Genomic DNA, 72,089 nt, shown 5'->3' on the forward strand with positions numbered 1-72,089 from the left:
AATAGTAAGGAAGGAAGAGTTTAAGAGAAAATGAAATAGAATGAAGAAAAGAGAAGAAGGAAATCAATCATATCTTACACATTAAACTTTTTAAAAATTAGAATATCAAATTGATTTTTTTAAAAAAAGTTGGAATAAATTGATTATTAAAAAATAGAGAGACTAAATTAAATAATAATTTATTTAATTTTTTTTTGTTCAGATTAATTTATTTTTTATTTTACCTATTTATATTTTTTTTTCATCTATTTTATTAATTATTATTCAATTTGACCATTCTATTTTTAAAATATTTATTTTAGTTTCTAATTTTTAAAAAAATGCTAAATATATTATCCTTTTGTCAGATTTGATTAACATTATTAGTGATGATTTATACGAAAAAGTAACATTAAACATTTTTATAAATTAGAAGATCAACATGAACAATGACGAAATTAAATTCTAAAAATAAATAAAGGTAAAAAAAAATTTAGCTGGGATATCAATAATTCATACCGATTTTTTCGTGGAAGGAATATTTTCTAAGAGAAGCTTATGACTTCATCGGTCTTAATAACGAACCATTGAATTCGTTGGCCATGGTTAAACTTAACAAAAACAAAACCCTACGTACCCACATGAGTATTATAAAACATTTTAATCTTAACCTTTTTAACTCGTAAACATGAAACTATATATATTCTCTAAATTTGCTAAATGGGAGAATGCATCATGCCACATTTTTTTTTCTTCTATGATACAAATAATAATATTAACGAAACATAACTTTAAGTGATCGAACATTATTTTAATATTAACGAAAAACGCATTAAACTTTAATACCAACACTAAATATATTCAACTTAATTTATATACAATTCTGAATCATAATTACAAATGATCTATATACAACTACGACATATTGGGCAGGTTAATTTCTTTTGCAGCCAGTGGTCTATGCAATCTGAATGAAAAATGTGCTTGCAAAGAGGAAAAACTTGACAGAATTGACCAACTTGGAATTCTTCCAAGCAAATGGCACATTCTCCACAACTTCTTGTCACACCATGCATTCCATAATTCACCAATGGAGGCAACTTCTTGCATGCTCTAAGCCTTTGTCCTCTTTTCTCGTTAAAAATTGCATGAAAGATGGTAACCTCATCACGAGTAACACCCTCTTCAAGATCATGTTCAATTGGCCTCATTTCTATCAACCAGAAGAACAAGCCATTGAGAATTTGATACAAGATGAAGAATAACAACGTGAGTATGGTGAAAACGATGAGTAGAGTTGGAAGATCGAAAGTGATGACATACACATACATGTGCATCAAACCATCGAGATTTTGGTCCACGGGGAACAATTCTGTGAACTCGGCCATGGTTTTGTGTATGTTTTGGTGAATATGTGATTGATGAACCTCGAGTGTGACAATGAGAATGATTTGCACAAGGTTTTATATGTGTGCGAATGAACTGTTACGTATCTAGAATGCATGGGTTATGCGTTCTAATTATGCAGTTTTGTGCTTTATCTTTAACAAAATTTGTATAACAGAATATTAGTTAGTGAAGGGAAAAAAGTTGGCAGACTTAGTAAGATACGTGTGGTAATCCTAATCATCAAAACCTTAATTAAGTTGCTAAATGTTGTTAGTTGCATTACATGCATGCAGCTGGTAGCTAGAGAAACGACACATTGACACACTATGTCGCATGGATACCGATATTAGTTACAAATACGGGTACATTGATACCAGATATTTTAAAAATCTAAAATGCTGGTATATTAATGTAAAACCTATATATTAAACATCAACGACTATTTCATGTGAGAATATTTTTATAACTTTATTTTCGATGAGAAGGTTTGTAGATATATATTTTTAATTCCTTATCTAATTATATTATTTATTATAAATATAAAATATAATTTACATATTTAAAAATATTTATTTGTATAAATTTAAATATAATTTATATATTTAAATATAATATTTATCTATATAATTTATTATAAATTTTAATTATATAATAAACATATATATATGGATTACACAAGTTAAAATATTAATATGGCTAAATTGTACATAAATAATAAAGAAATGTAAATAAACATAATTTACAATATAAGAGTTAAATTTTTCGAAATGACAAAAAAATAATAATAGAAAACTATATTATATAAATGTTTATTTATCAATATTATAACATTTAAGTCAACTCAACTCACTAAAATTAGGTTAAATTAAAAATTATAATTAACACCATAATAAAACGAATTTAATTCAATTCAATCTATTTTTTTCTTATATATTGAGAGGAAACTAAGTTAAGTTTGCCATGTCAACATGTTTTTACACCCCTACCAAGTAGGAGAAATTAAGAAAAATAAATAAAAGAGGTTACACTTGAGAACAAGTAACATCCATCTCTTTACCTTATTTTTAAGAAATAAAGATTTTTTAATTAAAATTTTAAAATAAAAATTACTTTTTAAATTGTTTTTCAAACGTGTACAATCAAGTAAATAGTAATAGTACTATTTGACAATACTTAAAAATACAAACAAGTCTAACAAAAAATATTGTAAACGCTTATATTAAATTCGATGCCCATATATATATATATATAAAAGAAAAATATCGATAGTAAAATTAACTATTATACGGATAAATATCATTTAAATTGAAAATGTGCTTTCTTAAAACCATATCATTTTAATTTCAATTTTCATTTAATTTTTATTTTTTAGGAAAATAATATAATTTTAGTCAAGTGGTAAGAATAAAAAACACATAATATATAATTTATAACATATTCTATAACAATATATAAATAGATATAAAATTTTGATTTTCACTTTTTAATTAATTTTATTCCTTAATATCCTAATTATCTCATCTAATTACTTTTGTTTTATTTAAATTTAAAGCGACCTTAATTAACTTAAATTTAAGTTTTTATTCACCAGTATGTTTCATCGTAAACCAAACAAGATTTTTTCTCCCTATAATGACAAGTGATCATTTTTTTATTTTAATATTTTATTTTTATACCTTTAATTGTTTATCATTTATCTTCTATTTTGACTATTTTATACTTTATCTTTTATTTAAGTAAAATAGATATATAGAAACAAGATCTCAACATCATTGTCATATATAATAAGGATATCTTTGGTCTATTTTTTTAACATTTATATCCCTTTATTGTATTTTAGTCTCTTAAAGATAAAATAAAAAATTAATTATCTACTCTATTAATAATAATTATTTATTTATTTAATTTTTTAACAAAGACACAAAATGACTTTATACTACTAGTTTTTATAAATAAAATATCAATAAATATTTCTTATTAAAAAAAAAAAACTAATCTATCTTTTAAATATTTACTCTATATTTGGTAAGAGGAAAGTAAGAGGGAAGGAAAAGAAGTGTGTAATAATAAAAGATGATAAAATATTTAACAAAAAAATTGAGAAAAAATAGTAATAACTAAAGTGGAATCCACTGAAATAACTCTTGACTGAGGTGAAATGCATATAAATTGTAAAACAAAAATGTTAGGATCAGAAGGTGAGAACTGTGAAGTTTTGAAAAGTAAGTTTAACTATGCAGCAATGACTGTGAATGTGGTTTGTGCCATTTTTGTTTTAGTTTCCACTTTCTTTTAATTTTCAATTTTTTTCCTTCCATATAGTTTTAAATTTATACTTTTTTTTATTTATCAATTTTTCAGATTTATTTTTTATTTTATGTTTGAAAATTTTGATTTATTATTTTAGTTGTATTTGAAACTGTTTTATTATTTTTTCATGCAGACTTAATTTATATAAAAAAAATGTGAAACAAAATAATAAAAATAAGGAATGTAATTTAATTTATAATATCATAATGATTTTTTATTTAATCTAATAAATTAATTAAAAAATTTATCCAAACAATTTCAATTTCCATTTTATTTTTTACTTAATTATCTTCACTTTCTCTTTCTTTTTCTCTCCTCTTCTCTTTCCTTTTTTTTTTTCCTGTATGTCTTTCCACTTTAGTATCTGCTCAATCACTAATTTTCTTGAATAAAAATATTTTTAAAGATCATTTTTTAATAAAGATATTTTTAAAGTTATTTTTTATCTCTTATCTCTTTTAATATATTATTTATGTCTTTCTAAATTAAATTTTAATATTTTAAAAATTATCAATAAATACAGTAATCTTATATTATAATACAAAATTTTTATCATAAATTTAAAATATATTCAGTCATAAAAATTTTAATTAAACTATAACTATATATAATTTTTATATTAAAAAATATTTATTTAGTATAATTTTTAGTTATCTTATACATTATACATCTATACGACCTAAACTAAAATACTAATTTTTCTATAATAATCGAATATCTAAACAAAATCTAATTTTAAAAATTTACGTCTATCAATGAATAAGTTAATTACCGCCTATGATATTCCTAACTGCGCAAAATAATTTCGTATATATTATATATATAAAAAGGATTTTCAGAGTTTCAGTTAATTGAAAAATTTCTTTTTTTTTTTTTATTATTCTGAAACCCTAAAAACTGCTGCGCCTAGAGTTACCAGGATCCTTTGGCGTCACCCATAAACCCTACATAGAACCCTAATTTCAATCCCAATCTCATAATATTTTTCATTCTCCACCGTTTTCAATGGAGGAAGAGCAAGACCACAAGTTTCCCGAAACCTTCGTCTATGAAACTCTCAGTCCCCTCGCTCTCTCCGCCGCCGATTCCCCCGTCTCCGACCACCACGAGCCGTATTCCGTTTTTCGCAACGAGATTTCCCTCGACACGCCCCAATGCGCCTCGGCCAACTCCACCGCCGTCGATTTCTTCTCCCTCGACGTCGCCGCCGAGGCCTCCGGCCGCGACTCCCTCCCCGAGCCGCCGCTCGCCACCCCCGAGCCGAAGATGCCGGCTCTCGCGCTCGAGCCGAAGCTGGAGAGCATCTGGTTCCGCGGGAATTGCAAATTCAGGAGCCCCATGCTTCAGCTGCATAAAGGTACACTACTGTTTATTGCGTTTTGGTGCACTTGTGTGTTGTTTTCCGATCAAAATTTGAGTTTTAAGTCGATGATATGTGCATCCCTTTAATTCATACTTTTATTATGCGAATTACTGAAGTGAATTTCAATTAGAGAACAGTAAATTGAGTAGTGTGTTAAGTTAATCCACTAGGGTGAGACTATTGGCGAGGCCACAAGGTCTTAGGTTTGAACTTTGCAGCTGTCTTGTTATCTTTTCTACTGATAAAATAAGCACTGTATTAAGTTAAACCACTAGGGTGGTACTAGTTGGAATAATCCTACTGATAAAACAAGCACAGTATTAAGTTAAACCACTAGGGTCGTACTAGTTGGAATAATATGCATAAGGTCTTAGTTTGAATTTTTTTTGTCGTCATTGTTATATAAAATTGAGTTTTCTTGGTATACAGTATATCTTTATTACATGGATCACTGAAGTAAATTTCAATTTTAATTGGAGAACATGACAAACAGTACATAAGGAACTGTATCTAAGTTTTTCCTGTTAGGGCAAAATAGAGTGGAGTTTTATTGCAATATAGGTGGTTTTGTAATTTGATTGGTGATGGTTACTCTGCAGAGATAGTGGATTTTTGTGATTTTTTGTCACCAACTGCTGAAGAGAAAGCTTCACGGGACTTGGCGGTAGAGTCTGTGTTTGGAGTTATAAAACATATATGGCCTCACTGCCAGGTATAAATTTTGTTTAGTTATTGTGTTGCACTCCTTTATTGTAGAGAGTTATGTTTCAATAATGTTTTTTTATGTTGCTCACAGGTGGAAGTGTTTGGGTCATTCAGGACAGGGCTGTATCTCCCAACAAGTGATATTGATGTAAGTGTAGTTGATGTGCTAATTGTTTATTTTCCTCATGGGCTAGTGCATCTGGGTGCTTGATGCATTATGGCCAAAACCATTGAATGCAGGTTGTGATTTTGAAAGCAGGCTTGCCAAATCCACAGATGGGCTTGAATGCAATTTCCAAGGCCTTATCACAAAGGGGCATGGCTAAAAAGATTCAGGTCTGCCTTGTACTTAAACTTATGTATTTTCATTGCCAGGAAAAAATAATCGCTGTTGTCAAATTATTGAGTGTGGTGTTTTGCTTGTGAGTCTTCTGTAGGTCATTGGAAAGGCTCGTGTGCCGATTATTAAATTTGTTGAAAAGAGGAGTGGTGTTGCATTTGATATAAGGTTCTACTTTCTCCCTGTGAATTTTGGATCTTAATTTTTTTTTGAACTTCTAGATTTTGCCCCTTTTTTCTTCTTGATTTTATATGCTTATATGATTTAATTATATTCAAAGTCATGCAAGTGTGTTTTAGTTTATTAAACCGACTTTATATTGTATTGATGTTGAATGAGTTGTTTTAGTTGAATGTCTATGCATTTTTTTAAAATTTTAATATGATTTTCCATATTTGAATCAAGTAACTACTAATTAAAACTACCAGAGAAGATATGATGCATTTCGTTGTCTGGGTATTGTGGAATGGGAGTATTGTGTAGTCTATCATTATGTAATATCTGCCTGCCATACGAATTTGATTCTTGCCTCTTGTAGATTAATCTATCACTGTCTCATGTATCAAGATTCGGCTTAATATGAAGACCCTTTTAGGTTTTTCTTCATGCATCCATTTTTCTTAAAAAGAAGTAGCTAAATTCATATAGGACTAGGTATAGCACACCAACAAATTATTACCACTTGCTACTAATTGTAACAAGTCATAGCCATATTATTCTGAGTATAGTTGCTTTGTTTTTTTACTATAGATTGAAGCATGGCTATCACATAGTTATATTGGATTGTTGTATTAAATATTGTATGCAGGAGAACTAAAACCTATTTCAGTATTAAATTTTTGTGAATATCATTGATCCACTGGGGAATTGTGCTTTGTTTCAGTTTTGACATAGACAATGGACCCAAAGCAGCTGAGTATATCCAGGTTTGTTTTATTTTTCCACTCCACTTGGTTTCATGATATTTTGTAATTTTGATTTGAGACTTTGTGTTGTGTGTAAATTTAATTGATGTAAAGTGCACAATATATTATTTGACCAATACATAATTGGAATCATTACCAAATGAGTGGAAATTTGAACATAAGTGTATATAATATGGCTTTTGTGAAATTCTACCATCAATAAGATATGGAAGGAAATGATTTTATGAAATTCTTATATGGATATGTGGTTTAAGCTATATTATGAACCTTATTATATTAACCAAACTGATAATGGGGCAGTCTATGATAAATAAACAAATACTCGCTCCAGTCTTTTTTATATGGCTCAAATCAAAAGTTACTTGGTCCTTTTTTATAAGAACCAATCTAAAATGTCTCTTCCATTAATTATTTTTTGACAAGAAATGGTGAAATACCATTTATTAGAGTTCCATTAATGTTAGGGGTAATTTTGGAAGAAAATATAAATTTAGGATAAGTTTAATGTTGTTATCTATTAAATTAACCAACTTCCTTAGTCTTAGGTTATTGGGTCTTATAAAAAAGACTGGAGGGAGTAATATTAGATCATCCTCCTGTTTGTGGAGGATTTCATGGAAATTGTCAAATGCTATTCGTAAGTGTCCTGTGTCGGATTGAACATTATTGTGTATTCTTGTTCATGGTTGTACTGTTGAATTTGTAGGAGGCAGTGGTCAAGTGGCCACCACTGAGGCCCTTGTGTTTGATTTTGAAAGTATTTTTGCAGCAAAGAGAACTAAATGAGGTATGCCTTTTCTTAAGTAAGTATCTTTCTTGTAATGTTCTGATTTCAGTCTGCCTAATTCAGATTCTTGTAAAGTATGCAGGTATATTCTGGTGGGATTGGTTCTTATGCTCTCCTTGCCATGCTGATGGCAATGTTGCGGGTTAGTGTTTCTTGAATATGCTTTCTAAGTTTAGTGTTGTTCACTGGTCTTCATCAGAAGGCAACTATTCTGCATATGGTCCCTTGCATGAAGTGAAATAAATCAATAAATTCACCTTTTTCTAATGCATTTTAATTTTTGGCACTGCTTAAAATTCAAAGCACTTCTTTTTGTCAATATCATTGTCTAAGTTTGTGAATCATTATATGCTTCAGAATCTTCGCCTGAGCCAAGTTTCTGCAGAGCACAACCTGGGATTCCTTTTGGTGCGTATCTTCTGAATTTGAACTAGTCTTGTGTCTGTTTCCATTGGTTCCGGGCAGTTATATGAGCTCTCTTCCATGATTGGCGAGTTATTTATGCAATACCTAATAATTTTAAAAAAGAGAAACATGTGGAATAATTCTATGATGCAAACCTTTGTTTGGATAAATGATTCCTTTCTGGGGTTTAAACTGCAAAGTAAGAAATATATCAATTTACCATTCTGATAGTGTTATTTTTCATCTCCTTTTTGGAAACTAGGTGCAATTTTTTGATTTCTATGGACGGAAATTAAACACCTCAGATGTTGGTGTGTCTTGTAATGGGGCAGGCGCCTTTTTTGTGAAGAGTAGCAAAGGGTAATAAAGGAATAGGATATATTTGTAAAGTGATGTTATTTTTACTTAAGCTGTATAATTGATCTTGTAGGTTATTAAATTTTTTCCATTGTCATCTCAGGTTTTTAAACAAAGGACGACCATGTCTTATTTCCATCGAGGATCCACAGGTTTTATTTGAAGAACCACCTTTACCTTTGTAAAATGAATATTTTCTTTTTGGTCAATTAAATAAAGCAAGAAAGTGGACTGTGTATTATGGATTTTTTATGATTTTTCTCGTGCTTATGTTTTGCATTTATCAGTTGAGATTATTTGATTTTCTGGATGTCATAGTTTTTTTAATGGGTGGGGATAAAATGGGTTTGATTGTTGCATTCTTTAGATATATAGGTAACTTTTCGTTGTCTTTATGCTGGAGGATATTTGATAATCCTCCTTTAGTCATACTCTCTCAGTTGCATTATTTTACAGTCTGTTTCTCTTTACGTGGTCTTTCTAATTTTTCAAAACAATGAATAGTTTGAGTGACTATTTCCATTGTTAATCCTTGCTTTTTTGGAGCAATTGCTGAACATTTGTGAGTGGAATATATTAAAAGTGGAAAGTAGGAGATACTTACCATCCAAAATGCTAAGAAAAAACTATTTATAATTGGGTAGTAGACTACGGATTATCTAAGCAGGAGTTAAATATTGTCTTAGAAATCTCTGTCTTCTCTGTTCTCTGTAGTAAATGCTTTGCAATTTATTTTTCTGATATACAAATTTATACAATATCAAGTTGATTGGCTGTTTGACGCTATGTTGTGCACATTGGACAAATAATTTTTTTAGGTATAGTTGATTGACTAAAGTTTTTTTTCCCTGGCTGAATCAGGCACCAGAGAATGACATTGGGAAGAACTCTTATAATTATTTCCAGGTTTGTTTATTCTTTCTTAGTAAATGATATTTATAATAGTTTTAGAAAAATGTTCTCTCAAGTCTTGAGTGTTGAGGAACCAATGCAAGAATCTTTTTATTGTAACCCTATGCATCGAGCTTCCTGTTTTTCTATTTGACTTTCAATATGTTTTCTGGTTTCATACATGTTTGTCCTTTGTGGAATCTGAAACACCTTCATACAATGGTCAATTTGTCATCTGTTGGAAATTATGCTCAAGCATGTCATATTATGAAAGCTGCAATTTTGTGGAAGGCATAATTATAATCCTTATGTAGGGCCCACTATTTGTTAATACTTATCATATATTCTAGCTTCCATCTAAGTAAGCATATTTGCCTTTGCCAGAAAACTAGTTTGATTATTTGTTGCACAATTATTTAGAAATCTTAAATGACTGCATAAGAATTTCTTGACTGGTTTGTTTCTAATTTTTGTTAATCCAGCTTAGTTGCTTACCCCGTTTGTTAGAAGAGGGGCAGATTATTATTATTCAGCCCCCTTCCTACTTTCAGCCTTTTTCTTTTTAATGACGGGGCTTAATTTTTGTTTTTTTTGAACCCTCTACTATGGTCTTTGTTAATTTTGATCCCCTAATAAGTTTTTTACTCCAATTTTGCTAAAATTTCTAATTAAGCAAAAATAATATCCCTGTTAGAATATCATCTAATTACAAATGGAAATCGCTGACGTGTTGCACGATTTTCAGGTGTGGCATCTAGTTGGTAATCTAAACAGTCCCATTGTGACAGCATTAAAATGAATCAAAATATATGATCCTTTGAATTCTGTTTGTTTATTTCTTTTTAGGTTAAAACCCTATTTTGGTCCCTTATAATCTTTTTTTGTTTCAATTTAGTTCTTCAAGAATTTTTGGTCTCAATTTGGTCCCAAATTAATTAATTGGTTTCAATTTAGTCCTAAATTAATTAATTGGTTTCAATATGGGACTTTCTGAAATCGGAACGGGCCGTTCTGGGTGCACTTTTGGTGTGTTAATTTTGCATCCGGAACGGGCTCGTTCCAAGTGCAAAATTAACACACCCAAAATGCACCAGAACGGCCCGTTCCAGTTTCAGAACGGGCCGTTCCGGTTTTATTTTATTTTTTTATATATAAAATATAAAAATTTTATAAAATATATATTATTAATTATATTTTAATTATGTTATTATATCCAATAAAATAAATATATTAATATTTTTTTATATTTTATTTTATTATATTTATCTTATTAATTTTTATCATTTTATTCCTTTAATCTTAAATAAGTTGCAAAAAATTATAAAGTGATATTCCTTTTATCTTATTAATTATTATATTTTTTAATAAAATTAATTAAGAATATTGGTTTAATTGCATTTTTTATCCCTCAAGTATTACAATTGTGCAGTTTTGTGATCTCTAAGATTTTAATTGCATAATTTTAGTCCTTAAAGAATTGCAATTGCGCGATTTTGGTCCTTCAATTTTTAATTGAACAATTTTAGTCCTTCAAATATCATAATAGTATGATTTTTGTTTCTCCCATTAAAAATTAATAATTTTAATATATATATATATAATGTTTTAAAATTAAATAATTATTTATCTATTCAAATTAACGTATATTATAATTTTCGATATTATATCAATAATATTATTAATATATTTATAGATAAACTAATAATTTGATAAATATAACTTGTTATATATTAATATACTTTTACAAAAATATAAGTATATTAATTAGAAATATATATCTGATCTTATATATTTATATTTTTGTAAAAGTATATTAATATATATTAAGTTATATTTATCAAATTATTAGTTTATTTATAAAAAGGGTAAAAATATTATTGATATTAATTTATCAGTAATATTAAAATACTAATAATATATAAATTTTATTTATTTAGTAATAGTAAATATATATCATTTGATACATTAAAAAAAAATAATATACGTTAATTTAAATAAACAAACAATTATATAGTTTTAAAACATTATATATATATATTAAAATTTTAAAATTATTAAATTTTTAATGAGAAAGACTAAAATTTCACAATTATGATATTTGAGAGATTAAAATTGTTCAATTAAAAATTGAGAGTAAAATTACACAATTATAATCTTTTAAGGACTGAAATTACTCAATTAAAATCTTAAAGATCAAAATTGCATAATTATAATATCAAAAACACAATTAAGTAAAGAATATTTTATTCACAGTTCTGGAACGGGCCGTTCTGAAACTAGAACGGCCCGTTCTGATTTCAGAACGGCCCGTTCTGCTTCACTGGTGGTGTTTTAATTTTTCAACCAGAACGGCCCGTTCCGGTTTCAGAACGGGCCGTTCTGGGTCCAGGTGTTTTCAAAAAAATTCTCATCCACGTGGATGCCACGTATGCATCTACGTGGCGTCCACGTGGCCAAAAGTTAACACCGTTAAAGCAATTTGGACGGAAAGTCCCACATTGAAACCAATTAATTAATGTAGGACTAAATTGAAACCAATTAATTAATTTGGGACCAAATTGAGACCAAAAATTCATGAGGGACTAAATTGAAACAAAAAAAGATTATAAGGGACCAAAATAGGGTTTTAACCTTCTTTTTACTAGATTTTTTATTCTGTGACTGTGTTAATCTTTCATGTCACAGTAACAAGTGTTTTTACATGACTAACTTAGCAACATGTGATATCACGTGTGAAAATTGTGTGCTGCATTAGTTATTTTTTCTGTTAACATTGGATGGTAGTAACTAAGTCTCGTATTTGGTTCAACCTATATATAATAGACTTTTTTTTTTTTGCTTTGTCCATGGAGAACTTCTGAAATCAAGCAATTATTTTGTCAAAAAGCTAGACAAACACTTACAAATGTTTAAATAATTGGGGGATAATTTAAGCAAAAGATTATGGGAGACCAAACTTACAAATAGGCTATAATTAAAGAATCAAAAGTGAAATTAAGTCTAATGATAATATTTTCACGTGTAGTTACTTTTGGTGTTCATCTCTGTAACTCACTAAAAAAAAATTTATTGTTTATCCCAGATTAGGTCAGCTTTTTCAATGGCTTTCAAAAATTTGACAGATCCCAAGACCATCATGAACTTGGGACCGAACAGGAGCATCCTGGGCACTATTATTAGACCAGATCCTGTCTTGCTGGAGCGTAAAGGGGGATTAAACGGGGATGTGAGTTTTGATAGCTTGCTTCCTGGTGCTGGTGAGGCATTAGAACAACAGTATGGGGAGCAGGATATGTTATGTAATTGGCAGTTAGATTATGAAGAAGAGCCACTACCACGGGGGGAATTCACTAGTGCAGAGCCAAGCACACGTTCTTCAACAAAGAAGAGAAAATCTTCAAAGAAATCTAGTAAGAAGCTAAAGGAAAATGGGGATCTTGGAATGGCGGGGAATGAGGAGAATGATAATAGAAAAGAAAACAGTATAAAAAAGAAGAAAAAGAGAAAAACACACCTATTTGACAGCGGTAATTAGGACAGAGGCCAGATACTAGGAGGTTTCTCACAAAATGCTTGGTGATTGTTATTTGATCAGTGATTTGAAAGTGAAGGAACGAGGCAGTATAAGCGTAAAAGCAAATTTGAGTCCAATGTCACACCACCCAAGGTGCCAACTTTATGCTTGCCCATTGGGGCGTGCCTTTAATGTATTGGAGATCCGGAATCACATGCAACATTTGTTAAATTTATTTGTAATCTGTCCAATTTTGTTAGAGAAGTGAAGCTACCAACTCTAGAGACCGGGCACCATTGTAAAAAGAGAAATAGATGAGATTATGAAAGGAAAATGACTAAACAATGGTAAGCTATATTGTTTTGTACCAATATCAATGCAATAACTTGGTAAATTTGTTAGTTTCCTGTTTTCCCTATTCTACTAATGGTGTATTTAAAAAATGTTTGGTTGGACGTAATTCACATTTTGATCTTTTGAATGCATCTGATTTGAACTTTGAAATGTGTGAATGGGCGTTTGGTGTCTTGTAAACAGCAGTTCAAACAGATACTTAATGGTAGAACATTCATAAGCAGTACCTCTTTTGTTCATACTACATGCTTTTTATAGTTTAAAATTAATTTTGCATGATTTTAAAAAATTAGGCCTTTGTCGGATACGTATGCGTCATTTTCTTTTAGATTGAAGGAGAATTACAATTCTATATGTAATTCGCTATCTGGGCATAATCAATGCAAGTTTCTTGGGGAAAAAGTGTTTATATTGTTTTGTCATAATGTGAAAGTGAAATGTGAACGCATACTGCGAACTATAAGTCGAATTAAAAAAAGTTGGGAATCATTCAATTGCCGATGAACAATCTTGACTTAATATTAAATGAATATGTAACATCTGGTTCGTAATTTTGAAGTTATTTTAAAATTAATTGTGAACCATGTGTATTATCTTCTAGAGAAGTGCTAATAAATAACACATACTCTTGTTATTTTTCTCATTATCAAAGGCGCGATTATATAGTTTTAAAATTTTAAAAGATATGAGAAATGAAATTCAACTACTTTCTCTAACATGCGTAGTGTAATACAAGAGTTCCTTTATCGGGAAACAAGCAGAATAAAAGGCAAACAAAAAGTCAGAAATACTGGACCCCAGAACCAAACAGAGTCTTCTGAATTCATAACAAGGGGTGAATAAAGGAAAAGTAGAGGCGGTAAAAGTGAAATGAATGAAATCAAATATGGCTGAAGTTGAACAAGATTTCAGTTAACCAAGGTAAATTGCAAATTCAACAAGTGAACCTAAATTTTTCCGACAACCAAAAGGTTTTTTCTCGGAGTTGGTGTTTTTTTACTACTGTCAATAGACAGCATCACAAAAACACTGTTCATTCGCATGATTCAATTTTCATGAAACCAAGACTAGTATAACCAATCTTTATAATCACAACCTTCATCACCCATCAACTAAATTTTCGCTTTGCTCGCAATTACACAATCCAACTTGAACACAAGTTCTTTACATGCACATGCAGGTGAAGGTTTCACTGTGTCTGATGTTTCACAATATGACATGTTATTTTTTGGTTTCTCACCGCCAATTTAAAACCTTGTTATTTGTGAATGCAACACTTTACAAAGAAACTTAGTAACCTTGTCAAAGAATTAACAATTGAGTTCACACATGAAAAAATAACCAAGGCCACAACCTTAATTGTCATTAGAATTAAGAGTACTACATTAAATATGTGTAACGAACATGAATTAAATTAAACAACCAAAAGTAAAATTAAAAAGGTGGTTGCTCGACTAAGTGAACCTCAGTTTTGAAGAGAAGAACTGAAAGTGAGTCAATTGAGAAGTAGATGAACCCACCACTAGTATGACTCACAAACGATCCGAAACTCTTCCCTATCACACAGTGCCAAGCCAATCCATATTTCGTATCAAATTCCTGAAAATTGATCCATAATAAGAACTTGAGAGTGATTAAAACCAAAAACAAAACAATAAGTTCAGCATTTTTTTTATAATTATATTATTGATATTAAATATTTATAGGTTTCACACAACTAGAATCTAATTCTGATTTGTCACCTTTAGATTGATTTTTTTTTTTCAACTACCTTTAGACTGGTCTTTTATGAATGTTATGTTATTGGGTGTAGAAAGTTACCATTAAGAAGGTTGAAAATGTAACATAAGCTTTTTTCAAACTTTCACTATACCTTCTTGAGAGCTCTAGCTATGTGAGTGTTTGTTGGCTTTGGAGAAGGAGGGTGAAGGGGGAAGAGCAATCTTGTGTGGTGCAAAGCATGTTCTTGCATGTGGACAGGCATGTCGGATGATTTCAACCGCACGTTGAAGCTGATGGCAAGTGAGGCCAATCTCATGATTGTTTGAGATGATGGATTTGGATTTGGTGTGTGCATGTGCATGGTCTTGTTGTGGTTCTCTTTGGAGCCATGCTTGATCAGGTTTGGTTCTTGTTCTTCTTCCATGGTGATGGAAAGCATTAGAGAAGAAGGGTGTTTTTGCATTTGGAGTGGGTGAGTGGGTAGGGCAAGTCAAAGACAAGGTAGAGAACAAGTGGGTTGTGTTTGATTTATTTATGTTACTAAGGAATTTTGTTTGTTTGAACTTTCAACTTTGACTAGCTGACTGTGTAGGACAAACATGACAATGAGAATTTCATGCATTTTTTAGTACCACAAGAAAATGAAAAACACATTAATTTCAAGACATTCAAATTCACCCGTGTCTCCTGCATCTTATTTTGAATAATATTTTTCTTATATGAATTATTAATTGGAAAAATATATTTTAAACACTTAATAGGCTACTAGAAACTTAGTAAGAGAATGAGAAAAGAGAATAAGTATTACGTGTAATATAATGCAATAAGAAAAATTAGATAAAGATAAATGAGAGATGGTGTTTAATAAATTAATTTTTGTTATAAAAATATTTTTTTTTTAATAATTGACAATATATAAGATTTTTATATAGTTAACAAATCATAAATGGTATATATATATATATATATATATATATATATTTTGATCATCATTTATTTGTTGTAGATCCCTAACTCATGTATTCTCAAATTTTCACGTCTAATTGATGTAAAAATTAATACAATTTACATTGGTTCCATCCCTCACTATCCTTTCTGATGTGTAACTAAATAAACCAGTTGTCTTAAAAAATTATACTAAATATAATTTTTTTTATCTATCAAAATTATAATAATAATACTAAAATTTAAATATAATTTTGTAAATATTACTCAAACTTTATTATTTTTATTGATTAGTTGGGTAAAAAATTTTACACTAAAAAAAATACATAAAAAAATAAGCTTATTTAAAACTGAATAAGAAGAGAAGAAAAAAAATGACATTATGGGATAGAAAATAAAGAGATTTTGACTGTGAGAATTTTGGAGTTTAGGTTTGAAATACTGACAGAGGACAGGAGGAAAGAAGGGTTAGGTGAGTGACCATACAATTCGACTGAGTTGCCTTGCTTTGTCTGCAACTTTTTTTTCTTTCCTTCGATACGTCTCCCTGCTCCAATCGCAGAGTGAATTCTTTTTCTCAAAATCTCTAATGTTATTGGTTTATTCAAATACAAGAAATTTCCTTGGAACTACATTAGATCGTTCATCTATTACTACTCTTTAATTTAACTAATTATACTTTTTTTTTTTTAGTTTTAGTTATCTTATTTTAAAATAGAAAAATTTCTTTACTTATTTTTAAAAATATAAAATTTTGATTCTATTATTAATTTGATACTCGATAATAGTTAAATTTTAATAGTAAACATAACGTGTCATCACTTAAATGATAATATTTAATGATATGACTTATAAAAAAAAATAACATACAAAAAATATTTATTTATATTTATTTTAATGAGTAGTTAATTTTTTATTTTATTAATAAATCTTATTTTTTCAAAAAGTTTTTTAATCTTCAAATGTCATATTACTAAATATTATATTACTTAAGTGTGAATAAATGTAAACATATTAATGTGTGTTAATTTGACGAGGGAGTCAAAATTTTGTGTTTTTAAAATTAGGGAACTAAATGTTTCCATTTTAAAATAGGAGACCAACTACACTTTAGCTCTTATATTTATAACATTAGAGAGTTACACAAAGTTATAAAGATTATAAAGATATCATTCATATTTTCCATTGATACCTCCAAAGGCTAAAGAGATACATTTTTATAACTTAGTAGCTAGTAAAGATGACCCTACAAGTGTCATCATTCTATTTTAGAAAAATAAAATAACATTAAAATTAAATACAATAATATTCTAATATCCTAAACTCATCCAATATAATCTTTTAACCATTTAAATTTTTTTCTTATTGGACCTAGAGGAATCCATGTTAATGAAAGGAAGAAAATATCTACTTTATCACTACTAAATTTTTAACACTAGAGGGCTACAAGAAATTATATATAAAAAAAAAAGAAGATAAAGATAAAGATATATAACATTCACATTTTTCATTAATACTTCCAAAGGTTAAAGAGATATATATTTTTAATTTAATAGACATTAAGGATGCTATCATACTATTTTTTTTAAAAATAACAAGGCTAAAAACCTATTTTCGTCCCTTATAATAATTGTTTGTTTTAATTTAGTCCCACTTTTATTTTTGGTCTCAATTTGGTCCCTAATAAATTAATTGGTTTCAATTTGGGACTTTCGTCCAAATTATTTAAACGGAGTTAACTGTGTGGCCACGTAGATGCATAGGTGGATACCACGTGGATGCCAATTTTTTTGAAAGTACCTGGAACCAGAACGGTCCATTCTGGTTGCACTTTTAGTGTGTAAATTTTGCATCCGGAACGGCCCGTTCCAGGTGCAAAATTTACATACTAAAAGTGCAACCAGAACGGGCCGTTCTGGTTCCAGACTGCTAAGCATAAACGATCAATGATTATAGTTCACGGTTGTGAATCATGGAAGGAAAAAGATCCAAGGTACAAAGCATTTCAAACACTGAATTTGGTGATATTGTCGATGGAAATTGATAACTTCAATTGCTAAACAGTTAGGCTATACAGTGTATTATTAAGGACAATGTAATGTATCACTAAAGACAATGGTAGCAGATTTTATTTCATTTCAAACTGGAGTGAACCACTTATTACCAAATTGACACTATACAGTAAAGGATGAAATGACATAGTATTTTTCCTTGAAGTCATTAACGATGTACCCCAACAACAACAACCTGTTCTTGAAGAGGTAGAACCTGAAGTAAAGAAAGAGGATACACAGGACTAACATTTCACCACAACCATATGCAGGGACAGATCTAAGTTAATCATAATGGGGGCACTTGCCCCCACTAAAATTTTTTTCATTCTTTTTTTATATATAAAATATTAATAATTTTATAAAATATATATTATTAATTATATTTTAATTATGTTGTTATATCTAATATAATAAATATTTTTGTTTTAAATGAATGTAAAAATTTAGAAGACACTAAAAGAAAATAAATTAATAATTTTATTATGTTTATCCTATTAACTTTTATCATTTTATTCCTCTAATTTTAAATAAGTTGCAAAAAATTATAAAGTGACACCTAAATATTTCTTCAGACAGAAAGAGAAAAAGAAAAAGTTATTATTCTATTTATAAGATAATTGTGTTTTATAAAAATAAATAATTTTAAAATTTTTACCATAAAAAAATATTTTTCAAAATTATTATATTTTTTAATAAAATTAATAAAGAATATTCTATTCTCAGTCTTGGAACGGACCGTTCTGAATGATGTACTAGTGCTGTGTTAATTTTGCACCTAGAACGACCCGTTTCAGATGCAAAATTAACACACCTAGAGTGCATCCAGAACGGCCAGTTCTGGTTCCAGGTATTTTCACAGAATTTGGCGTCCACGTGGCATCCACGTATGCATCTACGTGGCATCCACGTGGCCAATAGTTAACTCTGTTTAAATAATTTGGACGGAAGTACCAAATTGAAACCAATTAACTTATGAGGGACCAAATTGAGACAAAAAATAAAAGTGGGACTAAATTGAAACAAAAAATTATTATAAGGGACCAAAATAGGATTTTAGCCAAATAACAATAAAATTAAATATAATAATATTACAATATTTTAAGAACATTTAGTATATTTTTTAATTATATAATTTTCTTTTTTTAGAGCTTGAAGAATGAATATAAATATCATTGTGTCTATTATTTTTCTAAAAGACATAGAAAAGCATCCAATATTAGTCCATTCCCGTATGATCACACATGTTGCACATCTCACTTTATTAGGAGGCCTAAGACACATCTCCTAGTATGCAAGACACATGGATCCTTTCTACATCATTCACATCTCTCATATGATTCATTGCAAGCCCAATTAATTACCTTCATAACCATCTTGTTACGAATAACATTTGATAGCACCAAATCTTACAACTTTTACATGCATGAATTGTAGTGATTTTAACTCAAATGACTACTTTACTATGGTCGTCAAAAGAAACACTTATGACACTTGTGTAGTGGATTATACAGCTCAAAGTGGGTCTATCCAATATAAATATTTACCTTCAATATCTATACTGGTATTCCTAACTTGATATTAGATTTATGACTTACAAGATGTGGTTATCAATCAATTCATACAATAATCTTAATGTATTATTATCATCCTAATTAACAATAATACTTGACTTCAAATACTTTAAGAATAACTTTTTTTGTTCAAAGAATCTCACAATCAATTACACCTAATACATTTTTGAACGAACCAATAATTCTAAAGCCATGATACAAATAAATGATTGTCCAATAAAGCTAACTCCAACAAGATGATGTGCTTTGATGATTTGATCAAAGAATCCACTTATGTAGTTACTTTTCGGGTCATTCCACTTTATAGTATCAGAGTTGGTTGAGTCTTTAAGGCACTACTTGTTTTAGGCTGTTTACATTGTGTTTTTGTGGTAAGTTATTAAGGTGTATATCTTGTGCATGTTATGAATGTTACCTTATGAGTGTTATTTATCTTAGTATATGATGATGGGTAGACCTCCTAAATATCATCCTCTATCATAGACTAATTAGGGGCTATTGAGATGATGATGTTTATTTCAAATTAGCATAATGTTGTAATGGCTTAGCAACAATCATCCAATATCCAACAATAAGCCATAATGACTAATAGCAACAGGCTGTCTTGAATCAAATGGAAGCTAGCAAGGTGACGTTTAAAGTAGCCAAATCAATTGTTCATCCATAGCACCTAGTGTTGATTGATTTCAATAAGGGTTACCTTCCCTAGTTCAAAGGTAATGGTGATTCAAAGGCACTTGACCAATGGATCCTAAGATGAAGAATATACTTAAGGCTATGTCTTGCCTTGAAAACAAGAAAGTGACTTATGTTGTTTATATGTTGATCGTTGAGGTTGGGTATTGGTGTGGGGTTCTTAGCAGATGATGGTGGCTAAGGTGAGGCATTGAGTTATGAAAGCTTCAAAAGGCTTTTCCTTGAGAAATACTTTCCTAAAAATGCTAGTTAAGCTAAGGATGCTAAAGTCTTGAGATTACGTAAAGAGAACATGATGGTTCAAGAGTATGCTATGAAGTTTGAACACTTGGTTTTTTATTACTCCCAAGTTACTTCTTAGGCTTGGAGGTGCAAAAAATTTAGTAAAGGGTTGAGATGTGTTAAGATGATGATGGTCCATGTGACCATTAATGAGTTTCTTGCATTGGTGAGGAAGGTGAAGATAATTGAGAGACTTGAAGGTGGCATCAAAGTGGTGAAGGCATAGGAGAAACCATCTAGGCCTAAAATTGGTGGCAATTAAATGAAACCTTATGAAAGACATCAATAGTTCCATGTGGGCTCAATTGCTAGGAGACCTTAGTGGCACCCAAAGGTGGGGCACCAAGTGTGAAGTGCTACAAATGTGATATAGCTCACTTTATCAAAGATTGTACAACTAATGAGTTCAATTGTTATCACTACAATAAGTATGAACACATGGCTAAAGATTGTCTAGCCAAAGGTGCACCAAGAGTTGAGTAGCTTATAATGTTGGGTTATGTGTTTACTATGACGACAGCAAAAGCTTCCAAGTATGACAATTTGTTGAAAAGGAAGTGCAATGTTGATGGTAATTGCTAATATGTACTCTTTGACTTAGGTGTCACGCATTTTATATCTATTGATTGTGTAAAAAAGTTGAAATTGCCCGTGAGTTCCTTGCTTTTGTAAAAAAAAGTTGGTGTCTACTCATACCTTTGCTCTTGTGGGACTTCTTCAATATGTTTGGGTTGTCTTATGATTGTGTATATGTGCAACTACAAGGTTAACCTGATATGTCTGTCATTGTCTGGGTTGGATGTGATCTTAGAGATGTATCGGTTGTTTGTCAATCATATCTTGATAGATTTTGCTAAGAAGGAGTTGGTGTTTCTAAATGAGAATGATATAATTATCTTAGTTAAGCAGGTGAATGATCTTTTGAAGGAGAAAGCTTGATGCTTTATTGTTTTCTCTTCTCTAGAAGTTAAAAGTAATTTATAATTAATTGAGGTGGCCACATGCTTCCTTGATATGTTTCCAAATGAAGTTTTAGGTTACCTCCTAGGAAAGATGTTGAGTTCTTTATTAACTTGGTTCTAGGTGCAAGACCAATGTTAATAACTTTTTATAAGATGACTCCAATTGAGTTGACAAAACTAAATAAGTAACTTAACGATCTAATGGAGAAACAAATGATTAAACATAATGTATCCTTGTGAATAACATTGATATCGTTGGTAAAGAAGTAAGATGGTTCAAAGTTACGTGTTATTACTAAGTGAATAAGTTAACTATCAAAAACAAATATTCACAACTTCAAATAAATAGCTTTATAGATCAACTTAGAAGAGTGTCAATATATTCTAAAATTGATTTAATGTCTAGTTATCTAAAGATGAAAGATGAGAACATTCTGAAGATGACTTTCAAAACTTAATATGATTTTGAGTGCAAGGTGATTTTTATAAGCATATAATCATAATATAAGTAGAATAATAATTAAAAATTGACTTTTTTTTTTAAGAATAAAAGTGATCAACTTTAAGAAAAATTACTTAATTAATTTTAAAATTATTATAATTATTAAATAGTTTTTTTAGAAAACTAAATAGTCTCTTATATATTAAAAAATATGTTTAAATTAGTCTCTGAATTTATTTCAAAATATAACAATTTAGAAAATTAAATAGTCTCTTAAATTAACAAATATTTTAAATTAGTCTTTAAATTTTTTTGAAATATTCTAAAGTAAAAGAATGTTAAATACTTTTTTTTTTACAAAAGAATGTTAAATACTTAAAAAAAATTACTGAAATGATTTTTTTATTTTTGATATAATTGAGAGAAAAAAAAATAGTTAGTTTATTGGAATAAAACTAGCTGCAACCAAATGGCAGTGTTTAGTGTCTAGTGTAGGATCACCTCATCCACACATTCTCCATAGTCCACACAATAATAACACAAATATCTTTCCAAAATAAAACAACAAAATATCAAAAAAAAAAATTAAAAAGAATATTCCCCAATTCTTAATTCAACGCAACACTCTCACTTTCCCCATTCTCCTTCCACTGGAGCTGCGATCCTCTGCATCAATGGCCACCGTGCAACTCCAATCCCTAACCCTCATTCGCTCCTCCGCACTCCCTTCCGCCACCTTCTCTCCTCCCATCGCCGTCACCGGCCGCCGTAACTCATCCGCGTTGCCGCGCTTCTCCGGCCTCAGGCTTCGACCCTCCGCCGAGACCGGTTTTCCGACACGCCCCGGCTCGAGAACCGCTCCTCGCGGTGGACGCATCGCGTGCGAGGCACGAGACACCGCCGTTGAAGGTTAGGTTTCTATTTCTTTGCGAATAGTCGTTGGACTTTGTTGCTTTTAGGGTTAGTTTGTTGTGGAGGTTCGAAGTGAGTTTTGTGATGTTTTTATTGTGGTTTTGTTAATGTTCTGTGGACGTAGAGATGTTAGAATGATTGCATTATTATCATGATGCCAATTGTTTGAGCCTTTGAGCACTTTGATCAGTGAAGCTAAGAAAACAGTTTTATAAAAATTGTGTTATTTGGTGTCTTTTTTGAATTCTTACTTTTATTTGACACATGCAATGCAAGAAAAGAAAATAAGAACCAAAATGAAATAAGTTTCTCCAAAGCTAATTTTAGCTTATACATAAGTCGAGAATCAGCTTTCGGAGAGACAAAGATGAGAAAGCTTCTTCAAATTAGCTTATGGATGAGCTAATTTTAGTTTTTGGATAAACTTTTCAAACCCTTCTTAATGTGTTATAGATCTAGACTTCTAGTGCTTGGGTTGTTTCTTGCAACTGTGCATGACTTGGGACATTTGTCCTATAGTTATCTGTTTTGTGGAGAAAAGAATGGGATAGCTGAAATTGTTTGAAGAATATCTCGTGTATGTGTCTATATATATATATGTGTGTGTGTGTTTTATAACCTAATTATACCTCTATTTGCAACAGGACTAATTTTAAAGTGTTAGTGATCATGTTTGTAGTCGTAATTTTACCAAACAATCATCATTTAAAGTCACCCTGGTAGTCTGTTTCATTTTCTTCTCGCATCGATACATAACCTCTAAAGTGGAAGCAAAGTACAAGGTTAAATATCTGTATGAATTGGAAATATGCTTACAACCCATCTCTCTACTAATCTAGTCTGTATAGCTGAATTTACTACCTTTAGGGTATGTTTGGTTAAAGTTAGATTCATTTATGCTTATTGATAGTAGTGGTCAAGACCTAGTCCAAAGCTAATCAGTCTAGGTTTTGGGTCTTGAAAATTAGATCATGTGTTTTTGGGTTGGGTTTGGGACATATTTCAAGTTGGTCCTGCTTGGTTCAATGTCATATATAATTTTAGACCTCTTTGTTTTGGGGTAAAATTAATGAATACATTAGTGTTAAATTATAAGATTTCTTGACTTAAATTAATACCTGTACACCGTATGTAATATTTTTGTCCTTTAAATTGTGTGTATATATATATATATATATATATATATATATATATATATTATAAGGGATTGTTAACATATTCTCACCTTAATTTTAGTGGAGTATATTAGCAACATACACCAAAACTTTTGGACCAAAAAACCCATCAACCCTTTTATTTTAATAAACTTAACTGAGGGATACTATAGTAATTTATTAATTATTTCTTTTAAAAAAAATATTCATTTCTGTCTCCTACACACTCATTCTCTCTCCTCTCCATCACTGACCCATTTCTCTCTCCTACCAACTTATTCTCTCTCCTCTCCATCACTCACACTAAAGCACCATGTGGTTCATCTCATCCAAATTTCTAGATTTTCTTTCCTTAGGCAATAAACATCCGTTTTTCTTATTTTTCAAACACTCAGCGTGTTTCTAATATGTGATTTTAAGAGTGACTAAACACTACATCACCATCTAAAAGAAACAATTTTCATGGAAAAAAAATGAAAGAAACTAACATACACCATTCAAGTCAACACAAGTTTCATGTTGATGATCGACGAGCAATACAAAATGAAGTTTCCTTATTCGTTAAACCATTCTCTCATACTCCTATCTTCTTATTTTTAGTGATTATGATGGTAATGATTGTAATTATTGTTGGATTATTGTTCAGAATTTGGATTACCCCAAAATTTTCTATCAAATTTAGTTTAAAGAGAGGAATGGTGACGTGAGCGCAATGATTGCAGAAGAAGTGGTTCTGGTTGAGAAAATTTACAAATTTGAGATTTTCATGGTGGGTGGAGGTGGACGATGGTGGTAGATTAATTGTCCAATGGAAGAAGAATAGTCACTCTGGAAAATGAGAGAAGAGAGAGAAATGAATGGAGGAAGGGAGAAAATGAGTGGGCTAGTTGAGATAAATGAGCTTTTTTTATTTAAGAATAAATAATTAATAGATTACTATAATATCCTTCAAATAAGTTTATTAAAGAAAAAAGGTTGATTGGTTTTTTGGTCCAAAAGTTTTGGTGTAGGTTCCAAAATACATATTGTAAAACATCATTTAGTTTTATTTCCCTACTTCTAAAATCTTATGAGTTAACTTTTCATAATATCTGTCATGGGGATAGTCTTTCTGGGTGCAAACTCCAGATCAATCCCAGCTTTCTATTTCTTGTGTCGTTTTGGTTTTCTTTCCTCTGCACCCTGTTAATGTATCTTGAGCAAAAGGGAGATGATTAGTATTTCTACCCTGCAAGCTCTGTATGGTTACTTTTTTCGCATTATTGAAATATATGATAAAGTCATTTTAATTAGTTTTTATAGTAAATTGGTTTATGAAGGGAGACAGAGGAATTGAGAAGAAGTTTATGTAGACTGCACTGCAGCTGCATGGATGTATCAAATTTGTGCCACAATTGTCAAATTGATGAAATGGAACTTCTTTATAATAATTTATAAGGGTGACCCTGACCTTATTGGAAGTGAGAAACAAAGCTGTTTTAGAATATTAGAGAGAGTTCTTAAAAATAGAGGAAAAACTGAATATCAGAAGTATGGTCTAATTCCAATCTCCAGTGGATTTTTTTTTTATCCTCTTGTTTTATCAGAGAGGAGATTTTTGCTATTAGGTTCCTTTCTGACTTTGATCTTCTACTTGTTATAGATGATTATGGTGTTAGGTTTCACTGTCATCGAGACAATATTAAGGGAAAAAAATTTAGTCAGCAAAGTGATTTAGCCTTCTCCAGACAAAAGATATGTGGATGATTCCTATTAGGTATGGGATTTAAGCTCTCTACTGTGATAGTTGTGACGAATTATGATAGCTTGAAGCTTGTATTAATCTAAATTAATCTAATAATTTTTAAAGCATTCAGGGTTGATGGACTGATAGAACACCAACACTCTTACCCTGGTTCTTTTTGTTGGGATGATACAATTGCAGTGACATTTAACAGACCTTTGACTGCTACCTTTTTGTGTTTTTGCTTTGCTTTGTTTCAATAAACTTACTTAGAAGATTTAGTTTTTGGCGAAGTGTTAAAATCTGACGCCCATCAGAAGAAAAAAGAAGATATTACACTTTTTTTTTTTTTTCTTTTCCTCGTTATACAACCTGAACTTATGTTTTTTAATTTTTAGTAGTATTTTTCATTCTGCTTGTCTGTGCTTCATTTGTCTGGTATGTGCATGTGTTAACAGTTTGGCATCACTAAACATTGTACTCTAAGTTAAGCATGTGGATCCTAATTATCTGTCGGTTCAGTTTCCAGAGAATTGTTGCATGTGTGAGAGAAATACTTACTGAAGTGAAACATTTTTGTATTATCGGATATTGCAGTGGCTCCTATTACTGATGCAAATTGGCAACCACTCGTGCTTGAATCTGAGTCTCCTGTATTGGTTGAATTCTGGGCTCCATGGTGTGGTCCCTGCCGTATGATCCACCCAATAATCGACGAGCTGGCAAAGGAATATGCTGGTAAGCTGAAGTGTTACAAACTCAATACTGATGAGAGCCCTTCAACTGCTACTCGATATGGCATTCGAAGTATCCCAACTGTGATTTTTTTCAAGAATGGTGAGAAGAAAGATACAGTTATTGGTGCTGTGCCGAAGACTACATTGACCTCAAGCATAGAAAAATTATTGTGAGATTGTAAGCAAAGGCTTCAGCTGGAAGTAAAGCTATTTTTCTCGTTAGCTTCCTCTCACCTAAGCCAAATATATCAAAAAGTTTGGATGATTTGTTTATCTAATAACCATTTATGGTCCTGTATGGTTATGGATGCAACCATACTTTGGACCAATATGTGAAGTAAATTTACCATCATTATTATAGTTATCAATATGTGAAGTAAATTTACCAACTATTATTGCCCGATTTAAATATTTTACATCTTTGCCTACTGTTTATTCACCTTTCACTGAACTACTGTGCTGGCATACGGGACTATAAAACAAACTGGATTAGATTACTATACTTTTTTTTTTGTCTTACGGATGTAAAAAATATTTTGTTGGATTTTGTAACATGATTCCGAATATTGTCAATTTGGGGTTAACATTCTGTCTCCCATCATATACATATAGTCCCGTATTGTGTGCTCTCAATTCAAGTTAGGGATCGGAGAGAAATTAGTTGGGTGTTAAATAGAAATCCGTAAGGCTAAAAGCTATAGGGCCATGTGGGCTAGGGTCGATCAATGGACCTTAAACTTTAATTTGACCCACTTGTTTAATATTTTGAGTATGATTGAGTTGAAGATCCTTTAATTGACATCGAGTTAAAAAAAATTAGATGATGCCGCAGACAAGAATACCTTTTTTTGAAGTTGATTGGAAGATACTTTAGCTAATATTGAGATGACCATACTCTAGATGAGGTTGAGTCGAACATATTTTTGGCCAAAACTTAGTTGATAAAATTTTGGTCAAGATCGAGTTGAAGATGATTTAGCATAAATCTAGTTGAAGGTGCTATGGTTGAGATTGAGTTAATACTTTGGTCAAAATTCAATTGAAAATACTCTAATCAAAACCTAGTTAAAGATACTTTTGTTGAGGTCAAGTTAAAGAGTCTTTACTTAAGGACAGATTGAAGACATTTTGATTGAAGTCTAGTTGAAATTACTTTGATTGAAATCAAAAAGAAAATATTCTAGTTGAAACCAAGTTAAAGATAATCTGGTCAAGGTTAAGATTAAGTTAAAGATACTCTTGCTAAGACTGGGTTGAAAATACTTTCATGAAATCGAGTTGAAAAATACTTTAGTTGAAATCAAGTTGAAATTATTTTAGTTAAGAATAAGTTAAAAATATTTTGATCAACACCAAGATGAAGATATTATGTTCAAAGACAAGCCAAATTTGTCTTGGTCAAAGCCAAGTCAAAAATGTCTTGGTCATGTTTGAGTTGAAGATGTTGTGATCGTGGCTGAGTTGCAAGTGTGTTGGCCTAGGTTGGGCCAAAGATGCATTAACTGAGACCGAGTAAAATATGCTTTAACTCAAATTTTGTTTGAGATATTATGGTTGATGTTGAGTTGAAATTAATCTAGTCAAGGTTGTGATAAAGATATGAATGAGATCGTACTATTATACTATAGATGAGATCAAAGCGAAAATGTTCTAGCGTAGGTTGATTTGAAGATACTCTAGCTTATGCCAAGTTAAAAATATTTTTTGGATAATTAAGAAAATATTTTTAAAATAATCATAACGTGTGGACTATCCCTATATAGCATTTACTTAACCCTCTTAATAAGTGGATTGTGCAAGTTGAGGATTTTGAGTTCCCTTATTAGGTAGGTTAAAAAGCCTTAGGGTCATTATAGTGGCCTAAGTGGGTTGGCCCTTAGGGTATAAAGTCAAAATGACACCTTTAGACTTGATTAAGACTAGACAAGATATAGTCTTAGATTATGTCAATTTGACTTATTGACAAAAATATATTAATCTTAGTATTATATATATATATATATATATATATATATATATATATATATATATATATATATATATATATATATAGATAGATAGATAAATAGATAGATAGATAGATAAAGAGAGAGAGGAGAAACTCACTTACTTCAAGAATAAGTTTAGTTAGACTTACTCTACTCAATAATTTATGATCTACTTCAATTTGAATCCATGAAATAGAGTATTAAATAGTTTTCAAATTTTTTAAAAATTTGCATAATTGATCTATATATTAAGAACTTTTAATTCAACGGTTGGATCATTAAAATTTAATGTATAATATATTATTGAGTGAAATAAATCTAAATAGACACATTCTTAGACTAAGTGGATCCACACACACACTCTGGTAGGTAGATACATCAAGTGCGTCTCTGTAGCCTCATCCATATTGAGAGCTATAAATCTATTAAGAGTTCATGGCTCAACCTCACATCAAACACTACCATAGGATGAAAAATGTGGTTCATAAGAGTATTTATATGACTTTCTTTGACCATTAATTGGTTCCACCATACTTTTCCTCTTCTCTCCTCCTTCATTTTCTCTTTCCACTGTTGTTGGTTCGCATGTGCAGGTGCTTCTTTCTCTACCATTCTTTCTTTGTTATCATGATTTTCCCTAATGTCACCTACTTTATCATTTGATCTCCTTGTACAAATAATGACATACAAGTGTTAATTATTTCATTATTATCATTGACACATTAATTATTTTGTTACCATTGACATATTAATTACTATTTTATCATTCGCATTAAAAGCATTTTTTAAATATTTTCCAACAGATTGATTTAATGTACACTATATAATGAGTGGCAGAGCGAGTCTCAGAGTAGTGTGAGTTACACATCTTTATTTTATATTTTGTGTTCTTTTGTGCATTGTTTGTGTTTTGATCTCGAGTGCCCGGGTTTAGATATGATGTTGTATAAACCTTAAGGAACGAATCAAATTTTAAGTTGAATTAGAGGCCCACCGAAATTTGCTTTTGAGGCAGTTGCTAGTGCGACGACAAATTACTCTCTTTCATTCTTTTTCTTGTAATATTTTATAACAATTTGAAAGTAAATTATTTATCTTTTTTGATTGCATTGTTCTAATGAATTTTTTGTTTATGAAATTGATTTAGTTAATATGTATCGAAACTCAACTCCTTGAGGAAACTAACAACAAGGGACAACTACAAAAATTGTTAATTTCGAGCAACTCCAGACTTTTACAATATTTTGAAGATGAATTAATAATTACTTTTAAAAAATTGGGATAGTTGAAATTTTGATCAAAGTAATAAAAAACTACTAAAAATGCAACAAACACATGTATTATCATCTATTTAATTATATGTCAAATTTGTTATTTGATCTTTGTGTCAAACAATATAAAAGTGAAAAATAATGTGATTAAAAAATTATCCAATATGCAACAATATGACTATTCAGAAAATTTTGATTTATTATTTTGGGATAAAGTGATGTTTTAATTAGTTGTATATGTTAACCATCTTGTTTTAATGTTAAAATTGCTTCTTATATGATCGCAATGCTTGATATTTTTCATCTGAACAAATTTTGTGTTTGATCCAACAAAAAAAATTATTATTTCTCCTTTTTATTTAATTTGATGAAAAAAAATTGTGTATATAATTATAAAAAATTATTGAAAATTATTAAACAAATTTGTATAGTCTCAATGTTGTATGTAATAGAGCTTCATATGATTTTAGCATTCATTATAAAAAAAAAATATAAGGGAATGTCGTTGAAAATGAAACTAGTTTTTCTTAATCTGAATATGCAAAAAATAATTGGTAGTGTCATGTATCTCATAAATTATACTATTATTGACATTGCATATGTTATAAGTAGATTGATTATATACACTTATAATTCAAATGATGATTATTGAAAAGTATTTTTACTCATTTTAAAAGTATATAGATATACTATGAATTGAAGTTTATGATTTATTAACTTTTCAATTGTCTCAAAAGGATTTTATGATGGAAATTGGAGTTCAGATAATGAAGTAAGTGAGTTTATATTTATTTTAAGAAGTGGTATTATTTCTTAGAAATCAACAAAATAAAACATGTATAACATGATTTACAATAGAATTGGAATTCCTAATACTTGAAGTTGTAGGTGAATAAGCATAATAATTAAGAGGCTTAATGACTAATATACTTTTGTAAGGGCTATATCTCTAATATCTATTCATTGTGATTAATAAGTTGTAATTAGTGTGACTAATAGTACTTATAATGATAAGAAAAATCTTGGAGATCCTTTCACAAAAGAATTACTCAAAAAAATCATCCCAAATATGTTAAGGGAATGTGCTTTTACACTAGATGTGATGGCACCTGAAGTAGAATACACACTTATATGTCGATTGTTTTAAAACATTTAATGTTAAAAACGTAAAAATGTGAATTTTATGTCGAGTGTTATAGAACTAACATAGAAAATTTTGCCATAATTGTAGAGAGACTACCACATCTATTTCTGCGTTGGTTCTTAAATAAATAATGCAGAAGCTCGACATCAAACCTTAATTTTGTACTAATAGTTGTGGACATTTCATCAAAAATGAATACGAGCTAAATGTTGCCGTGACCCAATGAAGTAGACAAGTTACACTGAGTTGCGATAAGAAAGAACATAGGCGTGAAATATCAATACATGTTATTATAACATTTTACATCAATTATTCACCTAATCAATGTAAAATGTACTTTTTTACATCGATTAAGTTAAGTGAACACTAATGCAAAAATGTCTTTCTACATTGGTTATATAACAACTAATGTAAAATATAATACTCATACATTTTGTAACTTGCAACTTTTTTACATGAGTTTAAAGTTAAATAATTTATGTATAATTTTTCTACACCCATTCAAATTTGAATCATGTAGTATATGTTTCAATTTTTTTTTGTTATTAAACTCACATATGCACGCTTCATTCGCAAGTTTCACTTCTGTCATCGTCTCAGGCACAGAGCTTGAGCAACTTCCCAAATCTCAACCCTTAACTCACCCATTTTTGCAGGGTAGTGCATAATGCAACATAAACGTTCAAGTTATTGTTCAAAGTACAAAAATTGCACAAATATTGTCAATGTAAAAGGTATTTTTTACATTGGTTGAGTGACAACCCATGTGGCAAAGTTCACAAAATTTTTAAAATTATTGTTGATTCCTTTATGTGAGAACATTATTTGTAAAGGTTTTTCTATGAAAAGGGATTCTTTTAAACTTCAAATATGATTTATTTATTTATTTATTAGAATTATATATTAATCAATTTTAATATTTATAAATGAATTATTAATAAATAAAAATAATCTCGTGTTATAATATAAATTATTTATTATAAAGTATAATTTATATATTTAAAAATATTTATTTATTTAAATTTTAAATATAATTTATATATTCAAACATAATATTAATTTATATGTATAAATCTATTTCAAATTTTATTTATATATAATAAACATTTAACATATACTTTGTACATATTAAAATACTAGTGTATATATATATATAAAGAAAATTTACTTACTCAAAAAATAAGTCTTAATATACTTATTTTTTTTAATAATTCATATTCTATATTAAATTTCAATAAATCATTGAGTTAAACGGTCATAATTCATAAATCAAATATGTAAATCTAAAAAAAAATAAAAATTATTTAATATTTCACTTCACTAATTTAAATCAACGTATAATTTTTTTATGATTATTCATTAATTTGAATTAATAAAATAAATTATTCAATAATTTTATTTTTTAAAAAATTTATAAATTTAATTTATATATATTAAGAATTTTTAATTCATTAAAGATATATAAAATGAGTTATTATATATATATATATATATATATATATATATATATAATTTAAATAGATTTAAGATCGGACCGAAAAGTATCCTAAGTCAGCTTTCAATACAAACTGACTTAGATCAACTTATACATCTAAAACTATTTTATGAAAATCGACTTAAATCAACACATATATCTAAGTCAGTTTTTACATGTAAATATGTTCATTTATCTATGTCGCCCTTATCTAAGTCAGTTTTAGAACCGACTTAAAATACATTTTTGTAATAATGAATGTTTTAATCGACAACTCTTTAATCTGTATCTCAAATTAATGAGTCATATATGACATGCTCAATTTCAGTAAAATTAATTTGAAGAAGCGAACTTTCAAATGAAAAAATTAACCCACCCCGAGTAGTAAGTATACATCATTCTTCAGTTTCTATGATACATAAAGAAGAAGAAAAAAATATCCTTTTTTTTTTGTTGGTATAATTAAACTTGGAAATGGAACATTGAAAGACAAACGTAGGGTTGTGATTGTTTCAGTATTCTAGGAAATTATTTATCATGGTATAATGGTACACACTTGACTTTTCTTCAAGAAAATACATATTGAGAATTATTGGAAATTAATTTGGCTCCTGAGTACGAGATTCAGAGGGTAAATTTATCATTACATTTTCAAGAGCTCTAGTTCAGTGCTCGATTATTCAAATCTGAATTATGGCCATCTTTCAAGGGCTACGTATTATTCATGATCAATGTCTAGGCTGGCAAGTCTTAATTGAAACAGATTCCATGGAGATTGAAGAAAGATGTGTTAGAAGCTGTACCTGTCTGAGGGTACACTCGTAATCTTCAGGGGAATATGAGGACCGAACGAGAGCTTTAGGTGGATTCTTCGGAGGGGGAGGTACCTGCAAAAGATACTCCGATGCTTAAGTCAGTGTGGGCACGATTTTCTAGGGTAATGAATGAACAGTGACATACCTTGTTACGTGTGACCTATTTATAGCATCTGACATGGGCCTGAGCGTGATGGGCCCTCTCAGATATTTACCAAATTAGGTAATACGGTACTAATTGGTCGTTTAGGCTTTAATCATGTACTTACCTTTCTTGATTGTGATTACTTGTTATGACTTGCTTAACCCTTCGGTAAGAGGCCGAGCCGGCTAATCAATACTAGTCGGAACGGCAAATGACTGAACCGTCTAGTCCGTATACGGCAGCCTGTATACTTCCGGTATGTTCTATGTCGGCACGGTACCTGACCGAGCCGACTCGATGAATGGTGATGGTCCATTTGCATTAACCAGACTGATGTCGGTTCTCGGCCTCATGCCGAGCCGACGTTGACAGTGATGCTTGTTCGTGGCTATGCATGGGTGTCTGACGAAATGGCACGTGTTGGCCCACGTGACCGATACGGTCTCTCCGGTACACAAGCCCCCCAGCCTTTGAGGAACGAAGTGACGCGAAAGGTTAATGAAATAAAAAGAGAATTTTTCAGTCGGTGTCGTGAAGAAGAAGCTAAGGGTTACAACTGATGGTGGGATATGAAGAGTTGTAACCGTTGGGTATTTGATGGCGTACGCGGGAAGTTATGGTGGGATATGAAGAGTTGTAACCGTTGGGTATTTGATGGCGTACGCGGGAAGTTATGGTGGGATATGAAGAGTTGCGCGCCCTAGACCGTTGGATCTAAATGATCCAACGGTAGGCACGAGGGGGTGTCTCTTCAGTTGCCTATTAAGAACGCCTATAAATAGGTGTGTAGGAGGAAGGATTGCCACACGCAAACTTACTAGCTGCTCCGAGCCGAAGATATCTGAGAGCGTTTTGAGTACTCAACAGCAATTGGTCAAGTTCAATCATCAGGTACGTAATGTCTAACCCGGACATTGTTCATGTTGACTCCTCTGGGGACGAAGAGGTATCTAGGTTAAGGACGACGCCGCACCAGGAGGTAGCGTCGGCTTCAGCTTCAAATAGGGACGATTCCACAGAGTCGGCTTCGGGGTCCGGTCGGTCGCAAAGCGGGAATGAGTCGGCATCGGCTGTAGATTCCGATGAGCAACCTAGTCGGGGTGGAGAATCATCAAGAGTGTTCCCTCCAATATCAACTCCCGGATATTCGTGGGTGCACGGTGAGGTTGGTAGTGTATACTCTCGGTATACAAGTAAAAAATCTCTGGTGGATTTTGTATCGGCCGTGAAGTTTTTGGACTTTCCTGAAGATGAGGAGCCTTCGGCCATCTTCTTTCAACCATGCCGAGGCGACGGGGTGTCCAATCCTGATTTTGTTTATTTGAGTCAGGGGACTTCTAAATACCCCTTTTTCTATGTGTATGATTATATGTTCCGGGATTTGAAGATATCTCTCCCATTTGACGATTACTTTATGGGTATACTTCGGCTTTTGAATGTGGCGCCGAGTCAACTTCACCCGAACACCTGGGCCGCTATGCAAGGGTTCAGGCATTTGTGTCTGGGTCTCGGTCTTTCTCCTACTCCACATCTATTTCTGCACTTCTATACTTCTCGGCCGACGAGGAAGGCCAAGTGGCTGTCTTTGATTCGCCACAGTGATTGTCTACTACAACCTTTCACCACCTCCTACAAAAAATTTAAAGTGGGATTTATGAAGGTGATGATTCGGCCGGAACCAGGGAATAAGTATTTCTTTGACGCTGAGGGAAATCCACTATTTCCCTTCTACTGGACCCGGAAGCCGCGCAAGTATGACACGGTTTCCAAGTCACGCATGTCCCCAGAGGAGAGAGGAAGTCTTGATTTGTTAAACAAGTTGCCTCGGCCCTTACCATGCCGTCCTCTTGTCCGATTGTTTGATTCGGCCGATGTGGTCGAAGAATTGATCGGTATAGTACTTTTCCTACTTGTTTGAATTCAAGTGTTATCATTGATTTTGACTAATGATGTGCAGGTATAATGGCGGGTCATGACGATTTGGATATCCGCAACTTGCTTCGGAACCAACTTGCGTCGAACACCGCGAATAGGCCTGCGCCGGCCGCGCGCGTGAATCAACCAGCTGGTCAAGGTAGTGGGGTCGGACCCACGTCTCGGCCGAAGAAGACCACCCGGCCCCAACCTGAAAAAAGAAGGCCTGACTCTAGGGCCGAGGAGGAGAGTCGCCGGGCAAAACAGCGCCGAGTGGTTAGCCCCCCTGTTCCCGAAAGCTTGTCGGCACCAAGTTTCTTGGCTGGCAATGTTAACGCTCAGGATTTCCTGAGTCAAGACCTGACCTCCGAGGTAGGGCAGGGGCTGCTGAGCCGAATGAGTTCGGCGCAGAAATGGAGCTTCTTTTGTGAGTTCCAAGTGCGCGCTGTGGCCATGGCACAGAGTATTGTCATGCAGCCGAACGGTGAGGCGGATGAGTTGCGCAAACAGCTAGCTGAGCAGGAGAAGTCTCTTCAAGAGACACTGGCTGCTTTGACCGACGCCCAGACGGCTAGTAGCAAGTATCAGTCCGAGATGGATCGCCGAGGAAGAACCGCTGATGACTTGGCCTTAAGGGTACAGCGTCTCGAACTTGCTCTGAAGGGCGAGACTGATAAGGTGACAGCTCTGAGCAAGGAGCTGGATGCTGAAAAGGCTGCCTTTGGTGCTTATCAGGAGAAGGCGCGCGCCAAGGTTCTCAGTCAGCATCAGGCCGGTTTTGCTCAAGCTGCTCGGCAGGCTTGCTACTTCGGTGACTTTCCCCCTGACTTCCACCTGGACATGACAAAAGATTTTTTCCAAGGGAAGTTAGTGGATATGACCTCCATTCCACCTGATCAGGAAGCCGACGAGGAGGCTCCGGTTCGGCCAGTTGGGCCAAACGAAGAGGAGACTCTGAACGAGGAGGCTGCACCTGAGGATGGTCCAGTTCAGGGGGAGGCAGAAGTAGCGTCTTAAATGTTTCTTTTGTATTATGGGGCCGATAGCGCCTATTGATAATGTACCTTTCTTTTTTTTAATGAAATTTCTCCGTCCTTTATGTTATAACTGGCGTGAACTCTTGTGGTGATTAACAACTTAATTTGCATGAGCCGTCTCCTTGGTCGAGAGATATCTCGGGAAGGAAGACTTGAATAATTTAATTAAAGCCACATCCTTGGCCGAGAGACATCTCGGGAGGGAAGACTTGAATAATTTAATTAAAGCCACATCCTTGGCCGAGAGACATCTCGGGAGGGAAGACGAATAATTTAATTAAAGCCACATCCTTGGCCGAGAGACATCTCGGGAGGGAAGACTTGAATAATTTAATTAAAGCCACATCCTTGGCCGAGAGACATCTCGGGAGGGAAGACTTGAATAATTAATTAAAGCCACATCCTTGGCCGAGAGACGTCTCGGGAGGGAAGACTTGAATAATTTAATTAAAGCCGCATCCTTGGCCGAGAGACATCTCGGGAGGGAAGACTTGAATAATTTAATTAAAGCCGCATCCTTGGCCGAGAGACATCTCGGGAGGGAAGACTTGAATAATTTAATTAAAGCCACATCCTTGGCCGAGAGACATCTCGGGAGGGAAGACTTGAATAATTTAATTAAAGCCACATCCTTGGCCGAGAGACATCTCGGGAGGGAAGACTTGAATAATTAATTAAAGCCACATCCTTGGCCGAGAGACGTCTCGGGAGGGAAGACTTGAATAATTTAATTAAAGCATGAGTGATTGAATCGTGTTGTTATTGATAAATGGATGTCTCGTTAAAAACCTTGCCGGCCAAAACCTCTTTTCACTATTTTTTAAGAGGGAAAAAGACCGGTTCAAGGAAAAGAGTGCACCCTTACAACGCTTACAAGTTTGTGAAAATAGGCAACTAGCTATAGTAAGTCTTCAAGTGCGTAGAGTTCCATGTCCGAGGAACGACCTTGCCGGACAACTCTTCTAACTTGTACGCTCCATTGTTGAGGACATGCCGTATCCGGAAAGGGCCGTCCCAGTTAGCTGATAGCTTTCCTTCTGAAGAGTTGCGTCTGGCTGACCCGGTTGCTCTCCATACAAGATTACCTTCGTGAAATGTTCTCGGCTTAACACTTGAATTGAAACGGCGTGTCATGCGTTGTTTACATGCCTCGGCCACAATCTGTGCTTTTTCCCGTGCTTCATCGAGGACATCGAGCTCGGCTCGGAGCGAAGCATTGTTGGACTCCTCATGGAAGTGCTGTCTTCGGAATGATGGCTCTCCGACTTCAACCGGGATCATGGCGTCTGCGCCGTAAGTCAGGCGAAAGGGTGTCTCTTTTGTTGTTGATTGTGGTGTACATCGATACGCCCAAAGGACCTCTGGCAACTCTTCGGCCCATGCCCCTTTTGCCGAACCGAGCCGTTTCTTTAATTCGGTGAGGATAACCTTATTGGCTGCTTCGGCCTGGCCGTTCGACTGGGGGTGTTCAACTGATGTAAACCTATGCCGGATGCCAAGGTTTTCAAGGAAAGAGTTGAACTTTTTGTCCGCGAATTGTAAGCCGTTATCCGAGATGATGGCATATGGGATGCCGAAACGGGTAACTATGTTCTTCCAGACAAATTTCTGGACATTAGCGGCGGAGATGCAGGCAAGCGGCTCGGCCTCAATCCACTTTGTGAAGTAATCGACAGCTACGAGGAGAAACTTAACTTGTCCCTTCGCCACCGGAAATGGGCCGAGTACATCAATGCCCCATAAAGTAAACGGCCATGGAGAGCTGATGCTATGCAGTTCAGCAGCTGAAGCATGGATGAGGTTCCCGTATTTTTGGCACTGAACACATTTTTTGACAAAGTCGGCGCAGTCCCCCTTCAGAGTTGGCCAATAATAACCGGCCCGCAAGACTTTAGCTGCTAAGGTTCGTCCTCCGGAATGGGAGCCACAAATACCCTCATGGACTTCCCTCATCACGTAATCTGCTTGGTGACTTTCTATGCATTTGAGCAGCGGGGTGGAGAACCCCCGTCTGTAGAGGTCCTCGGCTATCATGGAGTACCGAGCCGCCTGTGTTCGCAACTTCTTAGCTTCCATCGGGTCGGCTGGTACTGCGCCGTTAGTGATATAGTTCCGAATGGGTGTGGTCCATGAGGGTGATTCATCTATTGCCATGCACTCGGTTGTTACGCTTGGGGAGGGAACTTCAAGATGAATAGTGGTGCGCAGCTGTCCCGGCTTCCGGCTGCTGGCGAGCCGAGCTAACTGATCCGCTCGTTCATTATTGCTACGCAAAACATGGCGAACCTGAACCTCACTGAATTCATCCTTCAATTTTTGGAATAGATGATAGTATTGTAATAAGTTCGCATCTTTAACTTGGAAATTATCATTGACCTGCTCGGCCACTATCTTTGAGTCGGTCCAGCATATGACTCGCTTCACATCCATCTCGGTTGCCAACCGCATCCCAGCTAGTAGGGCCTCGTATTCCGCTTGGTTATTGGAGGCACGAAAACCGAACCGGAGGGACTGCTCAATTGTGACGCCTGAGGGACTAGCCAGTATCACTCCTGCTCCGCTGCCTTGGGCGTTAGAAGACCCATCGACATGCAAGGTCCATGATTCGTCTTCAAAACACCCCGAAGGGGTAAGCTCGTTAACAAAATCAGCCAAGTGCTGCGACTTGATTGGACCTCTCGGCTCAAAGGACAAATCGAACTCTGACAACTCGACCGACCATGCCATCATTCGGCCGGCAATCTCTGGTTTTCTTAATACTTTTGCCACTGGACAATCGGTCCGAACAATTATCTTGTGGCTATGAAAGTATTGTCTCAGTCGACGAGCAGTGTAGATGAGTCCTAAGGCTACCTTTTCAATTAACTGGTATCGTCGTTCGGCCTCCTGCAAAGTCCGACTGATGAAATACACTAGTTGTTGCTCTTCTCGGTTTTCTTGTATTAGCGCAGCGCTAATTGAGCTGTCGGAAACCGCTAAGTATATAATCATGTCAACGTTGGCAACTGGTTTGGAAAGGACCGGGGGTGTACTAAGGCGCTGCTTGAAATGTTGGAATGATGTTTCACACTCCTGGGTCCACTGGAATCGCTCGGTCTTCTTGAGCAGGAGGAGGATGGGTCTAGCTATCTCAGCTAGGCAAGGAAGAAAGCGGGAGAGCGAAGTGAGCCGGCCTGCCAACTTCTGAACTTCTTTCAGGGTACTTGGGCTTTTCATGCTTAGAATGGCTTGGCACTTGTCAGGATTTGCTTCAATGCCGCGACTGGACAACATAAACCCTAAGAACTTGCCGCCTGAGACCCCGAATACGCACTTGTCGGGGTTGAGTCTCATCTGATGTTGGCGAAGCGCGTGAAACACTTCGGCCAAGTCATGCGTATGTGCCGATTCATCACTTGATTTTACCACCATATCATCAACATATACTTCCATGCTTCGGCCGATCTGGTTGTGGAAGATTTTATTCATCAAACGCTGATATGTGGCCCCGGCATTTTTTAATCCGAACGGCATCACCCGGTAACAGTAATTGGCTGTTTCGGTGATGAATGCCGTTTTTTCTTCGTCTTGGGGGTGCATCCGGATCTGGTTGTATCCCGAGTAAGCATCCAGAAAAGACAAGAATTTGTGGCCGGATGCCCCATCGACGAGCCGATCGATGTTCGGGAGTGGGTAGGCGTCTTTTGGGCATGCTTTATTTAAATTGGTATAATCGGTGCACATACGCCATTTCCCATTTGACTTTCTAACCATGACCACGTTAGCCAGCCAAGTCGTGTAGTGCACCTCTCGGATAAACTGAGCGTCTAGCAACTTGGTCACCTCTGCTTCGATGGCGGTTTTTCTTTCTTCCCCCGTTTTTCGGCGCCGTTGAGCAATCGGCCTAGCCTCTTTGCTAACGGAGAGCTTGTGGCACAGGAAATTGGGGTCAATGCCAGGCATATCAGATGGGTGCCAGGCGAACAAGTCTCTATTCTCGAGGACCACACGCTGAATGGCTAGGCGCTCCCCTTCGGTTAAACAGGTTCCCAAGTAAGTAACTTGGGATTGTGCCGTTCCTACTTGGAAGGGTTGTTTGTCTTCAATGGGCTCTACCCTCTCCTCCTGATCGATTCGTGGATCGAGGTCGATGGCCGACTGCTGCGAAACCGAGTGCACCCTTCTCGGTTCGGTTGGCTCCTCCATTCTCGGCAACCTTAAGCTACTAAAATAACATTCGCGCGCCGTTTTTTGGTCAGCGTGTATGGTGACGATTCGTCCGGACTCAGCCGGGAACTTCATGGCCAGATGAGGAGTGGAGACAATGGCTCCGAGCCGATTCAAGGACGGTCGTCCTAGCAGAATATTATAAGATGTGTTGGCGTGCACCACTACATACTTGACTGGGATATCGCGGTGATCAGCTTCATCAAATCCGAACCGTGTGGACAGCTTGATATACCCCTTTGTCTTCACTCGCTCACCAGAGAACCCCACCAGTGGCTCGTTGTAGGGGACCAATTCGGATTCTGGAATACCCAACTGTTTGAACGTGTTCCAGTACAAGATATCTGCCGAGCTTCCCTGATCTACCAACGTTTTACGCACAATGCAGTTATGGATTTCTACACTGATTACCATTGGGTCATCTTGCTCCGGATCAATGCCTTTGAAATCGGCTTCGGTAAAGGTGATAGTAGGTAATTGCCGACGGACTGTTTCAACGGCGTGAACATGCCGAACGGCCCGTAGATGTCTCCGTTGCGATGAGGAAGATGAGCCACCACCAGCAAATCCACCTGCAATGGTATTGATGACTCGCCGAGGCTGTGACGAGGGTTCGACATCTCGTCTTTCTCTGGACCGGCTCCGTTCTCTATACTGACGTGGTTCCATTCTCCTTTGCTCAGGGTCGTGCCGTCTTGACCGGTCGGCGTGCCGAGTTGTGTGCGGTCGGTCGATGAAACCCTGTAGCTGGCCCTGTTTGATTAGGTCTTCGATCTTGTCTTTTAAAGCCGCACATTCTTCTGTCGAATGCCCTCGATTGCGGTGGTAGCGGCAAGATTTTGTTGTGTCGGCCCTGGGGGGGGTAGAAGCTCGTTTTGGAACGGCCAACACGTCCGAGGCCAGCGCTTGCTCGAGTATGGCTGCTCTGTTGGTGTTAAGTGGTGTGTATTGGGAATACCGCGGGCCACGAGGGGGTCTCTCCCGAGGTACCAATTCTTTCGGGCGACCTCGGAAATTATTCTCGACTGGCCTTTCAGGCTTTGCCGCGACTTCTGCTCTAGCTTGGTTGCGGAACTCAGCTAGCTCCTCCATTTGCATATACTTATCGGCTCGTCGCCGAAGGTCATCCATGTCGGATGGTGGCTTCTTGCAAATACTGTTGGCGAAGGGACCTGGCTTCAAGGCGGTAGTCAGATGATGCAGGGCGACGGCCGGGTTTAGGTCTCGGATTTCCAATGCCGCCTTGTTGAATCGGCTCATGAATGTCCGAAGGGATTCCTTTTTCTCCTGACGAATGCTTACCAGAGCCAACGAGGTCAGTTGGTGAGGCCTACTGGTAGCAAACTGAATTGTGAATTGGGAGGCCAATGTACTAAACGAATCAATTGAGTTGGCCGGAAGCCGAGTGAACCAACTCAGAGCTCGTCCTTTTAGTGATGTTGGGAAAATTCGACAAAGGGCGGCATCATCGGTTGTGCTTAAGGTGACTTGAGTCAAGAACACATCTACGTGTTCATCGGGATCAGTGGTCCCATCGTACTTGTCGAGAGGCAACGACTTCCAATGATCAAGAAGCGCGGTCTGCATGATATTTGATGTGAAGGGATGCCGATGTGCTCCGGCCGGCATCGGCAGTATCGGCCTACTAGCTGAAGCATGAGCGGCTGGGGTGGCAATAGAGGTGTGGTTGGCAGGGGTGTGGTGTCCGTGTGAATGAAACGACCCGAGTATGGGTCGTCTCGGATGGTTTCCATGTGGGATCTCGGTATTGGTTTTTCAGGGCAGCATTCTCTTCTCTCAATGCAGCCATTTCGGCGGCATCTCTCTCTCGCTGCTGTTTCATGGCAATCATTTCCTCTTTCATTTGTCGTACCACATCGGTCAAGTTTGTCTCCTCTACCGTTTCGGCCCCGGACTGATGCTCCTCCTCGGACTGGTGTTCAGCGTTAGTCTTCCTTGTCTTCACCATGACGTCGAAACTGTTGAATACGTCTTTCTCGAGAGCTATCGGTTCGGCCCCACGGTGGGCGCCAAAATGTACCTGTCTGAGGGTACACTCGTAATCTTCAGGGGAATATGAGGACCGAACGAGAGCTTTAGGTGGATTCTTCGGAGGGGGAGGTACCTGCAAAAGATACTCCGATGCTTAAGTCAGTGTGGGCACGATTTTCTAGGGTAATGAATGAACAGTGACATACCTTGTTACGTGTGACCTATTTATAGCATCTGACATGGGCCTGAGCGTGATGGGCCCTCTCAGATATTTACCAAATTAGGTAATACGGTACTAATTGGTCGTTTAGGCTTTAATCATGTACTTACCTTTCTTGATTGTGATTACTTGTTATGACTTGCTTAACCCTTCGGTAAGAGGCCGAGCCGGCTAATCAATACTAGTCGGAACGGCAAATGACTGAACCGTCTAGTCCGTATACGGCAGCCTGTATACTTCCGGTATGTTCTATGTCGGCACGGTACCTGACCGAGCCGACTCGATGAATGGTGATGGTCCATTTGCATTAACCAGACTGATGTCGGTTCTCGGCCTCATGCCGAGCCGACGTTGACAGTGATGCTTGTTCGTGGCTATGCATGGGTGTCTGACGAAATGGCACGTGTTGGCCCACGTGACCGATACGGTCTCTCCGGTACAGAAGCCATTAAAATCTTAACTTTAAGCTTTACTGCTTTTTTCTTGTTACTACATTACTAGAGAAGCCAACATAGTGGTTGATAAATTACGCTAGACTTTTCACAAATAAATACAAGAATTATTGAACTCTTCTTCTGTCGGTTATTTATTATGATAATGATGTCAGTTGCACGTGATTGACTTTTCCTTCTATCACTTCTATACTTATTAATAAATCTAACAAAACTAAATTCATATAAGATGATTGTTCTTATTTATATATTTTATTTGATTATGTTACTTGATGAAATTTGTTTAGCATAATCTCTTATATCATGGATTGTGCTTCCTCTTCCTCATTCTCTTTGCCGTTCATATGTAATCATCACATAACAATGATCAACTTTGCATTGCAGTACTGCATCTATATATGTTTTACTATATTTCATGTCTGAACTATGTTATCTTATGTTGTGTGGTGTGCATAGTGTATGAGTTATGCATGTGCAGTGTGTGATGGAATGAATATTATGAAGTGTGTTTAATTAACACACATGAATGTTCTTTTTCTTTCCTCTGCATGTTCTTGTCGTCACGTGTCATCGTTTTATTTACTATTTTTTAATCTTGACTAATTGAATTTATTTTTTGTGAAATCTTTTCTTTGATTTTCATTCATCAAAAATATGAAAGTGTAGTTTTTATTTAATAATGTGATGTGATATTTATTAATTATATATTTATATAATAAAAAGTTAACTGGCTATATTTAAAATAATATTCAGCAGTATTTTCAACTTTAACAAGTCAAATTTGTAAGAAGATTTAAAAATTCTGTTATTTATTTAAGTTAAAATGAATATTAAGTATTAAAGATAGTGACTTGAGATTTTGAAAGAAAGTATATATATATATATATATATATATATATATATATATATATATATGCATAAATATTTTAAAGATTAAAATTAAAATTTATTAATTTTATAGTAACTAAAAGTAATAATTTTAAATTTTAATTTTTTTTAAAAAATATTCTTCTTAAAAATATTAAACCAAAATTCACTAATTTTTATAAAGAAAAAAAATATATTTAGAACTTAATCTATACTCTTTATTTTTTGGTAGTGAATTATATAAATATCATATTAATTTAATTTTTTCATTGAGACTTGATTTGAACAATAAGTACAATTAACCTGTCGATTTATCCAATGGTACAAACAAATAGAATTGGTGTGAATTATCAATTACTCGATTTGCTTCAATTCCTTTTGCTTCGATTTATTATAATAATAATAATAATAATAATAATAATAATAATAATAATAATAATTATTATTATTATTATTATTATTATTATTATTATTATTATTATTATTATTATTATTATCTTAACCAACTCATCCTATGTTCTGGTATAATCCTATGGATATTTGATAAAATATAGTAAACTTGCCGTAACTAATAATTTGATAGTTCAATCCATTAACTTATCAAATACTTGGTATAGGTAAAAGTATTAATTATCACAAGTAATAAAAACAAGTAATAAAATGAATGTAAATGTTCACATATATTATAATATGATTGATTAATTTAATTTAACATTAATTAATAAAATTTAGAAAATATTTAGTTAGAAAGATGATTAAAAATTCATAATATGAGATATTAGAGATTGATTTTACTAATAAATTTTTACATATATACTTTTTAATTATTATTTAATTTCATAATTATTAAATTAATTTGACAACCAACAAAAATATTTTAATAATAATTTTTTAGGTGAGAAATTTTAGGTTTCTAAATAAAATTTTTAGATTAATAGTTAAGTTAATCAAACAACCCACAATAAAATTAGAGATATAAAATATTGACTCGCTTAAACAAGCAAAGTGATTTACTTGAGCAAGTAAATAATAGTTCTAAGTAGTGCTTCAAGTGAAAGGTCTCGATACTTCTCAACTATTCTCAACCTTATCTCGCTCAAGTGACTAAAATAACTCATTTAAGTGAGGGTTAACAAGTTCAATTTCCTTACTATAATCTTTAACTAGTCTCCTCTCCTACTCCTTGTTTTTTATATGTCTAATACACTAATAAAATTATAAAAAATACTTAAAACTCTAATAATTCTATTAAATAAGTAAAACTAATTTTTAATATTTATTTTTGATAATACTATACTCTAAAATATAGAATATGCTTGATAATTACCTAAGTTGAGTAAAAGATATTAATATATTAGTATTTTAATTTGTGTGATATACAAGTATATTTATTATATTTAATTAAAATTTATAATAATTATATTAACAAATAAATACTATATTTGAATATATAAATTATATTTAAAATCGGTATACATGAATATTTTTAAGCATATAAATTATATTTTAGATTTACGATAAATAATTTGTATCGTGAAAAAATATTTTAATTTATTGACAATTTATTTTAAAATATTAATATTTAATTTATAAATAATTATGATAAATAAAAATTAAATTAGATAAAAAGAATTAAAAAAAATTACAGACATTTTTATTGAAGAAAAATTTTAAAAATACTCTCATGTAAAATAGAAATTAATGTTTAATATATTAAAATTGATTTGATAATTATTATTTACCTGATTGATTTGTTCCTTCAATTCGAGGAGTTTAACTTATCTTGGATCTCAATATATATTTGTTTAGGGCTTCTTTCTAAGTGTGAGAATGTCCATGGTGCAGAATACATAAGGGATATATGTAAAGAAAAGATAAACATGTTAGAAAAATTGAGCGGTACGGTTGTGGATATATAAGAGACAAGTGTTGTTTTATCATAAACACTTGGTTTTGTTTTTCTTACCGACTCTTTCAACGTAAATCATATCTCTTGAATCACATAAATTGTTGTTTTCATCGCTTAATATTTTATTTTTATTTTTATGTCACATACGATGCATTTTGTGTTTCTCATATTATTTTTGTGCCTCTCTTTATTGTTTAGGACCAACATTTACCTTATCTTATCCTCAATTAACATAAAATACTTGTCATATATGCATCATATGCCAGAAAATCAAAATTATCACAAATCATTCCTGTATTGCAAAGTTAACAAATTTTAAACTTGAAAAGTCCAGCAGCCATTGACTAATAAGGCAAGTGCCTAACAAAACTTATTTCTTCATTTTAACTTTTACTATATATATACTTCATTTTCATCGTAATCAAGAAAGAGATAAAATATATTCTAAACTTTTTTTAGAATAGTAGATTTAAGCATAATTCAACCTTACAAAATCAGTTTGTAAGATGAGGATTGCGAATTATCTTTTATTTATATATTATTTAATTGTTAAATTTCTAGTCGATGTGAAATTTAAGTAATTTTTTTAATGATTTAGGATTGGCGAGACTTGAATTTTTTAAACAATTTTAATACTATTTTAGAATAATAGATTTAAACCTAACTTAATCTTATAAAATTGTCTTGTAAAATAAGAATTACTTTCTATTTATATATTATTTAATTATTTAATTTTTTTATTAATGTGAGACTTGAATTTTCATAATACATCCCTTCACGTCTAGACTTGATACATGGAATTCCTCGTTCAAAATAACATGGTATATAAAACATGAATACGAAATAAAAAAAAAATATATTATAGCATCAGACTTCTGTGCCATATATTCTAGCTAGCATTAATTATCTTGATAAGTTCTTGCCCCACACGTAGTACACTTTGTTGACTTTTCACCGTTAAAATACAAAGGGACCGAAACCTCATTCTTACATTAATTTCTTCTAGCTTCTACTTACGTTTCTCATCCGCAACATCGATCGTTGTAACTAGTCAAGTCCCTGAGGACTATAAATATGTGTCTAAGACGCACCATTTAATGTACCAAGACATATATATTCACCATCATCACACACAAACACATATATAGCAGATATATACATAAGTGAATCATCACTAAGCTAGCCATGGAGAAGAAATCAATGGCTGGATTGTGCTTCCTCTTCCTCGTTCTCTTTGTTGCTCGTAAGCCACTACTCTTAATCACTGCATGTATATGACTATGTTCATTTATCAATTCTTAGGATGCATAGCGTTACTTTCTTTTACTCCACAACTGCATGTGGTGCATATGCTGTGCTAAAATTCGTTATTTTTTTAGTCATTATTAAACATATATACAAGTCACTATCATCATAAATCACTTATCATAGCTAGATAGGTCACTCTCTATCATCTACATATATATGAATATATAGTTCCAATTCCTCCCTTCAAATCATCCATGCATATCAAAAGGAGAATCTCTATTTCTGGCTCATAAAACAATATTTCTACGTCTTATATGCATTTATATTAGGTTTTCACACATTTTTTAAAAGCTTTGAAATACAGACACTAGAACAAGGTCAAGCTATATATTCTCATAGTCTATTCAGATACAAGTTATTACAAGTATTTTTTTGAATATTTTTCTATTAAAAATAAATAATTATTTCTAAAATTACTTCTAAACTTGTATCTAAAACAGATTTTTAATTGTTTTTGTGGATCTTCATTATATGTACTATATGTCTCATGTATGAATGAATTGCAACGTGCAGAAGAAGTGGTGCAAACTGAGGCAAAGACGTGCGAGAATCTGGCTGATACATACAGGGGTCCATGCTTCACCACTGGCAGCTGCGATGATCACTGCAAGAATAAAGAACACCTGATCAGTGGCAGGTGCAGGGACGATTTTCGTTGCTGGTGCACCAGAAACTGTTAAATGGATCTCCAACGTGAAGATGCACGCAGGGCCATTTTATAAATAAAACTACCATATAGTATAAATATAATAATAAGACCACGATGCATCTATGATCCATAAGTATTAAAGTATTACTGTTATATATCAGAACTATGTGTGCACTCTGTGCATAACGGATGAGTTATGTACTTTATGTTCAACAATAAATTAAGTGCTACTAGCTGTTGCAAAACATGAATTACTGCTACTTTTCCATCCTATTGTTCTTGCTACTCTCTTCAGACATCGTGTTTAATTCTTCTGAAACTAATCAATTGCTTATAACATTAGACACACTGTTGGATTATGATGCTAAACACTCACTTAAAGAATTAATTAATTTTGATAAATAATTAATTCATGGATATTTGAGTTAGTACTTGATTCAGTTTATATTTATTTATTATTGATTTCGAATAAGGAAAGAAAATTAAGACACTAGACATAAAGTGTTTCCTTGATAGAAAACACAAAGGTGATCACTTCGTGAAGATTGAATATTGGAAAAGAGAAGTTTTGTCTTTATTTAGTTTAAAATGGATTTTGGGAGTTGAAATGACAGACTCACTAATTAATAATATGTGATTCAAAGTATTAGATTGCAATGACAAGAGAGGCCGTCTAATATTTAATAAGGTATCAAAATCATGCATTGGACGTCATATGATGAGTTTCTGGTTACTATTCTTTTTATTTTGCTTAATTACTTGCTGAAACTCCATAACACGTTATCATTTTTACATTATATTAATTTTAATTGACATAATTTTGTTTAATAAGAAATAAATAATTAATATAAACATTGCACATCTAAATTAATAATATATATGATATATCTTACTAACAAATAATCATGTTAATTAGCATAGAGAATTAACTCATCATATCATCAAAACATAAAATATTAACTACGTGTTGCATAGTATACTATTAATAAGGACTAATAAATTATTGAAATTCGTATAGGGGCATGATTGTGCATCCAATTAGATTATTTATTTATATTAAACATATTTTATTATTTAATTGAAACAACCCTATTATTTTATAGAATTTAATTTTGATACCTAGTGTAAAGATTTATATATTATCAATAAATTAAAAATCATCTTAAATGTAAAACTTTTAAAATATATAATTGCTACAAAATCCATCATTTTTAATTATATCTTGATATTTTTTTTGTTTTTTGTTTAAAAGGCAAAATTTCATTCAACAAGTAAATATTCTTTTAGTTATAAGGAATGATCAAAAAGAGCTTACAATATTAATTATATTAGAGCACTTACAACACAAAACTAAACATAATGAGTAATACAGAAAAAAACCTACCTCAAACATTGCAAATAGATAAGCCACTAGAAATTAAAATTCCCTTATTCTTAACAGATCACTTTTGATACAATAATTTGGTTACGTAATCCACTAAAAAAAAAAGTTAAATTTTTGCAGAGACCTCGAATTCATGACCAAGATTTTTGCAAAATATATCTTGATAGCTTAGCAAGTAGTTTTAAAGTCAATTGTGACTCAATTAGTGATAAATAGCGATGATATATATCAAGATTAAAAAAATAAAAAATTTAATTTTAAAATTATTTGAATCCATAATAAATTGTTGTGTTTGTTAAAATTGTTGAGTTTTATTTAAATTATTTAAAAGTTATAAATAATATAATTTTTAATTAGTTGAGAATAATGTTACATTAATGTTTTAATTATAAAGATTATATCCAAAAAAAAAATTAATATGTACTCGTAATAACTGTTGTAATTGAAAGAACAATTATTTTACATATTATTTTTTTCACATTATTTATTATATTGTTTGTTCTCTCTATTTATTTTATCTCTTTTCTTTTTCCACTCATTTTATGTTAATAGAAATGAAGAAGGAGAGAATAATTCAAAATAAAATAAACATAATAGCTTAAAATTAAAATTGTAACGCTGCTGTCATGGCCTTTTTTGCTTTGCATTCCTCTTAATTCTCGATAAACAAGAGTAGTAAACTAGTAATAACAGTTCTATATATAAATACTTGTATATATAAATTAATGGGAGAGTAATTTTCATATTATAAATTACTTTTAACTTTATTTAAAATTATGAAGGCAATTTATAATTATATTACTAATCATTCTTACATTTTCCATAAATGTTAAGAAAAAATTGATATCCGATAAATCATTTTGTCATTTCTTTTTTCTTTCTGGTTTCTTCTTTCTTCAAAGGAAATAATAGTCTTAATTTGTTGACGATGACAGCAGATATCTTTGAATTGAATTTTCAAATGCAGCCGAGACTGGGAAAAAGAAAATTCAGAAGTTTATGACTCATATCTGAATAAATAGCTAGATAAATTAGTATAAAGTTTATGACCCACATCTGAATAAATAGATAAATTAATATAAAGTTTATGACCCACATCTGAATAAATAGATAAATTAATATAAAGTTTATGAGTCATATAGTTTATATATGAGTGTGGCATGCAGATAGAGTTGTTGGCTTCAGGGTCTTACGTTCCAACACGTGCTTCTATAATTTATGCGCTGTGTCTCTAACTTCGCTTTCACTCTTTCACGCTAATCTATTGCGTCTTTCTTAGGGTCTTACTAAAGGATAGTCATGTTTATTTAAGAATAAATAAATAAAAAATATATATATATATATATATTTTATAATACGAAATTTAATTCTGTAAGAATTTGAGTTTTTATTTAATATTTTTAAGATGGGTTTGAAACTATATATTACCACAAAAAAATATTATAAATTGATATTCTAGTCTTGTGAAATTAATAAATAAAATATTATAAAGGATTCATTAAATTAATGAAACATTAAAATGTTCGTAATCGGAATATAAATAATCACTAATAAGATATAGTTTTATTAGTAAGGAAGAGTCCTTAAAGTTGATTATTTTAGATTTTCTACATCCGTTATAAATTTGATGGAAATATGATTGATGTAAAAAGTTGATCATTTATATGTTGATTATGACCTTAATCGACATAGAATTTGTTCATTTCTGTATCAGTAATGATTTTCACCCACATAAAAATATTTATACTTTATGTTGATTAAGGTCACAATCAACAAAGAACTTAGTATTTTTAATTTTTTTTTGTTTTATTCTTAAACAAAAACATGTATTACAAATAAAAAATTTCGAGTAGATTCATACATATATAATTAACTTACCAATCATCCAGATTCATATTTTATCATAAACAATAAAAGAACATTAAAATAAACCAAAATGCTAATGTGTAGAAATAAAATGAACGAGTTTATACTCAATTTATATTATTTCAATTTTAAATTTTTAAATAACTTTTTTTATATTCCATGCTAATAATGCATCATCCACTTTAATTTTCAATTTTTAATAAAATGAGTCGGTTCATAATTCATATAGAGACACTAATATTAAAATTTTAATTTTTAAATTTAAAATAAATTACGCTCGCCTCATTTAAGTATTTTGCATAAATAAAATGAATCAATTCGTACATAATAGGAGTTGAATTGAGTATGTTAAAAGAAAATTGTCAAAATGTGAACCTCAACGAGAAAATAAGTTAAAAAATGGGTTTAATCAAAATGTTTATTAACCACACTTATCTAGGACAGAGGAAAATGAATTTTCAAGTAGAGGTAATTATATGATAATTAATGAATTGAAAATGCACCACCAAGTTCAACAATCAACACAATGGTGCAATGTAATGTTTATCTATGTGAGGACCCCTTTTTCTTTTCCTTCCAGACTCATTCCAGTTCTCATTTTTTTTCTTCTCATTTTCCCTTTTACTCACTCTCACTCTCTCCTTCATCTTGCTTCTGACTTTCTCTCCCTGTGGTGACCTCAAATTGAAGGTGCTAATCAAGCTTAGGCAAGAGTTAGTTGCGGATTTCCTCATTTCTCCGTTCGCTTTCAAGTTCTCTTTTTCTTCAATCTCCGTGGACGCGAAGCTCGGATTTTCTTCAGTCTGAGGTAAGGGAAGCTAGTTTTTCTTAGTAGATTTTGTGGGAAATGAGTCCTTAAACTCATGATGTGGTTGATCCCTTGAAGATTGATGGCTGTATGTGATGAAAATGGTTTTTTTTTGGGTTTTGATGAAAAATTTGGAGTTTTTGGTGATTCTTGGTTGCATGTTGGAAACAATTTGGTTTTCATGTTGTTGGATGAGAATAGGGTGGTTTGGGTGGAATGCATGTGCTTGGATTTCTTGTTTTTGCAGGATGGTTATTCAACAATGGTGGGAGGGATTGGGTTTATCGTCATAGGCGCTGAGCGCTTTGGGGGTAGAGAGCCCCTGGAACCAATCCGCAGAGCGGTTTTAAAGCGCTGAGCGCTTTGGGGGCAGAGAGCCCCCTGGAACCAATCCGCTGAGAGGTTTTAAACCGCTGAGCGCTTTGGGGGCAGAGAGCTAGAGGAGCACTTCTGGAGGCAAAGCGCTGAGCGCCTTGTAGGCGCTGAGCGCCTTGGTTCTTTCAGAATTGGACGTTGCAGTCTTCATGAAAGTTGTAGCCTTGGATGTTAGCTTTCCAATGGCGCTGGAATCACTCAAAAAGGAGTTTTAGAACTCTATATATGGCTGTTTTAGTGAAGAGAGGTTGAGCCGTCAACTTTGTTTATAGCTGCTGCGGTTTTTATCATTTTTAACAAGGTAGATGAAGGAATTTGGACTTGGTGTCTTAATGAGAGTTGTAGGAAATTTGATTATCTTTCATATGAGATAAGGATGAGCATGGTAGGAGTAGTATAACTCCCGATGCGCTGTTTGTTGTGATGGTTGCCATTTCACATTTAGTGATTTGGTTAAGTTGAAAGTTGTTTTAGGTGCTTAGGTGTACTCTTGTTGTTTGGGTGAGTAATTGGACAAGATAGATGAGTTGTAAATAAGATGGTTGGGTCGTGTTAGGTGTATGTTGCTATAAGATTCTTAGATGTGCTGTAAGACGATAGGTTGTGCTGATTAATGTTGCCAATGCTGTGTGATGAAAAGTTGTGTTGTGCGGTATGTTGTTAATGATGTAACGCTGAGTTGTGCTATGTGATGCTAATGCTAAACTTTATTATTTGAATCGAGCTGAATTATAGGCTGATCATTGTTGAATTTTGCTGTGATTGCTGAGCTAAGATGTAATTGATAAATAAGTTGTGCTGACTAGTTGTAAATGTTGAAAGATGATGTTAAGCTGTAATAGATGTGTCTTGCTATGCTGAGCTGGGCTGTTATTGATAATTTTAAATGATTTATAATATGGCTATGCTCAAGAATGATGAGCTGAGTTATGAGTAGTAAGCTGTGTTGAGTACTACTTGGCTGTGCTGTATGCTGATTTTGCTGTGCTGTTTATTGCTGAGCTATATGCTGTGTTTAGCCACTATTGTGGTGCTGTTATAGACGCTATGTCGGTGCTGTTAGCCACTATTGTGGTGCTGTAATAACCGCTAGCTGGTGCTGATGTGTGCCTATTTGAGAGGCCATTATAACCACTTGAGGTGGTGCTGTTGCTGCTGCTGAGCAGTGCTGATGTTGCCGCTAGGCGGTGCTGTTATAACCACTTGAGGTGGTGTTGTTGTTGCTGTTCTACAGCGTTGATGTAGCCACATCGTGGTGCTGGTATTGATGCGTGATATAAGCTGTGCAGATAAGCTGATACTCATAATGATGAAATCTAATTACATTGCTATGTATCTATTTGTATGCTGATTTTTAATTACACTAGCTTACCCTTTTGCTGTTTTCCATGGTGTTTGGACTGCGATGATCATACTGTGTATGGGAGCAGAACAGGAATAGGTGGGCGTCTAGTGGTGAGTCTCCGGCGGACCGTGGAGCTGTTTTGCTTGTGTGGATATTTTGCTGGTAGTTACTTGGGATAGTAGCATTTGGTTGTAATTTTCTTTGGTACACTTTAACCCTAGTCAGACTAGAACTTTGTATATTTATATATTCTAGATCCTATATTTATATACTTATTCTATCTGTCTAGAGTTTCTAGTGTGCGATGCCGTGTGTAGTGACTAGTCGGGTCGTTACAATCTCTATATGATATAATGTAATGAAACAATAAAGAACAATATAGAAGTTCAATACTCAATTGAAACTAATAATTTCAACAATTCAATTAATTCTAATTTTGGTACCGGTCAATTCAAATACCCTTAGTTAAGATTAAGTCAATTTCAATAATTGAAAGAATCCATGCAATCAAAAACAAAAAGTGATTAGTGTTTAAAAAAAATTGCACAAGATATTTAAATTAGTTCACTCTCATTTACTTAAAAGTTATATTCAATAAAATTGTTCATAAATTGGTTTAAGTTTGTTGGATTAAATTTCGTGTAAAATTTTTATCAAGTTAATTCAAAACTGAACCTACCTAATTAACAACAGGTTGATTTGAGTTGAATTACTAGATGTAGAAATTAAAAAAATTGTTTAAACAAAACATTAATAGCCAAACAAATACTAAAATCACATACAACCTAATTATAAATGCACAACGCAAAAAGAAAGAGCCAATTAATTAATATCATTTTAATCATTTTTTCATATTAGAATATTAAAAAAAATAGATTTTTTAAGGATAAACTTTTTCAAAAACAATTATAGAAGAAGAATATAAAAGGGGAACATAAATAATCTTTTTGAAAAGTTAAAAATAACTTACACATAAGCCAATTTGTAAAATCTTTTTTATATTAGTTTTTTTAAAACATACTTTTTAACTTATATAAACTAATTTTAACAGTTTATTTTTTTTTTATTTTTTTTCTCTCGTTAAAATACTTATAAATAAGTTTATCCGAACAATATAAATTATTTTATCAAAGATTTTTTGAGTAAAAACTTTTTATCAATAAAATAGATTCATCAAGTTATCGTAGATCTTAATAGACTTTTTTATTAAAAAAAATCTTTTAAAATCTTATGAAATCTTAAATCAATACAATCTAAGATTCAAAATTTATGAATGAAGTGGATAATTTTGATTTCATGTGTACCTATAACCATAACTTAAATACCCCTATAACATTTGGTCCTCAATCAAAAGGATTGAGAATTTTCATTATAGGATCAGTTGTATACAAAGTTACCCCATAGATGCTTCACCTCACCTTGTGCATCCAATACTTTAAATAATAATTTGTTAAAAGGAAAATGTATAAAAATTTAATAGTGATACATTATTAATGTTTTACATAATTAATTATGACTTTTAATATATAAAATTTAACAAACTTATCATTTATATAAATTATGATTAAATGATAGTATAAAATTATTTTATATTATAAATATATCATTGTTAAATCATATACATATATATATATATATATATATATATATATATATACTAAAATATTTTTAATTAATTAACCTACCTTTTACTCCTTTTATACTCTAATATATTATTTCCTTTCTACCAATCAACGTTATTATATGTCACAAAACGTCTAACTAAATTATGGTTAGTAATATATAAAAGGCAAGAAATGATGTCCAATAAATAAATAAATAATGCTGCTTTACATATATAAAATATCTAACAACAAAAAAAAAGCAACAAATGTTTAATTACACGTAAAAAGTAAAATATTATTTTTCTTAAATTAAATACACCTTTGTATTTGTTTTTTTTTCTCATGTTTGGAGAGAAGAGATCGTGTTAAAGTTACTCCAATATTAATTACATGTTTGATCAAGTTGGGCCAATCCGAATAAAACAAAAGTTGATGATATATACACCTCCTTTTTTCTATAAGTACATCTCTTTTTAAAAAAAATAATTAAAATTTTAAAATATTTTTAATTTTTTGTTTTAAATTTTTTAATTTTACATTTACAACATTTAATTTAGTACTTTTTTTTCACATATTTTTCTTTTTTTTTATTTTTTATATATACTCCCTTATTTTTCCTTCACCCTACCTATTTTGGTAGCATTTGAAAATTGAAAGAGAAAAAAAAAAGTATATGAATAATAAAAAGAAAGTAGAAAATTGAAAATTGAATGTAAAATTAAATTTTTTTAAAAGAATTATAATATTTTATAAAAAAATTTTAAAAGAAGGAGGTTTACTTATAAAAAAAAACGGAGGTGTATATATCATGAGCCTAAAACAAATCTAATATCATGGCCCATACAGGCACTGGGCTTTCTCCAAGCCCATTCGATGAGAATCCACTAAATAGCTCTTCCTCTTCCGAGTTAACGACTCCACCCGAATTAACTAAACTCACTGCTGCAAAACCCGAAGCTCTGCTAAACCAAAAAAATGTCGAGAGACGGAAACGGTGCGTTGCCGAAATCCGTTGCGGCTGCAGAGAAAGAAGATGACGAGGCACCGCCGAGGAGAGATTCCCGGAAATGGCGAGAAGATTCGGATGTAGACTCGGAATCGGAGAGAAGGCACAGCAATTCGAGGAGGAAATCGCGGGGAGGAGGAAGCTCCGATTCCGAAGACGGCGACAGGCCGCACCGGAGGAAGCGGAAGTCACGGCCGCGCTACAGCAGCGACTCGGATTCCGACTCCGGTTCGGAGGAGTCCGAGTCGGAACGGTCGAGTTCGGATTCGGAGTATTCGGAGTCGGAGTCGGAGAGCGAGGGGGAGAGGAGGCGGAGGGAGAAGAGGAGGAGGAGAGAGAAAGAGGAAGAGAGGGAGAGGAGGCGGAGGCGGAAAGAGAAGGAGAGGAAGAGGCGGAAGAGAGAGAAGGAAGAGGAGAAGAGGAAGAAGGAGAAGCTGAAGAAGAAGAAGAAAAAGAAGAAGGAGAAGGAGGAGAGAGGGAAGAAGGGAGCGGTCACGAATTCTTGGGGGAAGTATGGTGTTATTAGAGAAACTGATATGTGGTAAGAGATTAATCCCTTTTTGTTATGTGTTATGTGTTATGTTTGTTTGTGTGTTGGAATATGAGAGATGAATTTTGTGTTGTAATTGATGATTGAATTGTGTGATCGTAGAGGCTGATTGATTGTTAGTGAATTCATTGTAACAACTAAGATTAATCTCTTTGCCATTGTTTTGTTGCTTTGGTTTTGCATGTGGGTTGTTTGTGGATAGGACTGAATGAGGTTATTAGTAGAGTTGTGCTTCGGCAAGGTTGTAGAATTTTGTTTGACAGCTATTTTATTGGTAAGAACTAAGACGTGTCTATCGGCTTTACGGATGATGAATATATGTCTTTACGGATGATTAATATCTGTCAAGGAACCTGATTGGTCAAGTCAAGGTTGTAGGATTTGATTGAAAAATAATGGGATTGAGCATTGTAAGCTTTCGATTGGTCAGTGTTGTGCTTCTGTTTGAACCTTGGTTACATTGGTGAAAGGCAACTAATAACGGGACTCAATGCTTTCTCATAAGAAAAAAACTGAAAGAGGAGTGAAAAGAAAGCAAACAACTCCTCAACAAAATTTCTGAATGATCCAAAAAATCCATCTTTCCGGTGCATTTGCTTTCAAGAAAAATTAAAACTCCAAACTTTCCTAATTTAATAAAACTTCACAACTTAATACTGTATATATGCTGAAAATGTAGAATCTTTGGGAAAGGCAATGGTAATTGTTAACTTCTTGTCTTTTATTGTGGACTGTAGTTCATACTTTACTCTCTTGATTATGATTTCAACTCTTTAACCCCAGTTAAGAAATTTCTGCTGCTGTTCGCTTGCATTAAGTAAAATAAATGAAACATTGTCACCTTTGCTTCTGCCAACACCTACAATCTTCCTATGTACCAGAAATAATGGCATGATGGCATTATTCAGAAAACTTCAAACTTGATATTTATGTGTTGTTCTAGCTGTTGTTCCTTGATGGATACTTTAGCTACATTTATGTTTAGGAAGGCATATATGTACTTTTCTGTTTAGACTTTAGAAGCTAATGTAACTGAAAAGAATCATAAACTTGGTAACCTGTCTTCCAGATCTTATGATCATACTTTCATTTTTCTTTTAGAAGCTTCAATTTATCTTAAGACTCTCAAGTCTCAACTCTCATGTTGGTGGCAAATTACCAAATTTTACTGTCAGATCATTTAAGTAGTAAAGTACTAAAGTTGGAAATGTCTTGCTGGAAGTAAATAAGTATCCTGCATTTTCATTGTAGTCTGAATTTAATAACTAGCTCTTTTATCAATTATATCTTGTAACTAAGGGTCTCATCATCCCTTTCTGTAATGATGTTATTATTATTACAGGACCAAACGACCAGAGTTCACTGCATGGTTGGCAGAAGTAAAGCAGGTGATTATTTTGGTCTACTTTCTATATCATGCAATCTAAACACCTTGTATGATGTTTGTTCCTCCATGGTGGTCCCCTGCTCATTATTGCAAAAAAATAAGTTAGTTGTTTCTTTACATTATCTAGGGAAATATTTTCTATGTATTGCAAACTATTTATCTTGTTTCATGGAGAAACCATATTTTCATAATAATTAAATGACATTCATTTCTTGCCTGTAAGGATGTTGGACTTGACCAGTTAGGCCAAATTTTTTTTTCTCTTTAAAAAGAACTGCAGAAAATCTTTTCTTTTTTCATCCATATATGAGAGTTTAATTATATGTTCTACATTGTTACATAAAATATATCCTATGTTATAATTGCTGTGGTATTTTTACAGGTGAATCTGGAGAATATGTCCAATTGGGAAGAAAAACAAATGTTCAAAGAGTAAGTACCTAAACTTGCTTCTCAGGAAGGGGAAAAGGTTGAAAAATGGGGGGTGGGGTTCGGGGCTAGCATATAAAGTTGCTCTTTTTTAACTGTTAAGTTTACTATTACAGTAGTAACATAAGAGAAAGGAATTCTAATATGTTCTTACTGATTTCTTTCATTCTCCCCTGGATGGACGTATTGACTAACTGATTATTCACTTGTTCATTGTTACATTTAATTCTGCATTGATTTTATTTTCTTGGGTTCATGTACTGTGTTGATTTAAATGTAATCTTGTTTGCCTCTAATATCTGATATGCAGATTCATGGAGGATCACAACACGGCTACCTTTCCTTCCAAAAAGTAAGCTCTTGCAGAGTTTTAATTTAGCTTATTTAAGACTATATAGACCTTTGTGCTCATTTATGTAAATAAGAAATAATTTATGCCCACATACCTGTTATTTGTCATCTGGGAATCTGTCTTCTGATTTATCCATGTTGTGCTCATCAATGCAAACTCCTTGTCTTTGCAATGATGGCATGGATTTGAAGTCTTAATGAATCATTTTGTGCATCCATATGGTTTTGACAAATGGTATAATGTGGCAGGTACTACAATCTTGATGCTTATTACAGGCGTCAAATGGAAAAAGAGAGGAAAAAAGGTTTTAAGAAGGTCCAGGCAACAGAACGTACTGTTTTCAATGATGAAGAACAGCGCAGGTATAATTTTGTTCATGCTGCTTTTACTTATTTAATCTGAAATTAGTCTGGTAACCTTTGTCTTTTGAAATTAGACTACATCTGCTGGTATTTGGTTTACTTTCTGAAGAACCAGCAATATTGACTATTTTCTAGTTTCTTTTGATGATATGTTGATTTTTCAATTACTAATTTCTTTTCACTCTTTGTCAACTGTTTTTCATTTGCAAAATCATCCCTACTCTAAATTATTTGAAGCTTTATTTGCAAATGTGTCAGAATATGACCTCAACAACATTATCCATAGATAGCTTAGCTTATATGTTTGTAAATTAAATTCTTATCTCTATCTTGGTGTTGGTGCCATTCAAATGGAGATATGGTACACATAATAAGCACCATCTATGTTGACCTGAAGTGCTTCACCCTGGCATAATAATTTTCTGTTGCATTGTAGGCTTGAATTGTTGCAAGCTCGTGAAAAGCATAAGGAAGAGCAAGTGATGGCGTTGAAGCAATCTATGCAAACTGGAATGGTTAGTTTTTTTCACTGGATTGCTCTTATTGCAATTTGACTTCTAGTCATTTTGTTGATCAAAAGGTTCTTTTTGTCATGTTGTCATGAAATAATTGACAGGCACAGGCAATGAAAGAGCAAGCTCAACTCAGGGAGGAGATGGCTTACCAGTACAAGCTTGGAAACTTTGAGGTGAGAGTTGCATAATAAACGCCTATTTGGAGATTGGATTTTAGCTTTTAAGCCTCAACTCAAACTAGCTGCTATTTTATCACTATAGGCTGCTGCTGCTATCCAGAGAAGGTTGGATCCTGATGCTGCCATGTAGTGGACACAACTTACAGCAAATTGAAGAATTAGGTGATAGGGTAACGATGAACCCGTCACCATGATGCCAACTATGTGTCTTTTTGGCTTAGTATTAGCATGCCGTGGATGGGTCATTTTACGACAGATGAGGAAATTCATTGTTACTGGCTATTCTGTTATGTCTACCATTGCTATTTCAAGAGTTTTACATCACATGATGGAGATTTTGGCAGTGTAGTTGACCAAGTGACCATTTAAAAACTGTTGGGAGTTCTAGCTACGTGCATGCCTTCAAAATTGCCCATCACTTATCACTCGGACATACGGAAATTGACTACTATCCATGTAAACAGTCGCGTTAGGGAAAAAATTGTTTGACCGCTCATCTTTTCAAATGATCTTTCATCTGAAACTTTACATTTTCCCCCGTTTGAATGAAAATAGGGAGGAAAGAATTGTTGAAATGGAGGAGTGATACAGGATGGAAGCTGCAACATTAGATATGCAGTTGCAATGTATACCCACTGATAGTTGTCAACTTGCTAGTGGGGCTTATTGCTTCCATGGAAGATAATTGTTATCATTGAGTTGGATAAAGTTAGCACTATGAAGCGTGGAAATGAAGAAGCAAGAGGCCATTATTTTCATTTCCAAGTTTTCAAGGTTTAAAAAATGTGTGTTTTGACTCTGTTTTCTATTTTAAAAATTAAAAAAAAAAATAACATCAAATTACCTTTTTCTTGCTCGTGGAATTTAATATTTTACGCGATTTTCACTATGTAAATTCGAACTACTGAGTTTCATAATTTTCTATTTTGTTCGAAAAGATATGGTAATATTAAAAATTGTTGTTGGGATTTTTTTTTCTCTTGGATATTTTGTGGTGGTGGGAGTAGTGTAGCAACAAGAGGAGGATGAAAACAACATGAAGGTGGACGAAGGTGGAGAGAAAGAACGTAGGTGAAGAGAAATGAAGGAGCACGTGAGGGATTTCTTTTTGTTATTATCTTCGATGTTCTCTATTCTCTGTTATGTCTTGTTTATTTGTTTTGAAAGTGTGGGAAAGTGAGTGAAGTGCAGGGTACGGATGTAATGGAGGTGTTCTATGAGAGTTTCGAATATGAATGAGGAAATAGATTTCGATTTGGGGACAAAGTGTGTGTTTGTTTTATTACTCTACCGAATTCAAAAGTCATGTTGAGTAATTTCCCTCTACGCTCAAAAAGGTGGAAATGAACGCCGTCGTCAAAATCCTAGGATCCTATGGATTTTGTCTCATTCCAAAGCCATTGTGCAATTTATATAAGCCAAGAGCCATAGGAAAAAAAAAATCCTATTTTATTTAGAATGATCATTAATATCACATAAATATAAAGGACAATTTTTTTATTATTAATATTACCTTCTTTTTTTTACTGAATATTTAATACTTATCTGTTGCTTTTTGATTAATTGTGAAAATACACTAACGACATTAAAACTTTCATTATAACGTATTGAGTGACATGTCTCAATTTATATTGAACTAGAGTGTATTAATATAATGTATAAGATGGTATCTAGAAAGAATGTTTGATTTGAGAAAATAATTTATGTTTTCAGCTTCTATTTTTACTTTATTTTTATTTCAGAACACCGTGTATGAAATAATGAAAATACTAATACTTTTTTAATGCTTTCTAATTTCATTATCTATTTCACGTTTTCCTACGTAAACTTTTGAAAATAAAAATAAGTTGTTTCTAAAGTCGTTTCTAATGTACCCGAAGTATATTCAATACTTAATATATCCTTGAAAATTTTGTTGTGTGATTCTATTTCAAAACAGAGACATATTAAATCAATCTATGTTCAATAATGACCCCATACATGCAACAAATTAAAAACTTGATCTATCAAAACACAGTAGATGTTCAACATGGACATACGAACAACAATATATTTTCAAGATCTAAGTGCAGTTGGTCTACATCATTTGCTCTACCACGAGACACATTCTTGGGTTCTTTGCCCTTAGGGGGGTTGGAACTACATATAAATATTCCCCGCGAGGTCTGAGAAATTTCAGAACAGTGTGCGAATTAAATATCTTACTAAAAGAAAAAAGTTTGTACCCTTGGATTAACATCATGTCCAATTATATCTGGAGGGAAATTAATTTATGAGTTTCAGGAAAGGACACAAAATTTCAATTGCATTCATGCTAAAACTTTATGGAGAAGTTTAGAACATAAATATTATCAAACCACTTACCATTTAATCGTGCATTATGCCTAGCTTCCTGAAATTATAACATTCATTAAATCAAAGCACCATAATGCTAAAAAAGAAATTGTGCTAATATATAATTTAGTTAAAATTGACATCTTTCTTTTTTTCTTGAGAAAAACTGGAAGTGACACCTTGTGTTAACTAAAAGGCCTATTACACATCCAAACTACATAAATATATGCAAGGAAAAAAACAAAAATTCATTTTTAAGAAAATCATAACTATAAAAACTACCATTAAGAAAGTTCTTAGCATCCATGCCCAGGAAAATCACATTGAAAGCAACTCTGATACTAATTCCAAGCATTAACATTGGTTGAAAAAGAAGTGTTAGGTCATAGTCATTCACTAACATGTCAAGACCATTTTTAGTTTCATTCTTCAATGTAGAAAAATACTTTGGGGTGATATAATCAATATACATATGATATTCTTCGTGTTCAGGTTAAAATGTGCCCTAAATCCATATAATGCATTCAGAAATATTACTTGACCTACATTGATATTAGTAATTATTGCAGCAAAATTGTCTTTGAAAGATTATCGTATTGCTGAAAGATTCTTTAACCTAAAAAAGATCATTTTAACAATTAGTTTTACTTACTTCATGATGAGGAAAGGCCTTAGATAGGACTCTTCTTTAGCTCTACCATGAGACACGTTCATGGTTTCTTTGAGCTTAGAGAGCCTGGAACTGCATGCAGATATTCTCACTTAATAAATAATATCAAACTACTTACCATTTAATTGTTCATTATGTCTAGCTTCCTAAAATTGTAACATGCATTAAAACAAAAACACCAAAATGCTAAAAAAGAAATTGTGCTGATATACAGGTTAATCCTTAAAAGTAACATTCTAGATTTCTATGTAATGACATAAATAATGCTATAATGATATGTAGAAGAAGAAAAATGACAGTAAAAGAATAACTTTAAACAGCTATACATAAATATTCATGATTAAAAGTTTTTTAAAGTCACATAATTACTAAAAAAAGTCACGTAAATTTTTTAAAAAAACTCATATGACTTATATATTTAATTTTTGTTGTTCATAATAAGATTCTGTAGTTAATATTTATTTTCTCATTGTCACATTAAACGGTCTTTTTAATATATATATATATATATATATATATATATATATATATATATAAACTTTCACGTATGAATTAAATTAATGAAAATTGACTTTTTTTGAAGACTTAATAAAATTTATTAAAAAACTTAAAAATAAAAAGTGAGAAAAGTTGAATGATTAAAAACATATTTAATCTTATATTTTCTGCTAAAGAAAATAATAAAGATGCATCTGAACATTAAATTAGTCACAATATATATTGTATTGTGAATCTGCTTAATTTTCTTGTGGATCCAGGACCCTTCTTGCCATTTGGATTGATCCGTTTCTCTTCCCCATTTTCTTATTCAACCATGGTCTAATTAACAATAAATATTCAAATAATAAGAACAAATTGCGATGCATAAAAAGTTCCTCATGCAGAACATATTCGATTAGACCTACAAGGTGGCTGCCTCGTGTCTTGGCAGAATATTTCTCATACTCTTCAGTTTACTATGTTTGGTTGGCACTTTCAAGGAATGATCTACCCCATTTGTGTATTTGTGACCTTAATCACACCAAAGAATAATTATCATTTAGCAACAAGCAGTACCCAGAACGAATATGGAAATCATAAGGATATAGGAAAAAAAAAAAAAAAACAAACAAAACAAAACAAAACAAAAAATACAAGAACAGATTTCGTATACCGCGTGTGTTTTGGTCCAAAGGAGAGAAGGAAATTAATCCAAGATATAGAGAAACCCTAAGAAAGAGACAAGTTGGTGCTTATGGTTTTAACATTACTCTGGGCTCTTAATCACTAATTTTTACAAAACCCTAATAAATCTTATAATATTTAATTTAACATGAGTTTTAAAATTCTCAGTTAATGTTCAAGGGTTAATATAACCTGTTAAAATTGGAAACACAACACGTTAAAATAATCATTTATAATTTTTCATACATAAAATAACGCGAGATGTATGTCTTTATTGTTATATGAAATAGGAATATATATTGCTTTATTTTCTTTTTTATTTTTATGTAAATATTTTTAAATTTATATTTCTAATTCTCTTGCAATATATATGAGTAAACATAAATTATTTTTTATATGAAACTTATTTCATTTCAAATATACATATAAAAAAACATTTCTTATCACATTCACTACAAAAAAATAGGCAATTACTGGCGGTTTATTTTTTGCGGTTTCCATAAACCGCCAAAAAATGTAACATTTGTAATAAGGACGACACTCACTACAAATTATTGACACTTTCTGGCGGTTTAAACCGCAAAAATGGTAATTGTTACAAGTATTGGCATTTTCTGGCGGTTTTCAACCGCCAGAACGTTCAATAATCTTTTTATTAAAAAAACAAAAAAATATTTTAAAAAAGTTCGAACTTAAATAGTTAATTGTTTGGCGGTTTGAAACCGCCACAATATTTAAGCACCTGATTTTTAACCTTACCAACTTTTCGACATGTGGCCAGCTCAATTAAAATATTTTTTTATTAAAATAATAAAATAAAAAAGCACTTCATCAATAATTTATTTATTACTATTGATTATTCATGGATGTTTTGTTGCCGCGGGAAGATATACAGTCATACTTTCATATCCAACTCGGCTCTGCTTATTCTTCTGCTCTGCTAAGGCTCAAGCTCCTTCATGTGCGTGACTGACGAGGAGTTTAGTCTCCACCATTACTGTTCGTGAAGAGCTTCTCTTTTCTACGCATCACTTTAATAGGTTTGCATTCATTTAAGGTCACGATAGTCGATTAATCCATTCATGGTGAGTTTTCGATTATCCAAGTGCATTAAATTTGTTCTGTTTTCATCGACGCATACTCACAATAAGCCATTCTCTAATGAAAATCAAAACCTAGGTTACGAAAACTGCTCGCGAGAACCTGTTTGCGCACAACTTCAACTCACTGCGTTCTTAATATTAACTCCAATTTCATGCATAATCTATTTTGTGCCTATTTTAAATCATTTTCGGTGTTCAAATGCTCCATTGTTATTGACCTCGTTGGTAAAGGAAAGGAAACCATTAGGTTTTCAAATGCATAATCTATTTATGATTTTGTGATTTGGTTTTTATAATTTTGCTTTGTTTTAATTAAATTGGTTTAGGTTTTGGGTTTCAGGGCATTTTTTTAGGGTCAGTGCGTTGTTGAAATTTATGGGCTAATAGTGTTTTTTTTCCTGCTGAATTAGGGTAGCTGTGATTCTTGTATCTCTTTTGCTGGAATTTTATTGGTCATTGTGAAGGGAAATTTAATGGAGTGGGCGTGTTTCAGTTTTACAACATGAAACTTGATAAGCTAATATAAGAAGTGACATTTCTTTTATGGTTGCACTGAATTTGCATCTTGGATGTTGTAATTGGATATGCACTTTTGCTGTTAACGTTGTTTTCTGTTTTTTTGTCCAATGTGGGAGAATTGAAGAGATCTTTGTATTGCTTATCCTCTCAATATGGAATAATTTTGGATGTTGTTGCTCTAAAGACTCCCAAGCTTCGAGGTCGGGCATGGGAGTAAAACTTCCCGTTTTATGACAAACCTATGGTAATTAAGCTATACTGCTGTTGTTAGTTTCTTTACAGTTATGTTGATAAATCTGTTTCACCAACCTTATATATATGTAGCTAGTTAATTAGAGCTGGCTAGAATTAAATTCTGTTATTATGTAACTTTTTATTTTATGTTATATATTTAAGTCATTTTAATTCTCTGTTATTAATCTAGGAATTTAAACTAGGATCTCGCAAAGATACTAGTTTAAATTCCTGTATTGATATGATGATTTTGTTTTATTACAGGTACCACATCGAAACCCTTGCGATTGATTACATTAACATGCTACAGTGAAGGTTTTTAACACTTGGAATTAATTACATTAGTTGCAATTTTTTGGTTTGTAAGAGCAGTGAAAACGTCTTTTTCGTTATGATATGTATTAGTTGAGCCTTAGGTGAAATTGTAACAAACATTGGTGCGGTGCCTTTTGGCCTCAATCCTCAAACCACTTGATACCTTTTCCAATTTCCCATCACCAATCGTTAGTTAGAGCAGACTATGGATTCGATTCAAGGAACATATTTGTTTAGTACTTTTCAATTATTGAAGCACTTTATAAAATATTTCCTTCATACAAAGTAGTAAAAAAAATTGAATCAAATTATGCGAGATTCACTGATGTCTGGGTGGATTTTATCTTGACTTAGTCAGCAAATTAGGCTGTTGTAGACTTGAGACTGTAGTGAGTCATCTTTTAGCCCACATAATGTGTCTACGATTGTGTGTTCATCTTGTGTTTCCCCTCTTGCTTTGTAACTAGTAAAATGCAAAAGTTTTTAAGTTTTTCAAAATCTTGGATCCTGATTTGCAATCTGGATGGTATTTACAGATTAAAATACATAGGAGCTGTCCAGGGGAGTTAGATGATGTGGTGAAGCAGTTGGAAGAAGCAACCGGTTCAGTGGCTGTCGGTCAGATCAGTCGAATGGTGATTATATTCAAGCCCAGTCTCTCCAAATTGAAGGCAGAAGAAAAGAAGAAACAAGCTCGTAACCTTATTCTGAAAAAACAACTAAAACCAAGATTGGTAAACAAGGTAAAGGTTGTGCATTTATGTTGTGCATAAGCTATCCTGCTCTATTGCTACTTTTCCCTAATGCTCTCGTGAAACTGCAGATTAAGGAACAAGTACCCAAATTAACGCGGCCTGGTTCATCATGGAAAGGAAGAAACCGTAGGTCATAAACATATTGTAATAGTGTCGAATTTTGTCCTGGTGCTTGGTCTGAACGAGCTTGAGGCTTTCCTTGTATAAAAACCAATGGTCAAGGAGCTGGACATGTTATTGGTAAAAGAAAGTTCAGTTAAATTAAAGCTCATTTTGGATCAAAGAACGCTTGCATATGGTGATAGGATCTATTAAAGTTTTTTGTCTGCTGTTGTTGCATCATCTTTCAATTTTGACAGGACCTTAGTTAATTCATATGGAAGTGAGTCCATCCATATGGAAGTGTCAGCTCAAGGGTCTAAGTCATAATCAATATAAACACTTGAATAATATAAACACTTGAATAATTTAGACAAATGCCAAGCTGCAGGATAGTAATTAATAGTTGTAGCAGTAAGTTAAAATGCCATAATCATTAAGACAATATAAACACTTGAATAAAAGATATAACAATATAAAGCCAGTTCCTATGTAGCAGAGAAAGTTTATAAGAAAATAACAAAATACTATTGACTATTAGTTTGCTGATATCCTTTTTGTTTTTTTGCATTTATTCTAACACTTTTTTTGATGGTTTGTTTTGAGATTCTACAGGCTGATGCTGGGGGTTCTCCTTCACTTGTAGCTCGAGGCCTCTCCCCTGCTCAAGTTACTGTGGGCTCCGAACAAATTCAGATTCAAGTTCCAAATGAAAAGGTCATTATTCATGTTATACGTTAATGAGTATCTCTATCTTATTTTTATTAAAGGTCATTATTCATGTTTTATGTTAATGTATATAACCTCAAGTCACATGGGTTTCTTTTATATAGGTTGGGTTAATCATAGGGAGAGGTGGGGAAACTATTAAAGGCCTGCAGACCAAATCTGGGACACGCACCCAGGTAGTTGTTATCGTTTGTCTTGAACCTTTTTTTCATGTATGGTTCAGATGGGATCTAAACTGGAAAAGGATTATTCTGCTAATATTGAGCTTTATATTGACGATTAAAAATTTAACAATAATGACAATAATTTGATTCATAGAGACGGTTAATTTAGAACTAAATAACTAGTGTTTCCTTATTTCCTCTGCATCTCAAATCATTCTTATTTTAGAATTGACAATAATTCTTATTTTAAATAAAGTATATTTTTGACGGTTTAAAATTGTTAGAAAATGCGAGAAATGGCAATCTAAAACCACTAGAAAATGTAAACAACTAGAAATAATAATAATTTTGTGGAGGTTTAAAAATCAATAAAAATGAATATTGTGGCGGTTTAAAACCGCCAGAAAATGATGAACAAGTCAAACAGAGCTGCAATTTTGTGGCGGTTTCAGACCGCCAGAAACTGTCAAACATGTCAAACCAAAATGCATTTTGTGGCCGTTTCAAACCGCTAGAAAGAGATTGAATTTTCTGGCGCACAAAACCTGCGTTTACAAAATATCCGCCACAAATAGTTTTTGGCGACCGTAGATCCGGCGGTTATTAATGACGCCGGTAATGCAATTTGTGGCGGTTTCTAACCGCCATAAACTACCAAAATAACCGCCACAAATCACACATTTTTTTGTAGTGATTATTATAGTAATATTTTTTAATAGCCAATTTTCATTTATTATTGTTTATAATATGAGAAGTAATTTACTAAAATGAAAAAATGTATGTTTTAGTCTTGAAATTGTATTATATTTTTAATATTTTGTTTTTATTAATTAACTATGTATCTAATATTGTATGGAGAAGTGTAGAAAAATAAAATTTAACTATGAGTTTTTAATTGATTAATGCATTCATTGATGTAAATGAGTCGGAAAGATTAGAAAAGTATATTAATAAATATTTTTTTGCTTCTATTTGCCATATATTTACAGGTTTAATGAAACTAATGTATTTAGAATATAAGAACGGAGGCAATATTTTTTTCAGTGAAATTTTGTTCCTTTTTATTTGTCATTTGTAAAACTTAAGATTTCATTTCATATTTCTTTGTCAAATATACCCTTACATTAATTATTTTACACATTTGTCATAAAATTGGGCAATAAATGATTTAAAATATCAAAAAGTTTAATGCAGAAAGAGAATGGAAGAAATTGATAGTCCAATATAACTTTAATGCAGTAATAAGAGAGTGAAAGCAATTGATAATCCAGAAGTACATTTTAATGCAGAAAGAGAGTGAAATAAATTGATAGTGAAATACTTTATTACAGAAAGAGAATTTGAAGTAGCGACGGTGAAAATACTCAATTGACAAGGGTATAATAAAAAGAAATTTACAAATTTATTAAATATGAAACTACTTATTGATTTCATTAGTTGGAGTACCTACTACCTAAACCTTTAATAATCATTATTTTTTATAATATGAGAAGTAATTTACACATAAATAAATGGTTAATTTTGTTATTGAAATTATATTTTATTTTTTATATTTCATTTTTTAATTCTATATTCATAGAGTTAAGGAGAAGTTAACCGATGAGTTAATGTTTTTTTGTAATACAACGTCTAAGAAATAAAAAAGTCAAAAAAATTACATCCTTAAAAACAAAGTTCTCACTCTATCAGCTGTAAGAAGATAACTTATAGTTGTAGGGACCGACTCTACCACTACCAATTCATTTCCACGATGAGGTCTCAATTAGGGGTGTGCAAAAAATCCAAATTGATCTGAAGCGATCCATAACCGATCTGATCTATATTGAAAAATCCGATCTATTTTTAAAAAAAATTCGAACTGAACCACTTTATAAAACCGGTTCAGTTATCCGATCCATTTTTACAAAGTAGATCGGTTCGGTTTGGTTTGGTTTTTTTAAAAAAACCGATCCATATATGAGTAAAAAGTAGATAATGGCACTGCGCCGAACCGATCCAATTTCAAAAAAATTGATCATATCTTAAAAAAATCAAATCGATCCACCTTATAAAACATAGACCGATTAACCGATCCACTTTTATAAAACGGTTCGGTTCGGTTTAGATCGATTTTTTGAAAAAACTGATCCATGAACACCCCTAATCCCAATTTTAAAAGGAAATAAGCACATTAATTCCCTTCACATGGCAAACTCTCAAACGCCAAGGCCTCTAAAAGAAATATTTAATCTTAGCTACAAGCACCGAATATTTATGATAAGGGTCAATCACACTCAAGATCAAGTTAACTGCAAAGAGCGAGTCAGAAACACAGATAACATCCTTAATATTTATGGGGGTGTAAAGATGTAGAATTAATGATTTATAAATTTAATTCGATACTCTGTATAAATGATTTATAAATTTAATTAACAAGAAATCTCATATTACATCTTCAGTGAAAACCTTTTAGGTCACCCTGAGAATTATAATTAGCAAAGTGGAATTTTTTTTTTTCAAAGCATTAATCGATGTTCATGGGCTGGAAATTAATATTAGAAAAATATATTGACTATATTAATAAATATTTAACTGCTGCTATTTTTATGTATATATTTAATATGTGCAATAAAATTAATGTAATAAGAATGTATTGCTTAATTTTTATATACTTTTTAATTTATATATCAAATTATTTTGCAATATACATGAGTAAAAATAAATTAATTTATTATAAATTTTAAAAAAATATATCATACTTCTCTTCTGTTCTTTTTAAGTGTCACATTTTAAGGAAAATTTTATTCCTTTTTTATTTACCATTCTTAAAGCTTAAGGTTTCATTAAATATTCTCTTATCAAATATACTGTAAAAAAGTTAGAATATATAATGGGTGTATTAATTAAAAGGGCGATTAGAAGATATATTATTAACTTAAAAAAATTATCTCAAGGAGACTTTTCCTTCTATAGAAATCAATCCCTGATTTGTTTTCAAATACAAAATATATCTTTTAAATTTCCGTAAATGCTAATTTCGAAAACAATCTTTTTAAATTTTACAAATGCTTATTTTGAAAACAATTGTTCACAAAATCTTTAATTTCAAAACAGTTTTGAAAAACTAACTCAACCCCGAGGGAATCAATTTATTTTTGAAGGAATCAAATTATTTTTTTGTGGAAATCAATTCCTTTGAGAAGAAATCGGTTACTTTGGAAAAGTTACACTCAATGAGCCACCCGTAAACAGATTGTATTACACACACACACACATATATATATATATATATATATATATATATATATATATATATATATATATATATATATATATATATATATATATATATATATATATATATATATATATATATATATATATATATATATATATATATATATATATATATATATAGGTATCGAGTCCTCTTCAAAGTTTAATCTTCTTTTGTTGTCTTCATCAAAACTCCAACACTTCTTGAAACATTTTTATTGACTATCAACTTTTTTATCTTGTTTTATTAAATGTGGTCTTCAATCTCTCCAGAAAGGTCATGCTTCACCAAGTGTGGTCTTCAATTTCTCCTTTATGATGATGACAAATCCTTTTTGTTTGTGTTCTTGAGCATTCATTATTCCCTTATACTTCAGGCCACTTTTTGTTGAATTTAGTTGTTAAGCTAAGTTAGGAGCTCCCCAAGCCTTTTGTTAATATCTTGAAGCTCCCCCTGCATTGTTGTGGTGCTTGTCTTCTCCCTTTTTGAAATTCTCCCTCAATTTTTATGACTTGCAAACAAACAAGAACACACCTTTTCTCCACTTTTTTACATTATCAAAAAGAATAATAAGAGCAAATTGCCATATAAAAAAGTAAGGTCATTCTCATCAAATAATAATCATAGAGATAGAAACAATAATTTAATAAAAATTAGTTAGTGGGTTTAAAGAG

General features: G+C 32.4%; 5 protein-coding genes, 2 long non-coding RNA genes and 1 other non-coding gene across 8 annotated transcripts in view; 5 read left to right on the forward strand and 3 right to left on the reverse strand.

Annotated features, from left to right (window-relative positions):
- Nucleotides 1-884: 884 nt before the first annotated feature.
- Nucleotides 885-1,367, reverse strand: LOC145952481 (RING/U-box superfamily protein). Its single transcript, XM_083064842.1, has one exon. The coding sequence runs from the start codon at nucleotides 1,365-1,367 to the stop codon at nucleotides 885-887; it is 483 nt and encodes a 160-aa protein (XP_082920968.1).
- Nucleotides 1,368-4,550: 3,183 nt separating this feature from the next.
- On the forward strand, nucleotides 4,551-13,367 carry LOC109806564 (Nucleotidyltransferase family protein). Its single transcript, XM_020369009.3, has 13 exons — nucleotides 4,551-5,035; nucleotides 5,641-5,753; nucleotides 5,838-5,894; nucleotides 5,987-6,082; nucleotides 6,184-6,254; nucleotides 6,970-7,012; nucleotides 7,719-7,799; nucleotides 7,882-7,941; nucleotides 8,157-8,207; nucleotides 8,467-8,564; nucleotides 8,665-8,713; nucleotides 9,423-9,467; nucleotides 12,535-13,367. The coding sequence occupies exons 1-13, from the start codon at nucleotides 4,684-4,686 to the stop codon at nucleotides 12,985-12,987; spliced, it is 1,569 nt and encodes a 522-aa protein (XP_020224598.1). The 5' UTR covers nucleotides 4,551-4,683; the 3' UTR covers nucleotides 12,988-13,367.
- A 1,283-nt stretch (nucleotides 13,368-14,650) lies between these two features.
- Nucleotides 14,651-15,924, reverse strand: LOC109805412 (uncharacterized). The gene is made up of 2 exons (XR_014430044.1): nucleotides 15,194-15,924; nucleotides 14,651-14,919 (listed from the first exon to the last, which is right to left on the reverse strand). It is a non-coding gene; the product is annotated as an uncharacterized LOC109805412 (transcript).
- A 6,653-nt stretch (nucleotides 15,925-22,577) lies between these two features.
- Nucleotides 22,578-26,936, forward strand: LOC109806724 (uncharacterized). The gene is made up of 2 exons (XM_020369217.3): nucleotides 22,578-22,903; nucleotides 26,381-26,936. Exons 1-2 carry the CDS (start codon nucleotides 22,669-22,671, stop codon nucleotides 26,692-26,694), a joined length of 549 nt encoding a protein of 182 aa, XP_020224806.1. The 5' UTR covers nucleotides 22,578-22,668; the 3' UTR covers nucleotides 26,695-26,936.
- Nucleotides 26,937-47,032: 20,096 nt separating this feature from the next.
- Nucleotides 47,033-48,162, forward strand: LOC109819353 (defensin-like protein). The gene is made up of 2 exons (XM_020385060.3): nucleotides 47,033-47,197; nucleotides 47,776-48,162. Exons 1-2 carry the CDS (start codon nucleotides 47,140-47,142, stop codon nucleotides 47,940-47,942), a joined length of 225 nt encoding a protein of 74 aa, XP_020240649.1. The 5' UTR covers nucleotides 47,033-47,139; the 3' UTR covers nucleotides 47,943-48,162.
- An 8,029-nt stretch (nucleotides 48,163-56,191) lies between these two features.
- LOC109819340 (nucleic acid-binding protein) lies at nucleotides 56,192-60,923 on the forward strand. Its single transcript, XM_020385046.3, has 8 exons — nucleotides 56,192-56,840; nucleotides 58,192-58,237; nucleotides 58,619-58,668; nucleotides 58,976-59,017; nucleotides 59,266-59,379; nucleotides 59,816-59,894; nucleotides 59,996-60,067; nucleotides 60,156-60,923. The coding sequence occupies exons 1-8, from the start codon at nucleotides 56,269-56,271 to the stop codon at nucleotides 60,201-60,203; spliced, it is 1,023 nt and encodes a 340-aa protein (XP_020240635.1). The 5' UTR covers nucleotides 56,192-56,268; the 3' UTR covers nucleotides 60,204-60,923.
- A 3,649-nt stretch (nucleotides 60,924-64,572) lies between these two features.
- Nucleotides 64,573-68,854, forward strand: LOC145952786 (uncharacterized). Its single transcript, XR_014430272.1, has 3 exons — nucleotides 64,573-65,326; nucleotides 65,980-67,983; nucleotides 68,100-68,854. It is a non-coding gene; the product is annotated as an uncharacterized LOC145952786 (long non-coding RNA).
- A 2,912-nt stretch (nucleotides 68,855-71,766) lies between these two features.
- Nucleotides 71,767-72,089, reverse strand: part of LOC114915051 (uncharacterized) — a 3,432-nt gene continuing 3,109 nt past the window's right edge. The window contains exon 3 of the long non-coding RNA XR_003802892.2: nucleotides 71,767-72,089. This exon is cut by the window's right edge and continues 2,283 nt beyond it. This is a non-coding gene — a long non-coding RNA (uncharacterized LOC114915051).

Source organism: Cajanus cajan, chromosome 10, assembly GCF_000230855.2.
Source record: "Cajanus cajan strain Asha chromosome 10, NIPB_CcT2T_4, whole genome shotgun sequence".
Lineage (NCBI taxonomy): Eukaryota > Viridiplantae > Streptophyta > Magnoliopsida > Fabales > Fabaceae > Cajanus > Cajanus cajan.

Bases quoted from the DNA above. Each gene is read 5' to 3' on its own strand.
- LOC109806564 (XM_020369009.3), top strand. From the start codon at position 4,684: ATGGAGGAAGAGCAAGACCACAAGTTTCCCGAAACCTTCGTCTATGAA. The intron at 5,036-5,640 runs GTACACTACTGT...GTTACTCTGCAG, and splicing joins CATGCTTCAGCTGCATAAAG to AGATAGTGGATTTTTGTGAT. The intron at 9,468-12,534 runs GTTTGTTTATTC...TGTTTATCCCAG, and splicing joins ACTCTTATAATTATTTCCAG to ATTAGGTCAGCTTTTTCAAT.
- LOC109806724 (XM_020369217.3), top strand. From the start codon at position 22,669: ATGGCCACCGTGCAACTCCAATCCCTAACCCTCATTCGCTCCTCCGCA. The intron at 22,904-26,380 runs GTTAGGTTTCTA...CGGATATTGCAG, and splicing joins ACGAGACACCGCCGTTGAAG to TGGCTCCTATTACTGATGCA.
- LOC109819353 (XM_020385060.3), top strand. From the start codon at position 47,140: ATGGAGAAGAAATCAATGGCTGGATTGTGCTTCCTCTTCCTCGTTCTC. The intron at 47,198-47,775 runs GTAAGCCACTAC...TGCAACGTGCAG, and splicing joins CCTCGTTCTCTTTGTTGCTC to AAGAAGTGGTGCAAACTGAG.
- LOC109819340 (XM_020385046.3), top strand. From the start codon at position 56,269: ATGTCGAGAGACGGAAACGGTGCGTTGCCGAAATCCGTTGCGGCTGCA. The intron at 59,895-59,995 runs GTTAGTTTTTTT...AATAATTGACAG, and splicing joins AATCTATGCAAACTGGAATG to GCACAGGCAATGAAAGAGCA. The intron at 60,068-60,155 runs GTGAGAGTTGCA...TTATCACTATAG, and splicing joins ACAAGCTTGGAAACTTTGAG to GCTGCTGCTGCTATCCAGAG.
- LOC145952481 (XM_083064842.1), bottom strand. From the start codon at position 1,367: ATGGCCGAGTTCACAGAATTGTTCCCCGTGGACCAAAATCTCGATGGT.